Source organism: Manduca sexta, chromosome 18, assembly GCF_014839805.1.
Source record: "Manduca sexta isolate Smith_Timp_Sample1 chromosome 18, JHU_Msex_v1.0, whole genome shotgun sequence".
Lineage (NCBI taxonomy): Eukaryota > Metazoa > Arthropoda > Insecta > Lepidoptera > Sphingidae > Manduca > Manduca sexta.
Window position 1 is genome coordinate 7,901,925 of NC_051132.1, and position 72,089 is coordinate 7,974,013.

Genomic DNA, 72,089 nt, shown 5'->3' on the forward strand with positions numbered 1-72,089 from the left:
CCGCCAGAAATCAAAGTGGACAACCACCCTTCGGATGGAACTATTTTTATTTATTAAAAATATGTGTTTTAAAGGTTTACTTTAAGTTGTCAGTCGTTTAACAATGAATGCATTTACTTCATTAATCATTTTACTAAATAAGTTCCTAACTCAACAGAAGTAGGAATATAATAAGTAGGTTTATTGTTCTCGTTGTTTCTTTTTATAAAGATGTAGATGAATCGTCTACGAAGAGAACATCAAAGATTTTACTCCTGACGTTTCGAAGACTGCCATCTTCATGGCCACGAAGCTAGTTGTATAAATTAACAACCTTGTTGTTGAATGCCTTTATTATGTATTATTTATTCGTAAATAAACAATTTTGATATTTAAATATCATTCTTGTTTTTTTTACCTTTATTTACAGGTGATTTCCTTTGATTAAGTATATTTCTTCCTCTACTTATTCCCACTTTATTTGGTCGGCTCTCCTAATATGTCAGCGCCAAGTTGTTCTGTCTTGTGTTGTAGATTTCCCGAGAATTTGAAGTACATTTCTATATATTAATTTCACACCTTATTTACAATTGAATATTAAGAGGGAACAATGATTATAAAATATTATTGTTCTTATTGTGATCGACATCTATTAAAAATGGATAACGACGGCAATATCTTAACTAAATATCCGTCCTTTCCCCGAATTCATGATTACAGATTTTTGATTAAAATTTTAACTTCTTACAAATAGAAAACATAACTTCTATTTTAGACGATGCAAATATAATTTGATAAATCGCATAGCATAATACGCTACTGTGTCCACGTACTAGGTCAAACCAATTCCCTGTTATTGGTACCTAGTTGGTCACATAGAGCTGTAACGTAGTTAATATGTACAAATCATAATAACGAGCGCAGCGAATACCGCGTAATGAAGGCAATTTGCTTAATTACAACGCCGCGTTTCCACTTGTGCGAACAGATTTGAAGGTGTCTATTTTTAAACAACAGGTATGAGGGAATGAGGCTTGTTAATAATATCGTAATTTTTTGGTTTCCAAATGTTAGGCACATTAATATTGGATGAGATCAGAATATGTAGGATGAATACATAAATGGCAAAGGCAAGGGCGTCGCCCAGAAATGGCAGGGAGGGGCAGTTGCCCCCCCTAAAGATTCTAAAAAAGTTGCTAAATGTAAAGCAACCAAAGTCCTAAATCTTTGCTTGATCGATCATTCCCGGATGCACAATTACGCTCTGCTCTATGCGATTGTGAAAGCGGGAGAGGAGAATGGGGGAGGAACATATGATCTCGACTTTACCTACAATTCATACTTTTCTCATTCTCCATATCAACTTGCCTTCCCTCTGGGCCATGTACGAAGCTAGCGTTAGCGCAGTTCTTGGGCAAAGGGTATAATATAATATATGGTATATTAATTGATTATGGTTTAAAATATAATGTTACAAAATTCTTTTGAAGACACTTCACGAAGAAATACCCTTTTAAATTCTGATTCCTGCACAGTTGGTAATGAAGCCATCGGGCGTGGTCGAAGACAGGCATGGGCGTTAAATAATCTAATAGTACAGGTACAATATCCGCTTACCGATGGCTGATTGCATGCAAATTGGAGCTGGCTCGGCGGACATGAGTGGGGACAGCACGGCGCAAGTTGGAAGAGAGTGACTTATTTAACCCTTTATGATTGTAATAAACATTTCAAATAAGCGATTAATAACTTAAGTGTTATAGAATTAACGTCGATAATAGGTTTTCCTTTTAAGTGCATAAAGTCTGGTTTGGACTAAGATGTTTTACACCTCACAAGTCTATACACCTACGCCCGTATTCAAAAACATTATTTAAGTATCTATCCTTAGATAAATAACGTTTATGAATAAAGGAGCTAGTGTATATGTTTAACACGGGCGTTTCTAAATGTCACTTTTATGGAATTATCCCAGCATATCCTACTTCTTACTGAAAATAAAAAAATGTACTTAAGAAGACAAAATACACTAAGTATAGTTTAGTTTACAGCACAAAGAGTCTGAATCTACTAAAACCTTACCAGTTTATAAAAATCTAAAATAACTTCTTTTGTGTTTCGGTTTTTTTGACAAATAAATCACCAAAAAATGCAGAATCAGGCAAGGTAAAGTATGTTAAATTTACCGTATATCGCGTGTACTATGGCTTAATATAGGCTGCGGTTATCTGTATTTTCATTGCCTCAGTATCCAAATATATGCTACAGAACAAATCCTACTAAGTGTCAATTTACCCATTCCGTGAGGCGGCGGCCTTGATTTCAAAATCTGATGGCTTTCATACGCGCTATCTCTTACAACTCACGCTTGCGCCCTAGTGGAGGCCGTGGTTCCAAATTTCGCCAGCGGACGCAGACGGCCCCGAGCAATTTAGGGCTGGTCATCAATCATTCCAACGTCCCGAATGTTAAGGGCAGGCGATGACCATGACGGCTTGATGATAGTTAAAATTTACATGACTTGTGTTTTGGAAGTTCTGATGAGTTTGTTTTTATTTTTACAATTTATTTCCTTATTGTTTTATAACAGTTAGTGCGTTTTGGAAGTGCTGATGAGTTTGTTTTTATTTTTACAATTTATTTCCTTATTGTTTTATAACAAGTAATCAATTTACAAACAATCAAACCTTTCATTACAAAGTATATTCGGAGCGTCGAACTTACAAAGAAGTCAATACAATATTTTATTCTGTACCAGCTGGTCTTCTTTAGGTTAAATTAGTTATTTTGTTTTCTGCTCAAATTGCGTTTATAGCTGTACCTAAAAAGTCGCGAGTATATCCAATTCATCTCATAGGTAATCCTAGAGAAATACATGCCAAAGAACAAGTTAGTCTAAAATATCACCAATCATAAGAGATGGTGTAGGTAGGTCGTGACGTAACCTGCAAATAATTTTAATCCTCGAATAAAATCGAATCCTCCACTTAACACACTGACGGAAATTATTACGTTCCATGTCTAGTGTCAACGTTAGGCTAGAATGTTTTTACAAATGGTGACACTATTCGAGATTCTTGTAAGAAAATCGTAGCCAGCTATCATCGCAGTAATCAGGTATCCAAGTATTTTTTTAAATTATGACGCAATTATCACATCTGTGGTTTTGTAACGTTTATTGAATAGTATAAGTGATATTTTAAACTAATATATTAAAAATATGTATATATAACACAATATAGGAATAAATATTTCAAGTAGTGTTTATGGTTACATTCGTCGTATTCATGCAATGTTATTTTGATCCGAAATTGAATGGCTACTTATATACTGTTCCATTTCAGTTTCTTTTTCTATAAGTACCTATGTATTATCTAGAAATTCCATAGTTACTTATCTACTGTCCCATATCAGTTTCTTTTTCTATAGGTACCTATGTATTATCTTTTATGTATATTTAGCGTTTAACCTTTTATTTGTTTGAAAACCAACACTGAAAACTAAAATAGTATTTAGTACTTATAACAAAAACTTAACTTATTTACTAAAGGACTACAATTTTAATCAAATTTGTTAACAAACAAGCAAAACAGCAAGAACATAAAAATATAGCTAGTGAAATGCAACGATTGTGAACGTCCTTCCGATCCTAAGCACAATGAAAGCAAAAGTGTATCGCCAACGCAGTGGTCCGCTGGCCAGCCAGTTCAGTTTCGCGCCCTTTTTCTTTCTTTTTTTTTCACACGACTGACCACGTCACCTTGCTCATTGTATATTTATGACAATCCTAAACTCCGTGTTTGAATAAATCATCCATTCCTTCTGGCTTGCACACAATTCCTGTTTCCGAATATCACAAGACAGTTTTACCGGGAAAATGTAAAGTTCCCACGAGACCCAAGTAAGGTGTGAAATGATGCTTAAATTCGAGAATACTAAATGAAATAAGAGATACAAAAGAGCGAGGCAGAAAATGTTGAAGACAGTTTATGTACGATACTAGTCGCTAATACTAAAAAGTAACTGCGATGATACAATTTTACTATATTAGAATAGACAGAATTGGCGCATTCAAGTAGACAATATCTTAGTTTTAGAAAATAATCGACATCAACAGATCTGCTTCTTTCCTTAACTTGGGATGTAGTAGGCACATCGCAAACGTTATAACTTTGTTCCAAGAAACACTCCACTGATTCAGAGACATTACTGTCAGATTTATAGTAATGTAGTGTTTCTCGGCAACTAACCTTCAGCGTCTGCGCGACGCTTTAATAGTAAGTTTAAGGTTAAGTCTACCAAACAGCACTTACTATCCTTTAAGATTGAATTGATTGGCTCAGAACGTTCCCAGCAACTGTTGATTTATATTCATTGATCGATGTAAGCCAACCGTCCTTCGCAGGCACAGAAGGGTTCCAAGGATAATGCGCACTTGGAAATCGCCCAACATATATTATCGCACAAGCCACCTGCTGTGTCGTAGGTCTTCTTGATCGTGAATCCCTGTGCCAGCGATTAGCGATTTGGTGTGAAAACTCCTATTGAAACCAAATTGCTTTGATCACTCTACATTTTCTAGAATTTTATAATATTTTTTTTTATTGATTTAGCAATTATTGAAAATTAGCAAATTTTCGTTTGAATCTAAATCGATTATAAACATTGCAATCTACAGAAGACTGCATCTGATGTAATGTAATGTATGTAATGATGTACCGACATTTCTTGAATCTTTTCAAATTCAATAGCGAAGAAATGCGTATGTAGTAAACGTAGCTAATATTGCATCGCACAATAATGTGTTAATTACATTATAGTTACAATTTTTTCTCCATAATTATAATCACAACAAAAAAATTCTTTTAGTAAAGTCAGCCCGCTGACACTGCCTCCCCGTTCTAAATTTCGACAGAGCCCGGAGGACTATAAATTTCAGGGGCAACAGGGCTTAGTCTAAAAATTGCTTCACGCACACGGCCGAGATCCCAACGGCTGCATTTTTTATATTTAATTCCGATTCTAATCTGTTATACACTAGATGACCTTCATTTCAAAGTACGAACTTATTCCATCGCATTGTTCGTGCATTAGTATTCTTCGTAACGCGTCGTTTTTTCGCTTAATTTCTGCAATATCTTTGACATCGATCCAGCCTCTTGGAACATGCTGTCTGAGTTCTTTATAAGGATTAGGAAGGTCAAATTCAATGGGTTTATTAAACCGTTTATTTCGCGTCGGAGCGTCATTACAAGTTGAAATTTCCATGGAAGAACATATTAATTAAGTATTATTTTATGTTTTTTTGCAGTTCTCGATCAAAAATGATTTATCTCAATTAATTGTTTCTTTTAAATATGTCTAGACCAGTTTATAATTAACATCCCCCACAATTTCTAATATGAAATCTATTTAAAGAACCTAATCCACGAAATATTAAAATCCGAAGCTGAAATTGAGATTAAATCAGTTATTTAGACGCCATCCGATTAGCAGCAAGTTTCTGCATGTTATATACCATTCATACAATTTTCAATCAAAAATAAGTTTACTATAAATAAACAGGCATTTTTATTTATTCGTGGACCTATAATCTATATAAATAAAAATGAATCACCGAAATGTTTGTATGCGCATAACTTCTAACCAACTACATCAAATTGGATAAATCTTTATTTTATGTGCTCGTTATTGTCAGGAGAAGGTTTGTATGGAAAAATATATTAAATATTTATTAGCAATAATTTTAAAATCTCAGAAAAGTTAGTATACGAATGAGACAGAAGAGAAATATGGCAGTACGAAGTTCGCCGGGTCAGCTAGTTAACTATCACTACATAGTATAAAACAAAGTCGCTTTCTCTGTCCCTATGTCCCTTTGTACGCTTAAATCTTGAAAACTACGCAACGGATTTTGATGCGGTTTTTTTTAATAGATAGAGTGATTCAAAAGGAAGATTTATATGTATAATAACATCCATTAAATAGTGGAGAATTACTGTTATTTTGTTACGTTATACCCGTGCGAAGCCAGAGCGGGCCGCTATGTTTTTATATACAACGTTCACAGTTTTTCCGTAGTGTATTTAGTATCAGCATTGCACCCGTGCGAAGCCGGGGTGGGTCGCCAGTAAAGAATATAGCCCACATTGTGTGTAAAACAAAAACAAGGTCTTTTATTAGGCCGAAGTAAATTTTGACATGCCAATTTCGGTAAATTAGAAGCAAACAGGCGGTCCAGTTTATGTCGATCATTTTAATCATCGTTGAGTAAAGTGCCATAAAAAATTCACATCGGCCCGTCGAATAGGCGCGTTCGTTACAGCGTTTCATCACAACTGTGCATAAATATTCTTTATTACTGTCCCCGTGTGGGAATGAGTTCGCTCAAGTGTTCGCTCCCCCAAATGTGACGGACATTTGTGTTGTGAAATGAAGAAAATGGACGGACGGTGGACTGTTCCGTTTTGGTCTCGAGTTTTCATTTTAATTTTGAATTTTACTCATCCCGAAATAAGTCATACTTCGCAATTATCCCGCATAAAATGTTGCCTATATGTTAGTTCGGGATAAGGATCTGTATGCTAAGTTTTGTAGTTTATAAAATTTTACTCTTACAAAAGGTAAAAATTAAGGGTAACTTGTGTTTCTGGTATATATACTAAATAATAGAGGCCGGCAATAATTATTACTGCGAAACTTCTTTATTCGGAGAAGGCATGTTAAGATGACAATTGTCACGAAAGCATAGACATTAGACATCAGATAAATAATTACGTAAATTAAATTAAATAGACTTTTACCCACCAGTAAGCATATTTTTGCTTGACTTTGCGAATAAAATAGAGTAATATTTCATAGACTGCTTACAATAAATTTCCTTATGCTGTATGTAAACAGAATTTTTTATACAGTCAATGGCATAGATATGGCTCTTTCATCATGTTACTCACGTAGCATTGTACAGTCAGCCACATAAGCACCTACTTGAACAAATTCGAATTTCAATCACATTTAAACTTGTTCGTATTAACATTATAGACTAATTTGAGTGTTCTCTTCCATGAACATTTTTAGTAAAAGGCGAGATTTATGCGTTTGAAACCAGAGTATAAACATTCATTTTTCCTTCATTAAAATAAACTACACAGGGTTCACTTTATTTCAGATAGCGATAAAAAGCTCTGACCGCGTGACTAAGTTTTTTCAGGGATAAAAATACACGCACATGAGATTAATATAGCTGCCTATCAGTGAAAAAAAAATCAAAATCTAAACCGATTTTGATTAGTAGTGCATGAAACTAGCGTGCTCAAATGAATAAACTCTTCAGCTTTACATATTAGATAGATAAATGGTATATTGCATTAGTGTAATAGGTATTTGAATAATTAAAATCGGTCAAGTTACAGACGCTTAAATAATTCGGATCATTAGCCACATTATCTGAATGATTGGGTAATTCAATGAGCAACTGCACAACAAATTAATTAAATCATGGATTAATTAATGGCAAATGGATCCAAATTAATTTGATTTTCATGACTCTAGCTAGTAGCTTGACACACTGGATAAAAAACGTGATTCGAGTTGGTGGATATTTAAGTCAATATTTTCGTATAAAATGTATTTATAAGAACAATATAGCACGAAAAATACTAGGTGTTTCTCGCGGTTTTGCCTGCGATAATGACCCATTGTGTACTTCCTGGCCAAATAGTAACATATAATTAGTAAAATATTAATAAATTGCTTGCAAAAATAACTACCGAGTTTCCTCTTTATTTAATTAAATGGTTGACAAAATGATTTCTTATGTTTACGCGCATGTTAGACATTCAAATAAAATTATTTACGGATTTTATAGCAGATTTTTATATTATAATTATCTCTTGACGTTTCGAAGACTTTGCAGCCTTCATGGTCACTTGGTAGATAATGGTAATATAAAAAACCGTGATAAAATCCGTAAAATAGTTTTATATCAGTAAATAGTAAAGCAAAAACAATCCCATTCATAAATCATGTTCAAGATAGAATTACACGTTTTGTAGTTGCGGTTTTAGATCTAACTTGAGGCGGGATTGCAAAATTTTCATTTTACAGGGCCCTTATTCTGTATGATAGTGTAAACGCGTAACGCGGCCGTGTCATGTTATCTTCGAGGAATGGTATTCTGTAAGCCAAATTTCTATAGTCCTAAACATGATGCGTTGTGTTACGTGCTTGTTACGCACTGTTAAAATAACGTGCGGGATAGAGAATAAGGCCCCAGTTTCCACTAGTCGTGGTTTTGATATCAATAAATCAAGTGTGGTACTGAGGGAAGCTGGTGTCCAAACTCATACAATTTATGTTTGCTGAAACAATATATTATTTAGATTTCATCTTTTTCGGCAGTTTGTGGGGACTTCGTTGTCGAAATTGCTGCACTTAATATTAAGATTTCAATATCATTTAGAATGATTACTTAAAATCAATGAAGGATTATAAACAGTATTTTCAGTTATGTTTTTATCATTTTGGCTGAAGAACAGTATTTTATTTTTGGATAAATTGAAATAGTCATCGCAAAAAGTAAACTAAATTTAGCATTAATGAAACATAAAAACGGACGATAACAAGGCGAAAAAAAAAAATAAAATAATGGAGCAAATTAAATTAGGAGTCAAGTGGCATCCAACGAAAGCGGCCTTTTTGTGCCACAATAGCAGGTTTGGGCGTTATGCGTAATGGGGTGACATCCACGGGATCAGTAGAAGGAGATTACATTATTTTCAGAGATCCCTAGACGGGAAATTGAGGGATTTTTTTAAGCCGCACTAGACTTTATCGTTACTGTACTATTATATTAGAGGTTGACTGCGAATTGCTTGGTAATGGCAGTTAGAATACATTTTTCATATTCTTTTTGTATTAAAAAGCCGGCAAATGAGACACTAAACATCCATTGAACTTTAAGAATAAAGACGCCAGTGACTTCTATATATTACACGCAGTGGTGGCCTTTGGGGAGAGAACTGGGCAAGCCCGTGGTGAAATTTTTTTTAGCATCTTACCTGTGAAACTGTTTAAAATCGGCAAGCATTGTGGTTCGCTCAGGGCTTAACGTCAGTTTTATTTTTGCCTCGCCTGGGGCGTCGCGTCGATTATGGCCACCCCTGATTACAAGTAATACTAAACATAATTTATTATTCTACAGAACTTGTAGTTCTCTGACAGAATAGCGTTTTGGGCAAGTCTAGGGACATTCCTTTTCAGTATAACGAAATGTTGAACGCTGTCCAAATGGGAGACACTTTACAAAATTCAATATTAGCTTTTTGTCTTTCCCAGCCTTATTGCTGAGTTGTAATGTGGTAATAGATAAACCTTGTTCGAGTATTACTTTTCTAACACTAAAATAAAGCGGGCCGGTATAATTATGCAGATCATGAAGGATTACGTAATCCCTTGCTAATCATCATCCCACGTACATGACGTCAGTTGCAGTGACGTGACTTTACTGTGCTACAAAAAAATGAATTAGTACAGGATTACATAACAATTTACTTTACTTACATTTTTAAATCAGTATTTTGAATTTAATTTTGGTTATTAAACGTAATGTTAATGGTTTTTTCATCTTGATTTGGGTATCGACCCAAGTTAAGATGAAAATATATGGATATGAGAGTTGAAGAGAAAAAATATTTATAGTAAGTAATTGTTTGAAGGTAAGAAGCTGTAATTAATTTGGAACTTCTTATTTCTGATAATGTCGTCAAATACCTACCGTCACTAAACAATAATAATAGAAGACAGACCTTTTTATTAGGTTAAAAAATATTTTTACAACAAAAATCAGAATCATAATAAACAAATTCCTTCTGGTCTTGGGTTGGCAAAGGGACGGATATTGGTCATGACATTAAAAGAAAGTTTGGTCAAAGTGAGATAGCTGAAATTGAGCATTCGGCTTACGCTAATCTTTCAAAGCCGTACATAAACACGCCCGGCTACTGAATAAGACTTACGATTTATACATGTTTTTAGAGATTCGTAAATAATAGGTAATAAAGTTTTTTTTTCTTAGTTCCCATGATTGATACGCAAAAATTACAAAAATCTATACTACTATTATAAAGCCGAAAATTTTGTTATAACGCGATAATTTCAGAAACTACTTTACAGCTTATCAATGTATAATAACCTACCCAACAAATGTTGTGTAGACAAATAAATGCATCTTATTTTTTTTCTCTAATAGGAGGCTACATTACTCCTGAGTGCTATAAGCTACAGTTTATCCCGAGAAAATATTAATCCCGGAATAACTTTTTCAGTCGGGCGGAGCCGCAGGCAAAAGGGAACCAAAAATACAGTCCACAAATGCACCGGGTCTTGGGATTCGGCCGGGAGAATGTTCGCTGACACTCATTCCAATAATTCCCCGTTTTTCTTTTATATTCTGTTTATCCGCCGCCAACGCGACGTCCGATTTTGGCGGCCCATAAAATGTGCCGTATCCAATCCACAAGTAAATTAAAGTCAACCTAAAAATTGGTCAAATCTACAAACCAACTTTCATTTAGACCCTTTTTAATTAATTCTTTTTAACAAACTCCAAAAGGTTGACCATTCACGCAATCTGAAACAAAACTTGTAATTAATAGTAAACTTGCTTCCTTGGAATAGGAAATGAGTTAAATGAAAACATAGTAGGGTCGTTCTCGTTTAATTAAAGCTAACAAACAACTAACACAATTTGCGTTCTCATCGGAATGGGACGGTGTTGGAAAGAAATAAGATTCTTTCCATTGGCAGTAAATATGGACAATTGTTTTGTAGTATGTATAAAACTTTTAGCATAAACTAAAACCGATTTCAAAATACGTACAAATAAATTGAACTTTATTAAACTTAGGTTAACAAGAAATTATTAAAACATAAGCAAAGTAATTTTCTTTCCAATTCGTGCTTTTATTTTTATGTATATAAACTATAATATATACAATCTTATGTATACACTAGCTTTTGCCCGCGGCTCCGCTCGCGTTATAAAGTTTTTCAGGCTAAAGTTTTCCGTTATAAAAGTAGTAGTTTCCCGGGAGCCTATGTTCTTCCCAGGGTTTCAAACTGTCTCCATACCAAATTTCATCTTAATACGTTGGGTAGTTTTTAAGTTTAATACGTTCAGGCAGACAGATGCAGAGGGGGACTTAGTTTTATAATATATTTTTTAGAACTTTTTAAGAGGAACAATCCTGTCATACATCATTGTTGCATAACTTTAACCGTTTACGCAGCGCACGCAACGGAAGCTCTCAAAACTAATAATTTTTCCCCGTTTTTGCAACATGTTTCATTACTGCTCCGCTCCTATTGGTCATAGCGTGATGATATATAGCCTATAGCACTCCGGGATCAAAGGGCTATCCAACACAAAAATATTTTTTCATTTCAAACCGGTAGTTCCTGAGATTAGCCATTACTGCTCCGCTCTTATTGACCAAAGCGTGATGATATATAGCCTATAGCGCTCCACAAATAAAGGGCTATCCAACACAAAACGATTTTTTCAGTTTAAACTGGTAGTTCCTGAGATTAGCCATTACTGCTCCGCTCCTATTGGGTATAGCGTAATGATATATAGCCTATAGCAATCCACGAATAAAGGGCTATCCAACGCAAAAAGAATTTTTCAGTTTGGACCGGTAGTTCCTGAGATTAGCCATTACTGCTCCGCTCCTATTGGGTATAGCGTGATGATATATAGCCTATAGTACTCCACGAACAAAGGGCTATCCAACGCAAAAATAATTTTTCAGTTTGGACCAGTAGTTCCTGAGATTAGCCATTACTGCTCCGCTCCTATTGGGTATAGCGTGATGATATATAGCCTATAGTACTCCACGAATAAAGGGCTATCCAACGCAAAAAGAATTTTTCAGTTTGGACCGGTAGTTCCTGAGATTAGCCATTACTGCTCCGCTCCTATTGGGTATAGCGTGATGATATATAGCCTATAGCACTCCACGAACAAAGGGCTATCCAACGCAAAAAGAATTTTTCAGTTTGGACCGGTAGTTCCTGAGATTAGCGCGTTCAAACAAACAAACAAACAAACTCTTCAGTTTTATATAATAGTATAGAAGTATAGATTCAACATGTACTTATATGAAACTCATAATTTTTTGGTTTGTAGTGGTTTCTAAAGTCGGTTTTATGTTTTAAATTTAAAATTTATTTCTTCTTTTTTTACTTATAAAACACACCTAATGGAACGCCATATAAAAATAATTATTTCGTTCATATTATTATATTATGAGTTTCCTGCTGCATCTTCGAATTTTAAAGTCAAACTATAGTCTTTAAATGGTAGCATGTTGAAGATATACTAAAGGCAACATAAAAAGAATTATCAAAATTTCATTTGATTATAAAGAGTTCTCCTCTGCATCTTCGAAGTCCAAGGTACTGATATCATATTAAAATGGCATCATTCATTGTACAAATATATACAATCAATAAATTGTGTTTCAATAAAGATATTCGAATGAAACAAAAATAGTGGAAGCAATTTGATCGAAACTTTAAAGTTTCATAACAATACGAAAAACATCAAGCCTTTATTGGTTTATAAAAAAATATATTATATTCCCAGTGTTGTGTTCGGTCCGATACCAAGCGATCCGATGCAAAGGGTCTTTATAACCCAATCCTGTCGGCTTCCTTCTATGTATGTAGAATTTCTGTAGACTCTAATAATCATCAGAACGATTTATAGATCGCATTTATGCATATTATTAGTATCTAAGTATACTATGTTCTGTCGGGTAGTGTTATTACGTATTCACCATTGCAAGCGATATTATAAAAAAAAATGTTGTACGCTAACTTGAAACATAAAACTGATAATGAGTTAACTAACAAAGAGCTAAGAAATGTTTACAATTGTTTTTGTGAGATTCATTTTTCTAATAAAGTTTATTAGCAATACATCAATTCCATAGTTTATACTTTATAGTATTTTAAATCGTAAGACAAAATTTGCTTATTATTTAAATCATCAAAATGGATTCAATTTAGTTCATAACAATTGAAATTATATTTTATTTAAATATCATATAACTCTTTTAAGCTTATTTTTCACCGATAAAAAAGCCTAGAAAAATAATCGCTACTATATTAAAGGTTCGGTCACAGCGGTAGAAAATTTTATGACGGTCTACAATGGTCTTCATTGCTCGTTTACACTCACCGTATAATAAGTCTTAATACATGGTCATGTACGAGTTTTGTAGTGAAAAAACCCTGGCAAGTGTGAGTTGAACTCGCGCCTAGGGTTCCGTACAAACTTGTGGGTAAGGTATCAAATATATCATCAGTCTTACCTATAAACTTATTTTAGCGTTAAGAGGTTTTTAAGAATTGCTTAAATAGATGTCAAAAACATCACCGGTTTGCTAGTTTAAACCTTATTAAAAGGCAAGATGGTGGGTTTTGACTTACAGCTGGTCGAGTAAATTTGTGTTTTAATTAAGCATAGCTTTGCTAATTTTTATAAATAAGACTGATTATGTAAGTTTAAACTTCACAAACTCAATTTTGCCGTTCGATCCTAAAACGCGGCTATATGTTACAGTAAAATTATATTTGTGTTGTTGTCTTGTCGTTAATAGACAAATGGTCTTGATAAAGAAGGAACCGATTCTGCATTTATTAATTACTATTTGACCAACCTTATTAGCAACATTTTTAGTAATAATTTAGTTTAATACGTGTGAAAGATAATTACTATTTCACAAACCCTATTAGCAACGTTTTTAATAATAATTTAATACGTTTGAAAGAGATTAGGTTTAATTGAAACGTTTGGACCTTTCCGACAAACTTCTCTCTAAATCCAAGGTGAGGTAAACGGTTTTAAACCACATATTGTTTCCCGACCTGAAATTCAAACACATCTCTCACTCCATTGCTTATTTACGTTGTCGCTTACCAGTCGACGAAATGTCTCTGTATTATATATTATCGATTGAAAGAATTTTATAAATCGTGCGCTGGTCTCATCCTTCCAAAATTATGTAGTAGATCTTCATCTGGCTGTCATGTTGATGTAGAGAAGTGACGTCAATGTAACCCATTATGTGATTCACACCTGTGCGCAGCGTCTTGAGTGGTTGATATCATTTCTAATAACAGTTTTGAATTCTAGGTGAGTAACTCAGATGGGTTCTTATTAGGATGATTTTTCGGCTGGAGCGACTTTTATAGACGACTATCCAACATTTTTGAAGATAATATTATGATCTGAAATAGATTTTGAAAAAAAATATCGTCTGCAGGAAAATTTACGATTTATGTAAAAACTTTTTTTGTTTCAAATCGATACTGTTATAAAAATCTTTTTATCCCGATAATTGGCTACTGAGGGAAATATTTTAATTTGTAATATTTTTTTTAAGTAGATGGCGTTAGTGTCGTACAGATGGCGTTATGAATACTAACAGTGATTTAAGGTCTTTTTACTCAGGCAAGCTGTGAGCATCACCTAATGATAAGTTTATAATAATAATAAGTTTATTTCCACAAAAACAAAATACATGTAAAGTTATGCACTATAAAGACCACATTGACATAGCTGTGTACAGAACAAAGCTATTAGTAACCCCCCGTGCCCAAGGTAAGAATTAACTTGTGTTATGGGCACCGAACAACTGCTGTATAAACTGTTGTAGTTACAGATATTTTTACAAGTTGCCGTAAAATGTGCAGAAACCACATATAGTTTTTAAATGGCATCCGTGAAATGATACCAATATATTATTCGGTAACAAGTTAAGATGGCCGGTTTAACAATTTCTAAATTGGTTGGAATTGGTTTTTAATTAAGTCGGTAGTATGCAAATTTTATACGATGGCTTTATGAACATTAGTAATGATTGAAAGCCCTTGGAAATAATAATAATAATAATATGATTTTCATAAGGTGGGATTACGTTTACAATTGTAATCTATCCCCCATCCCATTTTTTTCGCGGGAACTCACGTTATCGTTACCTCCTTTTTTTCGCGGGTAAAGAACGCGTTATCGCTGCCACCACAAGGGTTATGTTGATATATCTCTAGCTAAATTTTATTTTTAAACTAAGTGATAGAAATGAATGCAATTTAGAAATAAATGAAGTAATTTACATTCAAAGTGTATCGACACTTTATTTCTTCCATTGATGTCTTTCTCACGTATTTACATGACAAAGGGTTAAAGACTGATGGCTGACATAAAGCCGAGTGAGAGACCTTATAGGTTCCAGTTATTTTATTTTTGACTAACTCAGAAAAAGGAGGTCTCAATTCGTGTTACTATATTTGTTAAATAGGTACACCGAGTCATTTTTACTATTTTTAATTAGGTACTAGTGTTCGAGTGGGCGAAATTTGACAGTCGAATTTATTATATTTGTAATGTATAAGTTCTGTGTTACGTGTAGGGTTTGCGTGTGCGTGTGCGTGTGCATGTGCGTGTGCGTGTGCGTGTATGTGTGCGTGAGCGTGTGTGTGTGTAATTTTTTTTCTGTACTCCTTTGTATGAACTTTAATCATGGGAAATCTCACACTCTACCGTTCGCAGAGTATCAGTTAAGGGGTACAAAGATTTGTATGTCTCTATTATAAGTTTAAAAATATAATTATTCAGTCTTCTTCAAAAATAATTTGTAGATGCCATCGATATATATGTACTACGTATATAATACTGTCAATGGTATATATACGATACCTACTTGATTGAATTCACTGTCTAATCCCAATGAAGCTCTCAGTATATGCAAGTCATTACGGAGTTCATTTGTAATATTCAAATACAAATTTATTTTATTTTGATTATTTTTAAGTCCATGTTCAGCATTCTTTACACAATAAAAAACAAGTGAAATCCGCAAACCGAATACAATATAAAGGTTTTTATGTACATAGCGTTAACAAGATTTTGTGTGACATTTATTTGGTATTAACTAGATTAAGTCGGCGGGCGCACGTATCACAAAATCGGCGAGTTTTTTTGGATGTTTAGGCATTAGCTGGTGATGTAGTTAAAGATGCGAAATATATGCTATACAGATTGGAACTTTAAGAGAGGGAAGTAAGAGCTAATATCGTAACCGCTGCAGCAAAGTGTTTTAGGTACCTGTGTTGTTTCTTGAAGATATTAATATTATAACTGATGATTTCAGTTATTTGTCTTTTTAGAATCTCTACGTAATTTAAATTGAACATTGTTTTTGTATTATTATCTTTGGGGGAGGCCTATGTTTAGCAGTGGACTTTATGTAGCTGATGATAATGATGATTGTTTTTGTATAATTGTTTATAATTTCGATAACTTGGCAAAAGTTAAAGAAGATATTATTAGTTTTGTTTTAGTAATATCTTATTAAAACATTTCTCATGATATAATATAACAAAACCTTTCTTGTATTTTCCTTCAAAATAAGCTGCCGAATTTTAAAAGATTTTTAACTAGATTAACGCGAATTCCAGTTTTTTTACACTGTATTTATCACTACATAATAATAAAAGAAGCCTCCACACAGCGAATGCGATAAAATGAAAAACTACACACGGAATTTTCATATACTTTTCAACAATGGACGGAGTTATTCAAGAGGCAGGTTTATTTGAATTTATAATATTTTTATAGAGAAAAATAATTATTTGCTGCCCGGTTTTCATTCGGTTTCCACCACTGGACGGAGTGATTCAAGAGGACGGCTTGTGTAAATAATTATTTATGTTCTGCGTAGAAAATAAAAATATTCATATAAATACCACTTTTTTTCGGATTTTATCGCGGTTTTTTACATTATAATTTTCACTTGACGTTTCGAAGGCTCTCAAAATTTTTAAGAAACTATAAGCTCGTTCTGCATAGGTCGGACCGCCAACAGCTATAAAGTTAAAAACTTTTTGTAATTGTAAAATGTTATTGGTAGATATTGATACTTTGAATTTTCTGACGATCTCACTTTTCCCCGTGACCATGAATGTTGCAGCCTTCTACACGTCGAGAGAAAATTGTAATATAAAAACCCCGATAAAGTCCGCAAAATAGTTTTATTTAATGTCAACATTCGCGTAAACATAAGAAATCATTATTTTTATATGCTGTACTATACGTATGAAGTCTGGACTGATCGTTTGTGGTCAATAAATTTACATATCATGCTAAAGTGTATCTTCAAGTGGAGAGACAGGTTTATTCCATATAGAGTAGTCACGTAAGAACAACATTTGCGAGGCCTGGCTCCGCAACAGCTAACCCCAGCGGGATTACCGTACGTTTACATTGTAAAAACACAAGATTTTAAACCTCGACTTGAGATGGAATTTTAAAATTTTTGAAATGATGCTGGTTTGTGATCAGAAGTATTTTTAATACATTTTAAAAGTGTATAATCTATATTTAGGTTTCACATATATTTATTTGAAAATTAACACATGAAAACTATAAAGTATTTATAACAAAAAACAAAAACTTTACTTATTTACTAAAAGACAATAATTTTAATCAAATTAGTTAACAAATAAGCAAAAGAGCAAGAATATAAAAATATAGCTAGCGAAATGCAACGATTGTGAAAGTCCGTCCGATCCTAAGCAAAATGCAAGCAAAAGTATATCACCAACGCAGTGGTCCACTGGCCAGCCGGTTCAGTTTCGCGCCCTTTTTCTTTCTTTTTTTTCGCACGACTGACCACGTCAACTTGCTCATTCTATGATTATTTTTATATGTAACTCAAATAAAGATTTCTCTATTTTCATGATTAACGATGGTAATGTTTCGCTGACTCACTATTATAAGGTTCTATGTTATATTTTTTGTGCAAATTTAATTATATATAATTCTATGGTGTTTTTACTAGAAAATATCAATAATACCCAAAGATAGTAGATAGTATACAACTTTTATAAGGCCAACTATGATGAAGTTACACGTGAACTTAACACAGTAAACTGGGATATGACACTTACTCACCTTTCCTCTGATCGTGCCGTGCAGACTTTTTACGATATTTTATATAAGATTATAAGAACTCATGTTCCGTTAATTCGCAAAAGAAAAAAATCCCATTTTCCCATTTGGTTTTCAGCATCTCTCATTCGTATATTCAAGAACAAGGAACGTGCATGGATGAAATGGAAGATATACCATAACCTTAACGATTATGAACACTTTTCTAATTATAGAAGGCTTTTCCACAACGAGTCTATTAAGTGCTTTAAGACGTATATGAACTCAATTGAGACTGATATCCCCAAAAACATAAAACTTTTCTGGTCCTACATTTCCAATAAAAAGTGTAAAGTTAATTTTCCTGCTACTATGTACTACGGAAATACTTCCTCCAGCGACCCCAAAGTCATTTGTAATTTATTTTCTAATTTTTTTTTGTTCTGTTTACGAGCCGTCTTCTTTCGATCCTGAAATATGGCAACCATCTGGCACTTATTCTGCTAACTCTACCTCTTTATCAAATATTTATCTCTCAAAACCTATAATACTAAGAGAAATTAAATCTCTGGATTCAACTAAAGGGGCCGGCCCTGATGGTATACCACCAACTTTTTGTAAAAATATATCTGATAGCATTTATTCTCCCCTGTATATAATTTTTAATAAATGCCTGTGTGAAGGAGTGTTTCCCGATGTATGGAAGAGAGCCTACATTATCCCAATTTATAAAAACGGTGACAAGGCCTGCATAACGAATTACCGGCCAATCTCTATCTTGTCCACTCTGTCTAAGCTTTTTGAGAGACTCGTGCACGCTGTGTTGTATCCCCACTTCCACCATCTCATCATACCTGAACAACATGGTTTCGTTAAAAGACGTTCCACTTCAACGAATCTCATGTTATACACGGATTATCTTTTTGAAAATATGGATCGTAGAATTCAGGTAGATTCCGTCTATACGGATTTTCAGAAAGCCTTCGACAAGGTGGATCACAAACTACTTATGGAAAAGATTGCCTTCAATGGGATCCGTGGCAATTTACTTCGTTGGTTTGTCTCGTATATTTTCAACAGAACTCAAAAAGTTGTCCTTAACGGTCTGGAATCCGAACAAATTATAGTCAAGTCAGGAGTCCCTCAAGGATCTATTTTAGGTCCTTTTCTATTTAATATATATGTAAACGACATAAAAAAATGTTTTATATCTTCGAAATTTTTAATGTATGCTGATGATGTAAAAATATATAAAGCTTGTAAAACTATACAAGACTGCTTACTTCTTCAAGAAGATCTCAATTTATTTAACAATTACTGCCGTGACAACAAACTTTTCCTTAGTCTTCCCAAATGTTATTCCATATCCTTTACTAAAAATAAAAATAAAATCCATTTCAGCTACTCCTTAAATGGTATACTCTTAAATAAAGTAGACTCTGTTCGTGATTTAGGAATTACGCTGGACTCCTCTTTGCACTTTGATAAACACATTGACATTATTGTAAGTAATGCTTTTAAGATGTTTGGTTTTGTTATGCGATCCTCGCGTGATTTCGTTCGTCCCTCTACTTTTCTATTGCTATATAAAACGTTAATAAGATCACAACTAGAATATGCTGTACCGATCTGGAATCCCATCTACGACAAGTATAATGATAGATTAGAAATAGTCCAGAAAAAATTTATGCGCGCTATTAATTATAAATGCTTCCGATCAAATGTCCCGTATGAGCAGCTATTAATTCAACACAAGATGCTTACTCTACAATCCAGACGTTTGCTTATTACTGCAATGATGCTACATGGTATATGCAATAACAGATTTGACTGTATAGATTTACGCCCGAAATTAATAATGTATCTACTATCCAAGACTGAAACCTATCTTAGATTGCCGACTATCTTTCGATTGGTCTCCTATCGGCATGCCAATATCTTAACTCGCCTATCCTTGCTTGCCTTCATCGATAGATCGCTGGCAATCCTTTCCAGATGCGTTCCCTCCTGACCATTCCATTTTATGCAGAATATTCCATTCGTAAAAAAAATACTTTTTGTATTTTCCACAGAAACTATTCGTTTCAATATTTGCCTAATTGCGAAAAATAAGACTTGGAGTAATAGAAAGAAATAATTTATAATTAGTACATGTCATATTTAAGATACAAACTTTTTAATTAGTTTCAAAATGGAACGTGAGTAATGTGGTTGCTAACATATTTTGACACTGAAGTTTAATAACATTGTTCATAATATATTAATAAATCTTTAAAGGAAGGTTTTTAGTATGAAGTACGCAGTAAAATCGGTGCCATATAATAATAATTGGACTCTGTACACATTATCCAGTGTTATGGAACAAATTACAATTCCGTTATACATAATTGTTGCATAACTTTAACCGTTTATGCAGCGCACGCAACGGAAGCTCTCAAAAGTAATCAATTTTAGCCGTTTTTGGTCCCATTGGTCATAGTGTGATGATATACCTTATAATAGCCATCCTCAATAAATGGGCTATCCAACACTACAAGAATTTTTCAATTCGAACCGGAAGTTCCTGAGACCAGCGCGTTCAAACGAACATACTCTTCAGCTTTATATAATAGTATAGATAATGTATGGAAATTTTGCCTGTTTCTATGTTTTAACTTTCAACTAATAAAACTATGTTAATTTGTAATTATTATTTTGAATTACAAATGTAGATAAGCAATAAAATAAATAGCAGTGATTGTAAAGGTATTTTATTTTACTAAGTAAAGAAGTTATTTGTTAATGCTGTTCTTTCTCCAACATCTTGATTCTCTATATTGTTCTCATAATTAATAATATCAGCAGTTGATAACTCCACTTCGGTTGGAATTTCCTCTAGCCTGTGATTCCGACAAATATTGTGCAAAACTGCAGTTGCAATTATTATTGTTTGAACTTTAAGTAAAGATAAACACAATGTCAATGCAATCACAGGGAAGCGACGTTTCCATGTACCAAATGTCCTGAAAAGATAATATAAATATTTCCTATTCCTCAGCAAAAGTTGATGGAATGGAGAAACACCTTAGTTACTGAAAAAAACGACGCAATTGCCCCTTGTTAGTACCTATCTAATAGTTCAGTAGGTACGGTATTGTTTATAAATAATGTCAAAAATTATTTACCTTGTACATAGAAGTAACACGAATATACGAGATCAGTTTAACTAACACTGATTGGCAAGCAGATTTCGAAAGCCTAATCTAAACGTGAAATCAAACTCATCCAGGGTCTGCATGTAATTAACTCTTTTCATTACCCGTGATGAAGCGCGACTTTCAGTTTCGCTATCAGTATCGCTAGTCCCTCCAAATCACTGTCGTCACTGTCACTAGAGAATATGGATATTTCCATTGCCTTTTCGTTTCCCTTAAAATCAGTGTAAGCGATATTCAAAACATATGGGGGGTAAACTGAGGAATTGGTCCGATTGGAAAATGCGATTGTTTACAACAATCAAATCAAATGTCAAAACGGGTAGATAGAGTATTGGCAAGCGTAAACTGTCATTTTCAAACAGAGGGTAATCTATGACTGAAATCCGTCCTCTCAAAGATCGATTATTGTTAGAGATAGCTTACTCAATCTATGGATTGGTTATTGGCATGCTTTATCCATAAAAACGAATGAATTATCAATCTTAGATGGCATACATTGGATTAGGATTGGTTATTAATTTCGGGCGTTAACAAATAAGTTATGTTATATAGTACCTAGGACTGTTATGCGACGGGAGGTGCGCGTGCCGAGGCTGTTCCACATGGACGCATGCAGGACCAATGCCGGGGTTCGTGCGCCTACCCGTCGAATCGTCGAAATTTATAATACGCATTTCCACAGTGTTGATATTTTCTCATTTACAAAGCAAAAATTTAAAAAAATCTATTTATAACTTACTTTTTACTAATGTATTTTAAACTGAATATCGCAGGCTTGAGCTTTTCTCATACCTATGACTTATAGACGTCTGTTGCTTCTTTGTAAAGTTTTCTGTTAAACTGTGAACAGTGTTGTTGGTTACATGTTTATTAATGCAGTACATGTGTAATTTTACCCTTTACTTATTTAATGTGTAACTGTTTTCTGTTCCTTTTGAATAAAATAAAATAGTAAAGGGAAACTGTGAATTATTATTTATTAAAACTAACATAGAACCTTCTAACAGCGATTGAATAGAGTTCGGTTCTGGACTACTAAGTTAGTATTAATGACTAGGATTATGAAGTTAATCAGTAAATCAGCCTGTCGCCGTTCACTGCTGAACCTAGGTCCACCCAAGTGAGTGCAAACCATCGCGGTCTTGAGCAGCCCGCATCCATCAGCCAACCGCAGCCTTTTTCAAGTCCTCGGTCCATCGTGCACTCCAGCACCTGTCTGCTTCATCAACCCTCCGTTCGTCTGTAGGACCTGAATATTATTATTATCATCATCAGCCGCAGGATGTCCACTCCTGAACATGGGCGTCCTCCAAAGATTTCCAGATGGGCCTATTGTAAGTGGACCGCATCCAGCGACCTCCTGCGACTTTTCTGAGGTCACCTGTCTACCTCGTGGACATACGACGCTGCGTTTGCCAGTTCGTACCCGGACTATATTATCATTTAAATCGTAAAATTATCTCCCATGAAAATTATGTTCAACTCGTCCAATCAAATTGTTTATTATAAGTACCGAAAAAACAAAATACTCGTTAACTCTATGTATCATTTGTCTAATTACGGCAATTAGACCGTGTCCCAACTTTCCTCCCTCGAGCTCCATAATTCTTGCTTTTACATTATCTTTTAGCGAAGTTGTTGGTATAGTGCTCGAGTTGAAGCGGGAGCGGATTATTTTCAATTTATTTTTTAGACTGCCTCAATGGCGTAGTTGGGTTACGGTACAACTGCAGTGCTGAGGTTTCGGGTTTGGTCTCCCGGTAGGGAAGTGATATTGGGTTTATTCAGTATCAGCCTGGAGTCTAAAATTTGTGCGTGATGTGGCTCGGTCCCTTTCACATCATGGGACGGAATACACACGGCGAAAGGTGCCTAACCCTTTGGGGATAAAAGGCATGAGTGTGTGTTATGTTCTAGATTAAGCTATATTTATGGCTGTATTAAATATACCTTTTCTAGAGAAATTGTGAAACATATTTGAAGGACAACCGGCACATACATAGTAATGCGTAGTGCCTATTTGACAAGCTAGCGTAGAAAGCCGGCAGGGATCATATTATTAGGCCACTAGTCTAGTATAAGAATAAACAGCTAGGTCATACAAAACGTACGTATATTTCGTTATGGTTGATGTAAATAGTGATTTTAGATTATACCCTCATAATCATCGTAGTTTTGCCGCTATTATGTAAAAAGAAGGTATTTCCTACATTATAGTGAAAACTAAATGCAGCGTATCGCGGCGACTATTAATATTTATTTGTGAGATAAAAGGAATAAATTATTTTGGAAACGGCGCTTTAAATCAACAGTGGTTTGATAAGCCGCCCTTCCGCCGTTAATCAATTAACCAATACTACATATAAGGGCACATTTACATGCGCCAAAAGATATTTCTTTGATTTTTGATTGTCATTCTGTAGCTATGGTATAAGACATTTATATTACCTCTACGCGACTATGAAGCTTTCGATCGACTTAAGATTTGAACCTATTATCTTTTGAAATAAACCCGTGTCACATGTTAGAACAATAGTCTCGAGTCAACTATTTTTATTTTATTTATTTGGGGTATTCGGGGAGCATACGGTTAATTTTAAAAAATAAGTTATAACTTAAATAACTTCCACAATAGCTTCCACATGTTGAGTTTTTTTCAGTCTATTGTCCTATAATCTACATAGATATATGTATATCTACACTAGTTTTTTCACGTGGACCCGCTTCAAAAAGATTTTCCGGGATATAATAGGCCGCTTCATATTTTCCTTGATTAAAATTAGTACCTGATTTTATTTGAAATGAAATGAAATGATTTATTTGAATCTGTAAAATTTTATACATTATTTAGATTCCGTCAATATTAACTCTTCCACCAGTTCGGAAAGCAGTTTTCACCAGAGAAGAACGGGCAAGAAACTCTGGTGTTGCCCTTTTCAATCAGTTTAGGGTAAAGACTTACAGTACATGATAAAGTAAGAAGAAAAAAAAAAACAAAAAAGTTTAGAGCAGTTCATTTATAGGCTCGTGAAATAAGGAATAAATTAATTCAAATTTTTATATGACTGCACAACCCTCTCAGGAATCATGAAATTTTTCTATTATCCTTATAATTATTTCCTCCCAGCACCTCTAGCAATTAGAAATTAGAAATGTAAGCGAAATGGGCAGAACAGTCCACACAAGCAGCACCCGTTCACGAGTATGACGCATGTGCCAGCCATCGGCCTCCTCAACCATATTGTAGGGAAGTGGCCGACCCGTCACACGACGCCGCCGCAGGTACAGACAGTTAGAGAGTATTTCATATCCAAGCCGCTCACAGTTATATTACAAATAAGGAGAAAGAAAAAAATATATATATCTCGATCAAGTGACATGATTCCAAAGACAATCACACAAAAATGCCTAGTCCCAGGCATTTATATCCTCAAGGTATTCTGAGATCTTGTAATAAGCTTTATTACACAACTTGCGCTTAATAGTGGCTTCGAATTTCGCAACATTTAAGGATTTGATCTCAGTGGGAACTTTGTTATAAAAATGTATACAGTAACCCTTAAAAGACTTGCTGATCTTTTGGAGCCTTGTTTTGTGATTAAGTAATTTATTTTTGTTTCTAGTATTTAAACTACGGATATCGCTAACTTTTGGAAAATTTTCTATATTTTTATGGACATACACTAAGTTAGCGCAATGAATTGTGATGCTACTGTCATTATATTTGCGTCTTTAAATATTTCTCGTAGCGAACATCTAGGGCTTAGCAAATATATAGATCTTATCGCTCTTTTTTGTAGAACAAATATAGTATTAATGTCTGCAGCACCACCCCACAGTAAAATTATTCAAGGAAAATATATTTATCTCTGGCTATACATCGGTCAAAACTGTATTCACTTCCATGTATTTTTTGCGTAATACTTGTATAACGTCCAAACGAATATACAAACAGAAAAAAATCTAAAAACTGTTGATTTACTGCCCTAATAAAGACCCTAAGAAAAAATAATATTAGTTTTTCTTCAATAACTACATTATATATGTGCAGGTATTTGCCGGCTACAATTTTATTATGTGTAACGAATTACTGTAATCGTTATTACCGTCCTCTCCCAGTTACCGTCCGAGGTTCGTAAGCTGAAAGTCCGGTGAAACAAACGTATGTCATGTAAAAAATATGTAAAGAATACGCGAACTTATTATTTTCGATTAATACTTAATAGATGCAAATTCGTTTTCTGAATTTAATCACATAGTTTTTTCGACCTCTGCTATATTTTCTTATTGGTATGTGCATAGCGTAATGTCACAATACACAAAGTAATTCTGTTTAAAACTAGGCTCACCTGTGCTCCAGATAATAGGCCTGTTTCATGCCACAAGCGATGTAAACACGACGTGACTAGAGTGTGGTACAGCTGCGACACCTATCCTTAGTTGAGCGCATTTTGAACTATTCGCAATTGGATTGAATAGACTTTTATTACAAATATTTTGTATAAAATAACTAGCGCCTTAAAAGACAATTATTCAAACAAATATTTGATGTAAATGATTTATATTATTGAGGTTATTGATAAGTTTGAAATTCCCTTAACAACGAAAGAAATTAGATAAAGCATAAGTGATCTGTTAGGATCGAGTAAAGAGGATATTCCTATGGATTTTGCTAGAGGCCATGTTTCTTTTTTAAATTTGTATATAAATATTTTTTTAAAATCCTTTAAATTATGACACGTATTAATTAATTCATTTACTAATCTAAACGGAAATTTATTCCAATCATATTCGATTTGTAGACAATGTATTGACGTACCTATATAATGGAATTCAATGGATTCATCGGGTTAATTGCTATCCAACATTAAGCCATAATTTAGCTAATTACATTACGTAATTTACTTAGTCAAGCACAATGTTATATAATGTTATAGGTGAGAGATTATGAAAGAAAATATTTCACGCCATATTATCTAAAATCGCTCCCGCTCCGCTCATCACAAACCACTTTTCTAAAGCAAACAAGCCCGTAGGCGAAACAATAAAAGTTAGCCGGTTCGGTAGCGCTGTAACTTGCGCGTAGCGGTGCCTTACACATGTTGCCGTCGCTCCAGACTATTGTTTTTCTTTGGATTTATCTATGAGCCGTTTTTTAGTATAATAGAATATACTTTGATAGTAATAGTTGCGGTTTTTTAGTATGATGGAATTTGTTCTCAGACGCTGTAAAATTTGTTTCGAAATAAAGTGATTTTGTATGCAATTGTTACATGTCACACATGTTAATATGAGGTACTATTAAGAATTATTATAAGATATTGTCAAACTTTAATGCATCCTTAGTATCTCTGCCTACCTCTGATTAGTTATAATTGCGATCGCCCGTCGTCTCATAAAAGCGCAGGCCGAATTCCTAATTATTTTGGTATAATGACTTGTCACTTGATTCTATATAATATAGTTTTCTAATTGGTGCTACAAAAGTTTAGTACTTTGGTACTTTGGTACAACTGCCGTGTTGGTACATAAATTCAAAACGTGAACTTTTAGTATCGTTGTTTTCCAACTGTTTTTTTACGACGCCATTACGAAATCACGACCCGCAAGAAGTTTGTAGCAGTTGTAATTTGATATTAATTCTAATACATCCACTTCCAACATAGCCTTTGAGCGAAAATTTAGTTATCTCATTATAAATGCAGTAATAATAGTTTGAATAAGTGATTACAAGTATACAATTTACGTAGAAGAAGATTTTTTTCAACATATGCGGGCACGGCAAAGTGCGCCACTGCGTCTGATGGTAAGTGGTGTGGGGTTCAATAGAACGTCGACTGACGAGAGATGATTACCCCTCGGCAGTCGACACAACTATGCCGGCCTGATGGAACTGGATATACACATGCTGATCCTGGAACACACTTACGTGGGCCACTATGGCGCGTTTTAACTCCCTTATCCTTGATTAACTTCCAAAGTAATTTTCAAAATATTCCGAAGTATTAAATTTACTCAACGTACGTTACTACATTTTAAAGCTTATTTATAACCTACAACCGCTTACGTAATATCTAGATACAGATCTAAACAAGCCTTGGCTGGCCAATGAGGCTCATATCGGGCTTAAAATAGTCGCGGCCACGGCCACGTTGCGTTGAGCCTCAATCTCGATGGCTTTTCAGATGCTAGATTAGTATTCTTTACACGTGCTGTATAGAAATAGGAGGGTTGGGGTTTGGCTCGGAACTATTGACACGGAAAGGTTCAGTCGGATTGAAGTACTGAGTCCTTTTCGCCCCAACTTTATTTAGCATCCCGTCATTCATGATTGTTGCGTAATTTTAATCATTTGCGTAGCGCATGCAACGGAAAGTTTCAAAGGCAATAATTCTCCGTTTTTTAAACATTTTCAGTGATGCTCTTATTGGTCATGCTTAATGTTATATATACTGAAGCCTTCTTTGATACATTTATCAAAGAAGCCTTTTAGCTATACAATACTAAAAGAATTTTTCAATTCGAACCAGTAGTTCCTAAGATATATAACAGTATAAAGCCAATTGGCTTGTGCCGGCATGGAATTACATTTGAAAATACTTACCCCAGCCTTATATCTCTATCTTACACTCTAGCTTATTATTATTGTTTAGCTCATAATATCAATATTTACCATTATATTAAATATTTCGGGAATAACATTGAAATCAACATGTTTTACAAGCCAACATTTTCAGTTTTATATTAAGTTTTGAAATATATCAAGACTGTAATTTAAACTTTGACTATGTTTGTTTTCTCAAACTAGAGCTACACGTCTTAGTTGAACTGTGGAAGCGAACCGTTCGTTTCTGATGTACTAATAGTTCCGTCTCAAAGTGACCGAGTCAAACGGTCTTGAGACCGTAGAGCGTGTCTATGTAGCGTAAACCTACTTTACCAACAACTTGCTTCATACAATATATTGTTGAAATTCCTGATGGTGCAAGCGTTGTTATAGTTTGATAAACTTTTTATCCGTCATTTTGTTTCGCTTATGTGAACGAGTTATTATGAAATGGGTTGGAAATAATCAAGATGTTTAAGTATTTATTTACGTTTTTATAAACAATATCAGATTCGCATTAGTATAATATAATATAAATAATTTTAAAAAGTTCATATTAAAGATAATCATGAATATATTTTTTTTTATTTGCTTGTGTTGTCGATGCTGTTAATAATTATGTTAAATGAATGAGATATTTATGTTCAGGTGATACGAGTATAATAATATACTTTAATAGTACACAATAGTTAAAGGACGGCCCACATTTTACTAGTCATAATTTTTATTGTTGAGACAATTTGAATTGTTGGATTAAATAATTTTTACACAAAAGAACCCTCCGAGATTTCAACACACACTTAACAGCTGTTTTACGACACAAAATAAACAGGAACGAATTAGCAATAAAAGCTAGAAATTGCGTTGTCATCTGTATAACTTTTTATTTGCGCAGCGACCTCAGAAATCTAATTTATGGTTGGATGTTGATTTACCCTTAAAGTTACCCCGATAAGGGAGCCGAGACGGAGTTGCAAAATTTCATGGAGTTTTAATGAAAGGAATTTAGTAAAGCTTGGTATGTAGATCAAATTTATTTTAGAATGCATTGTTCGCAGCTCCACTCGTGTTAAAAACGTAACCTGTCTACCTATGTGCCTATTTTCATTGAAACCCGGCGGTTTAACAAATTACAAAATGACAGTTGTATGTGTAAACTTGTCAATATGTCGCATTTCTAGTTTTATTTTAGTTATATTTTATTTAATAAATAACTTTTATCTGACGATTGAAAAGTTAACCCATAGCAAGATTACTTTCAATCAGGTCTCCATCCGTACAGTTCCTATTGGTTAAATCAGAGACGGCCTGTGTCTTGGTCCATAGTATGCCATGGGAATTCGATGCTAAATAATTTTCGTCAGTATTTTCTTGGTGTGAAGAGGTATCCCGTCTCGTGCAGAGACTAGCCCCGAGAGAGGTCACAGCTCAACTGGCCTCCGCCCGCAGCGCCGCCGTGGAGGAATAGCATACCAGGCTGGAGAGTCCGAGTGCGGACTTGAGGACTATCTCGGCAGGGCGACCTGTCTTCTTAAGATGGTTTGACAGGCGATATTCCGCCTGACACAGGTGCTGGCGGACCACGGGTATTTTGGCTCGTTTCTGTGTCGGATCGGAGAAATAGGAGTCCGCCGTGTGCTAACATTGTGGCTACAACCGCGATGACACGGTTCAACACACTTTCGGGGAGTGCCCGGCCTGGGATCTACAATGCAGCACCCTTAGAGTAGTCGCCGGAGGAGACGTCTCGCTGCAGGCCGTGGTTTCTACCATGGTCGGCGGCTGGAGTTCTTGGCAAGCAATGGCTTCCTTCTGCGAGTGTGTCATGTCGCGGAAGAAGAGTGCTAAGGAGGATCGTGAGCAGAATGCCGCCTGCAGCCAGAAGAGACGAAGAAGGCGAGCGGAGCCGCAGGCAAAAGCTAGTCCTTTTATAAACTTAATATAACCTTCTCAATTTAACTCTTACTTCGGTATTTAAAGAATCGTAACTGTAACTTACTATAAAGGTTAAAATAACAAAAATACCCAAATATGCTAATAAATTTGTAGGGAGATCAGAACAGACCAACCGTAACGCTCCGGGCTAAATGCGGCTCATAAATTATTCTGACGCTATCCACGCACATCTGCCATGTTACTATAAACGAAAATATTGATTTCTGATTTTAGTCAGTAACTGAATGTTTACGTGCATTTGGTAAGTTATCTAAATTTATATTTAACGATGACGGTATATCAGATTTTGAAATAGTACTAGTGAAATTATGACCTCTCAGTAGTAATTATAATTAATATCCATCTAATAATATTAATGAAACTATAATATGAAGTAGGATGTAATAGCTGACTGGGCTCCTTATATAAATAATAATTATATAATAAATCATTATAATAATACCGCAAGTATTACATAATGTTTAAATCCCAAATCACGTATGAGTGCAAATATTTTCTCAAGAGCCAGCAGTTTCTGGCAATGTTTGAGACATGGCTTCTATAAAGCCATTACTAACACCTGCTACGTTAGGTAAAGTACTGCTTTTAAACTTACTTGGTTGCCGTTTAAATTTTGACTGGTAAAAGATACTTCAACAAACAAAACAAACACACCACGCCTTTATCCCAGAACGGATAGGCAAAGTTGTTACCAGGACATATACTTTTCGCTTGTGTGTGCCGTCCCATGATGTGATACAGGGTGAGCCTATAGCCAGATTTCACTTATTATTTCACTAAGTACATTGTTCATCCGGGTGCCAAATTTCATCCAATCCATCAGGGTTTTTTTTGAATGATGGGATAAACGGTTAAGGTTTTAAGGTTACAAAAAGTACATAACATCTAAATATTTTCAAACAATTTTGCAATTATAGTATCAGAAGGATTAAAGAGAAGTTTTCGGTTCCATATGTTTATCTATACTATTATATAAATAATACATTAAATGTACTAACCCTCTATCGTACAGGGATGTAGCTTCTTATTAATGAAAGAAATTTCTAAATAGAAGTATTAAGTAAATTTGTTAATCTGTGGATGTTGCGTGTTTATATAAAACAACTTAGCTTCATTAATTAGTAAATTAGGTAATAAGGTTTTATATATGTTATAAAATATTTTAAATTGTGTTTTATACTTTGTTTGGTAAATGAATGAACGAATTTCATTAATTTAGATTTAATATTTTTTTTACTATTTAGGAAGTATTTCAGGCAAATATCGCATATTTATTTATTTCTTGTTCGATATTTAAAACTTATTTCGAATTATAAATTTGGCCTGTTGACAAACCCAAGAATAAATCCTAATAATATTATAAATGCAAGAGTTTGTAAAGATTTTGCATGCTTGAAATTGTATATACCTATAGATCCTGGATTAATATAATACACGGTGTTTTTTTTTAATTACAAACTCCCAAAACCCATTAGTTTCCAATTTAAACCCAACTAGACATCACAACACTACCCATTATATTAATACACGTGATTTACCGAAGATATAGGTGAAGTTCAGTATCCCAGAGTGTTTCAGGTCAGATGACTTGGCATATAATGTAACTTGAAGATAGTTTGTGATTGAGTTCTAACGACGTCGTTATAGGTCTGAAGGTTAATAAATTGAAAGTATTTAAGGAAAAGTGTCGCAATGGTGTAGTTGTGTTACGGTACGACTGCAGTTCTGTTTTGAGTTCCATTCCGGGTCGGGCAAAGTCATATTGAGTTTGTACACAGTATTAGCTCGGTATCTGGAATTTGTGCTCGATATGGTGACAGGTTCGTTCCCTATCACATCATGGGACGGAATACACGTGGCGAAAATTGGGGGCGCCAGTTGCGTCTCTGGCTATCCCTTCGGGGATAAAAGTGTGTGTGTATTGAAGGAATATGAGTGATCACCTGAGAGTGTTTGTTTTAATCGCTTATACGTGGAGGATTAGTTTTCCCGAAATGCCTGACTTTAGTTTTTTTTTAATACATTTTAACTTTATTTACCGACTATAATTTAAATATTTAGATAGTGCTTACCCTGCCACGTTTTAAATTTCGTCATTTTCCTTACTCTCCAATATGTGGTTATGAAATTATATTGGTTAGTCTAAATAATTAAAAATATATTAAAGGCTCAACTTTGTGTTATAAATTGCTAGCTTTTGCCGGGCTGTTAGGCTCCGCTCGCATGACTTTTTTTTCCGGGATAAATATTTTCCCCGCATAAAAAGTAGCCAATAACTCCCGGGAGAAATTCAATTTCCTATTAGCTAAAAAAATCGGTTTAGTAGTTCTTAAGATTAACGCGTTCAAACAAACTTCTCCTTTTTATATTAGTAGACATAGATATTATTTTATCTATAAAAGGCATTTAAAATTATATTTGTATAACTAAAACAAATATTGTAACGTACCGACCTAGTTTTAGGGCACAGCTATTTGACAAAGTCGTGACAATCCAAAGGTTTAGTTAGTGATTGCATTGATTCTCTTGGTTTGTGTGCAATGCATGCGGGTTTCGATGTATTTATCTGCGCGCCACTTCGTAACTTATCCTTAGTGTTCATTGTTAGAGAATTATATCACACATAGATATTACCAGTCTTACTTATAGACTGAGGTGATTAAGAATTGATTATATAACTGTCAAAAACATCACGGGTTTCCTAGTTTAAACCTTATTAACAGGTAAGATGGTGGGTTTTGACTTACCTACAACTGATCGAGTAAATTTGTTTGATCGAGTAAATGTGTTTTAACTCAGCATAGCTTTGCACATTTTTTATAAGTAAGACTGTATTTGATTATCACCTGTGTCACGAAGTAGTAAATGTTATGCGTCAAATAAAATATTACAAATCCAAATACGAAAGATATGCCGTTCATATATTATCAAATAAAAGTTAAGTGACTGCTATGTATATTAGGTTGTAATACCTGGCAGGTAATAGTAGCTAAAACATTGTGTGACAGATCCTTAGAGTTGAATTTTTATTGTTAGATGAGTTATTCATCAAATAAATTATAATCTGATTGAATACAAAAGTGAAAAAAACTATTTTTATTAAATCGACTCTAAAGAGACTGCTTCGACTACGAAGAGGTTTCTTTTCGTTATTTTTATTTTGTTTGCTAAGCGATATTTTTCTTCCCATCCGATTTAAAATATTTTTTTGTGTTGGATTCAATATAGCTTCAAAATACTACGATAGCATAAATGTCGCTGTTGGACTTTGAATGTCAAAGATGCAGATGAGAATTTCTTAAATAAGGATTTTGATGATTATATTTTTATTAGGTTCAATTAGATTTATTTTATAACTGACAAGCAAATAAAAAACAGACTCTAAAAACCACTATAATCCATAAAATAATTAAACTTTACACAAATAAGTAATAATATTTGATCTTTCCGATTCGTGTTTTTATTAATATATGCACATTAAATATTTTTTTAAAGAAATATATTTATACAAAAACGACTTTTAAAAATTAACCCTTAGTAGTAGTAGTTGAATATGCAATTTAAAAAACCGTAATTACGGGAACATGTAATTGAAATTAATGAGTGCTATTCGGTTTGTTCAATTAGAACTAAGTACTTTATAATTCGGTTCATTTTAATCTGAACACGAAATTGTTTTCACCAAATTTTATTAATTTCTATTTCCGTGAAGCTCATTTGAATAAAATTTTCGTGAAACGTGTATGTAATGAACAACAAAATAATTACGTGGAAATGGTAACACTAGACCTTGTGTCTGATTGCATGAAAATATTTATAGTGTTTATTTTATTTATATTTTTGGGGTAACATAGAATCAATCGCTAAATGTACTTTTATTAAGTTTTTTTATATAGAAAATCAAATTGTTGTAAGGAAATGACCGAAGATAAACCGGTTCCTAATAAGGTCCACTATACAAATGTTTTTGTTGTATTGTGAAGCGAAAACGTACTATAAATCTCTGTTGGTCTTTATATTTTAAATTTTATAATAGGTAGTGATGTGATATAATTTAATTAAAGCTTTTTTAAAATTTTTCATCCATGTATAAAATTGTGTGCCATCAATGGTTCCTTTACCTTATAGGTAAATGCCATACAACGTAATACTAGCAAAACTACGCCACTAGTTCGATCCGGCAATTAATATATTCAGTATTCCACTTTATTCCGATTTTCATATTAGAGTTTCAGTAAATTCTATCCAGTTCCGCCAGATAACGAGCCCGCCAGCCACAAAGCTGAGAGTTTTCGACTACTTTTGTGCGGCCCGCACTGGTTATTTAGAGTAAATTGCCGCGAGATCTATTCAGACTTGGTTTTGCAAGTACTTTATTAAAAATGATGTCGACTGTAATTAAAGTGGTATATTTAGGTTATGTATACTTATTTATATATTTATACGCGATATTTGTAAGATATATTAGCTGTTATTAGGTTATATGATTATTAAAATTATTTTAGGAATGATTTTTAAAATGTGTTCAATTTCTTTTGCATTTACAAAATTATAAAATGTATAATACTATTGACATTTTATAGATTGTAGATAGTATAAACTACCTTTCGTTCTATATTGTAGGCGGCATATTTTGTCAAGACCTACGGCGAAAGAAATAGCGATTATGTTAAAAAAGTATTATCTTTGATACAAGCAACATTATAAATTAGGACAGTGATAATACGATCCAAAGTATTATGACCCTCATAGGTGTAATGAAACAAGGAAAAAGCAAAAAATAAAATCTTCCGTAAGAGATATAAAGAATTAGTAATGACATATTTGACAATATATTTCCCTTAGAGCGGAATTTTAATGGTCATATCATATCCAATAAATATGTTATAATCTGACAATTACCAAATGAATTGAACAACTTTCTTCATCATTATTATTTTTTTTTTATAGAATTTGATCCTACAAATATTTGTCTGATGATGGAAAACCCCTTAAAATATAACCAAAACTTGACTGAAATATGTTATTATCTGACAATTACCAAATGAATTGAACAACTTTCTTCATCATTATTAATTTTTTTTTATAGAATTTGATCCTACAAATATTTGTCTGATGATGGAAAACCCCTTAAAATATAACCAAAACTTGACTGAATCCTAACGGAACGCATCAACTGTATTAAAATAGTTCTGTGTTTGTGTCCCGACCCATTGGTCAATTTATCGATTTGGAAGTTCGGAATGTGGACGTCTCTGCCATAACCCGCTCAGACCGATATAAAGTTTGCACGATCAGTTACTGAATTTAATTCGTGAAGTCTTCTGTTAACTTACTGTTTGAATGTGGTTACCGTTTGAATCGAACCCTGGTAAAGGAATAATGAAGGTATAGAATATATAATACTACTTTTAAATTAAATAAAAAAATATGTATATTTATTGAATCTCATAAAAGTACGGCTTTAGAGAAAAGAAGAGGATAAATTGCATTCATATTGGTATCATTAGACTCATTTTAAAATCATACTGATATTATGCAGCAAATTTTTTTTGATTATTTGAATGCCATAATCTCTGGAACTACTTTGATTATCCCTGAGTGCTATAGATTAATTTACTTACTTTTTCGATATTATAATAGTCGACATTATAGAACATAATCATAAACATAAATATACCGGGTCATTTTGGCGTTGTGTAAATAAATGGGACGACATACTCGTTTTTTACCTCTGGTAACATTTAGATAAAAATCATCCATGAAAAACGAATATTTTCGTCAAAAACTCCGGTTTTAAATTTGTAATTTTTTTTAACACTAGTTTCACGTGAATATAATGTATGCGTCAGTGTATTCCTGACTAAATGTGTGATGTTGCCGCTGCGACGAATTCCCTTATATAGTATTCCTGGCAACAAGGCGTGTAAAATGAAAATTATTTTTTAATCATATTTTTATCATCTTCGAAACTTACACTTTTTTATTTTACGTCTACAATACGAATAACTTTTTGTAAAACTTTATTTTCAAGAAGTTAGGTATGTGGTTTCGTTTACTTAACGTATATTGAGCACTCGTAGACCCGACGTCACTGACTGCCTCGGTGGCGTAGTTGTACTGCATGCACGGTACGGCAGCGCTCTGAGGTCCTGGGTTCGAATCCCGGGTCGGGCAAAGTGATGAAATGAAATGATTTATTTGAATCTGTAAAATGTTATACATTATTTACATTCCGTCAATATTAACTCTACCACCAGTTCGGAAAGCAGTTCTCACCAGAGAAGAATGGGCAAGAAACTCTGGTGTTGCTCATTTCAATCAGTTTACTGTGTACATAATAAAGTGAGAAAATAAAAAAAATACAATACAATTGGTTTTTTATTGTTGAATAGAGCAGTTCATTTATAGGCTCGTGAAATAAGGAATAAATTAATTTAAATTTTCATATGATTGCACAACCCTCTCAGGAATCATGAAATTTCTCTATGATATTTTGGGTTTTTCTCCTCAGTATCAGCCCGGAGTCTGGAATTTGTGCCCGATATGGCGATAGGCTCGCCCCCTATCACATCATGGGACGGAACACACATGGCGAAAAGTAGGTGTCCTTTGGGGGATAAATGCGTGATGTGTGAAGACCCGATCTAGTCACGCTCGGTTGAAGTAAGCGTAGGCTTTAGAACCGCCATTATCACGCACATGAATCCTCAAGGGGTTAGTGGGCTACTAAAAACACAGTTTTCTTAAAGTTTACGCGTTTGTAGTGAAAAGTTTAGATGTAGCACTCCGGGAGTAATTTTACTTTCCATAATATTCCTCGTAAACGAAGTCTGAGAGGTACAGTGGGTCTTGACGCGTATAACAAACACTATTAACATTAAAGAGTTAAGGACAACGTAAATAGTTACTAAAATAATGATTTTAAGTATAAAATAAAAGTCTAACGTACCATTGTTATGACTAAAAGGCCAAAAATAGCTGTAGCACTTTTTGAAATAAAGTATATTATAATAGTAAAGGTTTATTATTCATGTATACGATGTTTGACAGATGTTCGGGTATTGTCGTGTCTAGCTCTTTGAGCTGTTTTGGAATTACAACGCAGTTTAGGTGTTAATTATTCAACCATTGTTTATATTAACATTGCTTTAAAATTTATAAATAAAATAATAAACACGGAGATTTTTCAGTGTAAACCAAACGTAGCTAAGTGTTCTGAAACCTTATATTTTTTTGTTTCTAGCAGTTTTGTTATGAGTATTTAATACCCGTGTTCACAAACGATACTATGCGGAATTTCAACAATTCCATAGTTTTATTTGCCTTTGGTCAATTTTGTTTATCTGACAGCCAATTGAAGTAAAGTCATATCTCAAATTAGCCAATCACAGCGCCCCTATGTCTAGGGGTCTATGCACTGAGAAGGCTGTAATGCAAAAGCAGTGAAACACAGACTTATTATCACAGCATTGTTCCGTACTTAGCTAAGTAACGTTCGTGAATACGGGTATATTTTAATGTATAACTGAGTATTTTTAACTATGCCCCATGAGGAACAAAGTATTAAAATAGTGATAGACCACAGTACTTACGGTTATTGGTAAGCCTACTTTATGTTGAAAGTCCCATGTTGTATGTAAAACCCTTTTTATCTCATTGAGACATTCTCTAACGTACGAAAATGTTCTTACTTACAAATTATTATCGTAGCGTGGCTGCGCTTTAGTAGTCTACACTTGAATGATTTCGTTCATAAGTAATTTGTAAAGAGTCGGTTTAAGGATATTTTAGGAGTTTGGTTTTTGAATGGCTTGTAGAATTGCTGCTTGCATAATGCTATCAAATTAGTTGTGTCACTCATTTATTTCACCACAGAAGCACGTTCCTGAATTATATTTTATTCATATTTTTTTTAATGTAATAAATAAAGAGTAATCGCTGTTTCAATTTGTAATTAAGTTCTACAGAATTCAAAACTTATATAACTAATCAAATATAATTTTAATGAATAAGCAGTAATTAAGCACATTTCGTTTAATTAATGTAATAAGGGAAAATAAATATGACATGAATCACTATAGTTACTACAAGGAAAGAAATAAAATCATTCATTTAATGAACAGCATCGGCCAAAACTGCGAAGATAGAATACCCGTTGTACAGCGTCTGAAAAACAAACTATAGGTAAGTATTAAAACTTGTATTAAAATGTAAAACCAATGGATCGAACTTTATAAAAACGTTTGTTTCCTTTTGGAAAATCACACATACTCACGCCTTTTATCCCTAAAGGACTAGACAGGGGGGAACTCTTGCATCCATTTTTCGCTGTGCGTATTTCATCTTATGATGTGATGCGAGCCTATCGGCATATTGGGCACAGATTCCAGAACTTAATGTAACCTTAACTTTGACTTGGGAATCGAACCCGAGACCTCAGCATTGCAGTTGTCCCGTAATACAACTACACCACCGAGTCAAACACACAACACAAATGTTATTTGGATGCTGAAAGTGTTAGGATGGATTCAAATAAAGGCAACTGAAACCTCGTATCGTATTTTGAAAAAAAAATGTCAGAACACGTTCTTATTTATAGGGTAAGTACTATTTAATCTGATAAATGTACCTATACATTTCACTGATGGAAGGTCTCTATTATGTTAGACTCTGCCTGGGTAGGTATCGCCGCAATGTCAATGGGTAGTCACTGCTGTGTTCCGGTTTGAAGAACATTATAGCCAGTGTAACTACTGGACATAATACGACTGATCATGTCTTAAGATGGCGAGCGCAGTGGAATACCAAACAATGGTGGTGTTTCTACTGTTTATGGGTGGTCGTATCGCTTACCATCAGGCGAATGACGAGCCCGTCTCGTCATTCAAAGCAATAAAAAAAACATATTAGGACTTTTATTCTGTGGGGAAAGGCCCAAATTGATCATTATAATTTAAACATTGATATTCACCTGCGCATACGTCTCTAGTGACATCACCGCCATACCACCAGCGGTCAGCTTTAAATGACTTTGAGCGGCTATGATGACTGTTAGCAAGTTTTTTTGCATGTCGATGGGCCACGAGGTCCAGCTTGTATTGTAAGCAGCAAACGATATGCCTTCACTCTGGAACGAGAGAATTTGAATTACATTTTAAATTTTATTTAATTTTGAACTCTAGTTTGTTTATTGGCATATAAAAATAAATGAACCTACAATAAAGATTACGCTTAAACAAATGGTGGTCGTATCGCTATCGGCGATTTTTTCTAACCATTTTTAGTGCTAGTCCCGCTGTAGATATTGCTCCTTTTACGAATTGTTATACATAGTATGTAATGGTATATAGCTCGGACGAATCTTTTGGAAACGTAATGGGTTGTACAGTACAGTGATCTTGTCGATATTACTTTATCCATTTAATAAATGTAGTTTGCACTTTCGCCATCTATTCTTATCTATATAAATAACGTAATATCGACAAAATCTGTGCATTAAGACATTACTACAACAATCAGTAACATTCCTCGGAGCTCGCGTGTGGTCTGTACATCGATTACAGATTATCCTGTAGATAGATTACAGGACCATAGTGCGCATGCGCATATCCCAAGGCAATGTATTGCTGGCGCAAGATCTTTTTGTAATTAAATTTATTATTTAAAGTATAAATGTGTAGACATAAACACCTGTTCTATAATTTCATCTCCCAAATAGCAATATACGAATGCATGAATCAAAGCCGTAATAAGGAATGCGATGAAATTTATTGCCAGGGTTTTTTGACTGAATCCGATCTGAAAAAAGAAACACAATATTAATTCCTTAATTTGCTATCAACATTTATCATTGTGCTGGGCTTAATTCCTTCATAAAATATTTTATTTGTCTTAATACTTATAAAAATCTAGTATGATTTTGCTTTAAAAGCAAAATTTGATAATCGACGTTATTAAAGTTTTATCACCTATATAAAAATGACTACAATCTAATACACGACTTACCAAAGTAAGGATAACCGCATTCATGCAAACTTCTGTTGTGAAAGCCACGTTTTGTATCAAGAAATATTCTCGTAGAAGATAATCCATCTCTTTTGAATATCTGAAAAATAAATAATTCTATGAATATTTATTATTGTAAAGGTGTGATGTGAGTACATTATAATACCTCTTTGAAAATCCTATGAACCTAAATATATTATGAATCTTCGAGAAGCAAAAGTTTAAAGTGTAAATATATTAACTCATTATAGTTCTTAGTCTAAATATTCCTGCACTATTAGGTAAATATTTATTTGTGTAATAAGTAGATCAGTACTTATTTTAATTTCATATTCATACAATGGGAGCGAGCGGGACTCGTGTGCTCCCGATCGTGTCGGCCAAGTAATATACGTACTAGCGCTGCGACTGAAGATGAGAGCGGCGCCCAAGGCACGCGACAGGGTGCGCGGGCGCAGGCCGTGAGCTTGGCGTGACATCGTTACGCGTCGGATCCTATGCCTAAATCTTTCTAACCGTGCAGATGCGTACGGTTCCAAAGGTTTAACAACGGTTACAACTACGCGTCAAATTAGTTATTAAACAAGCTGTGTGCCAAATGGGATTACCAAGCGAATAGTTCAACACATAAATTAAATAACTTAAAATATTAATTTCCATGTTTCTATGTTTAAATATTAAGGACTTGTTATATAAATAATATTTTAACTAACTCCTTCACGGAATAAATATTGAATTTGAATATATTATCTATCTTTATTATTTTGGGAACGTAGTTGCTTGCTTCGTTGCACTTTTGCTGGTGGTAGCATATATTTTATGTCCGCCCGGATAGAGATCACCGTACACAAGGTGTTAAAACCTGCCGGTTTCAACAGGCCGGCATAATTGTGTCGGCTGCCGAGGGGTAATCATCTCTCGTCAGTCGACATACTATTGGACCCCATTCCACTTACCATCAGGAGCTGTGCGGTCACTTTGTCGTGTCCGTATAAAAAAAGAACCCAATGTAATATTTCATGGTCCTAAAGCCACCGGTTTTAGCTGTGCATTGTCTTATAGCGATTCAGTTTTATTATTAATTATAAATCATCATACCTTATCAGACGAATGTGTTTTTTCACTATTTTTTTGAAATTTCTTCGCAGTTCCGTTTCTACGTTTTGGAAATACTCCAGTTCTTTAAATTTGTCTTGCAAATCTATAAGTTGGTCTCTTAAATAAAAGATTAAAGTACTAACAAAACATTGCAAAGCGAGACCTCTGTAACAGACTGGGATTGCGAAAATTACTAAGCAAAATTGAACGCCTGCCAAAAGGTGCATGAAACTTTTTGAAATGTCGAAAGGCAACCAGACCCTAGCAGGCAAATCTCCAACCATCATAGATGAACCTGTGAAAATAACGACGATTATAGTAGAAGTAATTGTTGTCGCCACGCTCAGTTTTGCCATTAAAATTTTGTGGTTTTCTGGCACCACATCGCCAGATGCGATCATTTCTTTAACAAGTTTCTTCAATTGGTCCTTCCTGAAGTGAAATACGATAATTTTAAACATGAAATTATAAGCCACGAGGGCTTTATCTACTCCTGCAAGGGCGACCGTTAAATCATGCCTGCTTCGATAAATACCAACAGCTGACAATGAAATATATGTTATACCAAAAACGTGCATCGTTAGATCATAGATTTTGTAAAGAAGTTTTTGATTCCGAGTCCAATTTTCATTATGCCAAAATCCCACTAACATTAGATATTTAATATTGAATTCAAAGATATTATCGCCATAAGTTAAAAGACGTTTGAGCACGGAGACTGCCATTTTGAATATGAGCTATTTCTTATTAAAATTACCAACATAAATTACGTTAATAAATCTATATGCGTGGAAATGTTGGAAAAAAGTTATTGAGCAAGCAATGGTAAATTACAGTGAAGATAGTATCGTAAGTAGTGAATAATCGCTGAAGTTTCTAAACTTGAAGGACAATTACGAGTAGAAATGTAGTTTTGCACTTTGACATTAATATTTTAGTAACATGACCAATGGCGAAGTCTCAGAGGATTTCAACAGTTGTATTTAAAGTTTAAAATACAAGTTGTATGAGATTGTGTGCACCTGATGGAATTATTGAATCTACATTCAGTGTTTGTGTTTACTTAACATTTCTTAGCTTCTATAAAATAAATTAGGTTCTATTCTAAATCTGACTATGGTAATCGAAGCAGATTTAATTTGACTTCTCTTTGAAGATAACTAACTATTTTTCATAAAACTGTCTACTAAGTCTCTTTTATGATTCAAGAATCCAAGCGACATGTTTTATTAGAAAAATTAATACTTATACAAAATAAAAAAGTCGTGCCAGATGCAGCAATAAATGGATATAAGATAGTGTTACATTTTTTAAATAAAATCACTGCCTGAACTATGATATCGAATAGTATATACGTTTTTTTAATGAGGAAAAGCATTAATTAGAGAGTAATAATAGTGTTTATGATAATCAATTATTAAAATCGAACATACGCTGTTGGAAAAATATATTGAAATATTGATTTTGAATATATAATCATAAATGAATTTATCGTTCGCTTTAACGGTGAAGGAAAACATAGTGAGGAAACCTGCACATCTGAGAAGTTCTCTATAGGAATTTCGAAGGTGTGTGAAGTCTACCAATCCGCACTAAGCCAGCGTGGTGGACTAAGGCCTAATCCCTCTCAGTAGTAGAGGAGGCCCTTGCTCAGTAGTGGGGCTGGGCAAGTATATAATACAGGGCTGATATTATTATTATTATTATGCTGTGGCAATATGATACTATTTATTTAGATTTTATTAATAAGTACTTTAAGATTAGCTAATATACTAAATATATAATCGCTTATTTCGTAGAGTACGCATTAAGGGACAATTTTTAAAGTCTCACATAAAATTTATCCATCAAATATAAAAATAAAATAAATAAAAATCAGCCTTGAGACTAATGAATACTCTCTATAGTTCATTTTCATTCAAAGATCATGAGCCGATAAAACCTATCTTCACCCGATAAATCTTGATTAAATTACAAAAGAAAAGGGGAATTAGTATCATTGAACTGAGATTTTAAGTTAAAGACCCAAGCCATATAAGAAATATCTATTTACTATCTATCTATCCAAAGCTTTTGATTGTGTTTAGCACTGTTGAAACGTCACACGTACGTCACGTCACGTCACACGTCACACGCACGTCTTTACTGTTCTCAATAAATCCACTATTAGTTTTACAATCCTAAGTTATTTCTTTCATAATCCATCAAGCACGATATTCTTATCGGGAAATCGAGTCACTATGGGGTTAATGGCATTGCTCTTGAATTATTTAAATCATATTTAAGAAATAGGGTACATATTGTTGATGTCAATGGAAAACAATCTCCTGGTTCTATTATTACAGTGAGAGTTCCACAGGGCTCAATTCTTGGACCTTTTCTTTTTTTAATTTACAAAAATGACTTACCTTATTTTATAAGGGACAAATGTGAGGTAGTGTTGTTTGCAGATTATACTTCCTTATTATTTAAAATAAAACGACATGAATTAATTCTTGACGATGTAAACAGCACTCTCTCAAAATTAGTGCATTGGTTTAGCATTAACAATTTATTATTAAATAGTGAAAAAACTAAATGTATAAAATTCGTCACACCTAATGTTAAAAAAGTTAACGCTAACATTTTTATAAATAGTGTCGAGGTGAGCCTTATGGATACAACTAAGTTTTTGAGTATCACACTGGACTCTAAACTTCAGTGGGGCCCTCGTATATGTGTCCTAGCTAAAAAGCCGAGCGCCGCAGTTTTTGCAATGGGCAGGATGCGCCAACTATCTGAAATTGAGACAGCTAGATTGGTCTATTTTGCTTACTTTCATAGCTTGATGAGTTATGGAGTTTTACTATGGGGTGGTGCTGCTGATATTAATACCATATATTATTCTACAAAAAAGAGCGATAAGATATATTGATTTGCTAAGCTCTAACTAGATGTTCTCTACTCAAAAGCCGTGTTATATCTAAAACATTCTCCCATATTAATTTGTCGAGGGAATATATCGAGTTAAAAAGTTTACCAACGTTATAACGTGGTTAAATTACTTTCACGTGTAAACTTTTATATTATTATACAGAGACATTTGACAAAAAAAATATTCATATACTTACCTAAAAACTATAAAAGTAATCTATACTATTATATAAAGCTGAAGAGTTTGTTTTTTGTTTGAACGCGCTAATCTACCTATCTATCAGGAACTACCAGTTCAAACGGAAAAAATATTTTTGTGTTGGATATCCCTTTGTTCGTGGAGTGCTATAAGCTATTTATCATCACGCCATAATGAATAGGAGCGGAGCAGTTATGAAACATGTTGCAAAAACGGGGAAAATTTATTAGTTTTGAGAGATTCTGTTGTGTGCGCTGCGTAAACGGTTAAAGTTATGGAACAATGATGTATAACGGGATTGTTCCTCTTAAAAAGTTCTACAAAAATATATTATAAAACATAGTCCCCTGCTGCGTCTGTCTGCCTGAACGTATTAAACTCAAAAACTACCCAACATATAAGGATAAAATTTGGTATGGAGACAGTTTGAGACTCTGGGAAGAACATAGGCTCCCGGGAAAATATATAGCGTGACTTTTATGACGGAAAACTTTATAACGCGGGCGGAGCCGCGGCCAAAAGCTATACATTATATGTATATAAAAATTTACTTAATAATTATTGTTTGTAACAAATTACTATTTAATGTGAATAACATAGCAGCATTTTGACGGCCTATTCCAGTAGTTTTGTTTAGATTAATACTGTTGTGGCTGGTGCTGGTTTACTTATTTTGAATTTAGATTGGTGAGATAAATGAATGGACTCCGGATGTTCGGAATAGAATTTAATAAATTTAAAAATTTTACCTAGTCGTTACAATCGAAAGCAAATCAAATTACAATATTCGTGGAGGTAAAAAGGGAGGGGGGGGGGGGGGCAATCAAACAATCGCGATACAGAATAAGTACTGTACGTCATTACTTATTATTGTGACCCCTTGATGCCCCCGGCTGTGGAAGTAGTGGCTTTCAAAATGGTTGATGTCCCGTTTCTAGTTGTTCTGGAACAGTAGGCAGATCTTTGTAAGGCTGCGCCTGATGATGCCTGACGCCGTCCGCATGTCGACAACACGTGCAACACCTTTCTGGCCTTTTTCTTCCCCACAGTAAAAAACCGTGTTATGGATGCCCTTCTTGAACCTGGGGAGCGGAAGAATGGCTATCTCGGACTCAGCGGCTGTCTCCAATTATACTGTCATGCCGAGTAAAACCTGCGATATGCTGTTTCTGCGCACGAACGCCGTCCTGGCCTAGAATGGTGCGAATGTCACGTCCTAAGTGGCATTTCAAAGATTGTCGTACTTTATGGCTACCAAGAAGTTTGGCTGCAGTTCATCCTTCTTGACTGACCATTTTGTTTGCATCTGCAGCTCGAAAATGTATTCCTTCGCCCAGCGCTCCCAAAAATGTTAGCGAAGTTGTTCTGCCCACTGATAACGCTGGAGATGGCTGGTTGGTATATCGCGTAGGTCATGGCAGGCCTGAACAGTCGGTGGGCGATTAGTCAGGAAATGACCTGGAGTGAGTGGTGCAAAGTCATATGGATCAGAGGAAAGAAGTCGAAGGTTGAGAGTTGAGGACAGCTTCTATATGCGTTAGTACCGTGCTAAACTCTTTGAAAGTGAGATGTGCATTTCCTATTACTCTACCAATATGATGTTTACACGAACGTACCTCAGCCTCCTAGATACCACCAAAATGTACGGCATAAAATTGAATTTGATATTTTGGCTTGTAGCGTATTGTAAAATATCCGCACTACAATTTTATAAAATCATTCATGAGGCCAACAAAGTTACGACATGGGGAAGCTGAATGTTCAGCTTTATTAATTTAATTATTAACATGTGTTAATTACGAAATAAAAAACGAGCAAAGGTGTGTTTGCCAGAGATCAAAACAGGGTGTTTTTTGTCGTATGTGAATTCATCTGAATACGCCAAACGGACCCCTACGTGTATTATTTTTTTGCCATCTAAAAATATTTTAAATTTTGGCAAACAACCGATGTTAAGCAATGTTATAATAGCATCTTCTATGGGGTAAAACTCCATTTAAAATAGTCGAACTAATGTTTCTTCAGCACGATTCAACTCTTCCTTGTTAAAACTACCGTTGCGCTTATAATGTTTGAAACAACTTGTGAATGAAAATAATATGTAAGCTATGGAATGTTTCATGCGTTTAAATTGCAAAAATCTGTGAAATGGGAATAATGACGATTCAGAAGAATCGTTAGCTTCAACAGTGGTTATGATTGATTTAATTTCTGGTTACTCACTATGCTTAAATGAATTTGCGTCTTTATGATTTTCCATTAAAAGACTAGGCTCTCGAAGGAATTCCGGACCCTCAAACCACAAGGTGGAGGAGGAAAGCTTCTGTACACTAACACCGCGAGATGCAAAATTATTCTCGCTGCTCACCTGACGCCAAGGAAGAGATTGCGTTATCTCTAATATCTCTGTGGTCCTATTTTGTATGAAAACCTTAAGTCGATAGGGTGCCATGTAAAGCCAATTTAACACTATACTAGACTCCGTCCAGAAAACAATGTTGATAAATTCGCAATGCAAGGAGTTTCAACCCTATAATAAAGCTGAGCAATTAATATTAATTTCCTTACGCCGGCGCCACACATAGCAAAAATGTGCAAAGATTGTTTTAATGTTTGCGTATTTGCCATTCGGAATCGGTTTTTCGACCACACATGAAAGCTTTCAAAGTTATCCAGTTGCTTGAAGGAGAACCGATTATATGGAAACCTAAAAGTAAGAGCCATCAAAATTGAAATTTGGCCAGTGTCTGTAACTGTGTTCAATTGCGTGGCAAAGTCTTTGTTAAAATAATTGTCTGTGTGTGGCGCCGGCATTAGAGTAGTATTCGTGTAAAATGAAATTATTTTTAATCATATTTATTTTGTTCGAAACTGACACTTTTTTATTTTATATTTTCTAGAAGTTAGGTATGTGGTTTCGTTTTGTAACGTAATATCAAATTAACCCTGTATATTGAACACTCATTAATACCCGCTCGCTTTAGTCACGCTCGCACCAAAGTACATAGCAAAATAGCTGTAGCACTGTTTGAAATAAAGTAGGTTTTGCCTTACAGATCAGTTGAGTAAACAAATATTAGTATATTTCTTTTGAACAGTTGCTTACAATATGGTAAAAAACAACACGATTCCGTTTCGTTTTACTCAGATTAGTTGAGACTCACGCATTGGTCTCTCGATCAATTATAAACATCAATTTACGAGTCAAGATTTTTTTAGGACTTTTTAAGGGGATCTGGATGGTTTTTAGAGTCTAGGTATCACCGAATTACAATTTATATATTTGTTAAAAGACACATATAACAAACCTTGCCGATTATCTAATAGAATTATACATACATTACTAAAATAGAAAAAGGTTTATTAGTCATGCATTTGTGCTATGTTTACGAAATTTGACAGATGCTTAGAATTTCTTCGAGCTGTTCTGGAATTATAACGTGGTTAAGGTGTTAATTATTCAACTATTGCTTTAAAATGTAAAAATAAAATAATAATTCGAAGATTCTTAAAGCAAATGTTAACCGAACGTAACTAAGTGTCCTGAAACTTTATCTTTTTTGTAATTCATTCACAAACGATACTATGCGGATGCATAGTGTCAAAAAATCCATAGTTTTATTTGCCTTTGTTCAGGTTCGTAAATCTGACAGCCAAGTGAAGTAATCAGTTGTATCTCAAATTAACAGCGCCCCTATGTCTGCGCACTGCGAAGGCTGTAATGCCGCGAGCACTTAGAAACAGACTTATTATCACAGCATTGTTCCGTACTTAGCTAAGTAACGTTTGTGAATACAGGTGTATGTTTATATATAACTAGCTTTTGCTCGCAGCCTCGCCCGCGTGAAGGAGGTTTCCGGGGTAATTTTTTTCGACTTACTTGATATGCATCGTTATATTATGACCAAATTACACAAATCATTATAAATTGTAGTCTATGTGTTATTTTGATGAATTTCCAATATTACTGTAAAGTTTCATTCAAATCCGTTCAGTAATTTTTTTGTAAAAGAGGAACAGACATACTTACATCCATACAACCATCCTCACAAACATTCGCATTTATAATATTAGTAACATTGAATATTTTTAATTATGCGCCATGAGGAAAAAAAAACAATAAAATAGTGATAAGCCCCTGAGAATTTAAACTTATTGGTAAACCTACTTTATGTTGAAGGTCCAATGCTGTGTGGCTCCAACTCAAAATCCTTTTTATCTCATTGAGTTATTCTCTAACGTACAATGTTCTTATATACAAATTATTATCGTAGCGTGGCTGTACTTTAGTTGTCTAAATTTGAATGGTTTCGCTAATAAGTAATTTATGAAGAGCAGGGTTAAGAATATTCCAAGAGTTTGGGTTTTTTGGATGGCTTGTAGAATTGTTGTTTGCATAATGCTATCAAATTAGTTGAGTCAGTCACTTATTTCATTACAGAAGCACTTTCCTGAATATAGCACGAATCATATTTTATACACATTTTTTTAATATGACAAATAAAGAGAAATCGCTGTAGCAATTTGCAATTAAGTTTTACAAAACTCAAAACTTATATAACTAGTCTAAATAGCATTTCAGTGAATAAGCAATAAATAAGCACATTTAGTTATATCGTATAAGAGAAAATAAATATTGCACGAATCTCTAAAGATACTACAAGGAAAGTAATAAAACCGCCCGTCTAATTAACAGCATCGATCAAAACTGCGAAGATAGAATACCCGTTGTACAGCGTCTGAAAAACAAACTTAAGTTTTAAAACTTATATTAAAATGTAAAAGCAATTGGGTCGAATTTTATAAAAAAACGTTTGCTTAGATGTGGAAAATCACACAAACTCACGCCTTATATCCCTGAAGGGGTGAACAGAGGGATAACTTGTGCGCCCATTTTTCTTGAACCGAAAAACCTAGTATCACTTTGCCCGACCTGGGGATCAAACCCGAGACCTCAGCTCTGCAGTCGTCCGTAATACAACTACACCACCAAGTCAAACACACAATACAAATTGTTGTTTGGATGTTAAACGTGTTGGGATGGATTGAAATAAAAACAGAAACTGAAAATCGGATTTTGAAAAAAAATATTGGCTCACAGACCACGTTCTTATTTATAACTTACTTTTACTCCGATTGAGTATATACGAGGACTTTTATTCCGTACGCTAAATAATTATCATTAAAATTTACGCAGAATGGACATTCACCTGCGCATACGTCTCTAGTGACATCACCGCCATACCACCAGCAGTCAGCTTGAAATGGCTTTGAGCGGCTATGATGACTGTCAGCAAGTCTTTTTGCATGTCGACGGGCCACGAAGTCCAGCTTGTATTGTAAGCAGCAAGCGATATGCCTTTACTCTGGAACGATGAATTTGAATGACATTTTAAATTTTATTTAATTTTAATCTCTAGTTTTTTTTTATAGGCATATAAAAATAAATGAACCAACAATCAAGATTAGGCTTACACAAATGGGGGTCTTATCGCTATCGGCGATTTCTTCCAACCATTTTTAGTACTAATGTCTCGCTGTAGATATTGCTCCTTTTACGAATTGTTGGTGTTTATGGGCAGTGAAGGTCACTTAGTCGTAGATATAGAATGCTATAGATTACAGGACTATAGTTCCTATATCCCAAGGTAATGTTTTGCCCAAGAAAGATCCTTTTAATAATAATTTTAATTATAAATATGTAGGCATAAACACCTGTTCTATAATTTCATCTCCCAAGTAGCAATATACGAATGCGTGAATCAAAGCCATAATAAGGAATGCGATAAAATTTATTGCCAGAGATTTTTGACTGAATCCGATCTGAAAAATGATAACTTATAATATTAATACAGATATTACATTAATTTGCTATCAAAATTTATCATCGTGCTAAAATTAATTTATTGAGCATTTTTTTTTGTAAACACTAAAAAAAACCTAGTGTAATTTATCTTTTTATAAGCAAAATAATATTTGGTAATCACACAAATGATTAAAGTATTCGTTAAGACGTAATCAAATTTTTATCAGCTATTCAATAACTAAAATGCATTATTATTATTTTTTACCAATCACTATTAAAAGCTGTTTATATAATTTTGTCTTAATTGCCGTTTTTTTTCTCATTACTACTAAAATGTACTAAAATGCTACAAGAAAACATAATAAACAACTTACCAAAGTTAGGGTAACCGAATTCATGCACACTTCTATTGTTATAGCCAGGTTTTGTATCAAGAAATATTCTCTTAGAAGATTATCTATCGTTTTGGAATACCTGAAGAAATAATTCGACAAATATCTGCTATTGTAAAAGTATGTTGTGAGAACATTATAATACCTCATGGAAAGCGCCTATGCACCCAAAAATATTATGAATCTTTGAGAAGCAAAAGTTTAGAAGAAGTAATTAGACGAATATCCGTTATTGTAAAAGTATGTTGTGATACATTATATTAACTTCATGGACAGCGCTTTACACCCAAAAATATGTGAATTTTCGTGAAGCAAAAGAAGCATTGTGTTTCGTGCTATACATATTCTTACACTAACTAGTAAATATTTATTAATTATTTAATTAGCTTTGTGCTTAATGGGATTGCCAAATGAGTACTTCAACACGGCAATGAAATAACTTAAAACACCAATTTCCGTGTTTCTATATTTCAAAATTAAGGACTTGTACAAATAATATTTTAACTAACTCCCTCATGGAGTAAATTTTCAATTTTATTGTGTCTATCTATATTGTTTGGTGAACCCTTAAGTTGTGCGTTGTTAGTTAGCATTTTAGGATTAAGAATTTTATAAAAAAATTGTTTTAATTATAAAACATCATACCTTATCAAACGAATATGTTTTTTCACTATTTTCTTGAAATATGTTCGCACTTCCTCTTCTGCGTCTTTGAAATTATCCAATTCTTTGAACTTGACTTGCAAATCTATAAGTTGATCTCTTAAATAAAAAATCATAGTGCTAACAAAACATTTTAAAGCAAGACCTCTGTAACAGATTGGGACTCCGAATGTTACTAAGCAAATTTGAACACCTGCCAAAAGGTTCATGAAATTCTTTGAAGTGTCGAAAGGCAACCAGACCTTCGCAGGCAACTCTCCAGCCATCACCGATATACCTGTGAAAATTGTGACAATTATAGTAGTAATAATTGTTGTTGCCAAGCTCAGTTTTGCTACTAAAATTTTGTGTTCCTCTGGCACCACGTCGCCTGATGCGATAATTTCTTTAACAAGTTTCCTCAATTGATGCTTCCTGAAGTGAAATACAATAATTTTTAACATGAAATTGTAAGCGACGAGGGATTTATCTACGCCTGCAAGGGCAGCTGTTATATCGTCCATGCTTTCGTGTATACCAATAGTCGTTAGCGTAAGATATATTAAACCCAAAACGTCCAAGGTATTATCATAGATTTTGTAAAGAAGTTTTTGATTCCGAGTCCAATTTTCACTATGCCATAATCCAACTAACATAAGATATTTCATATTGAATTCAAAGATATTATCGCCATAAGTTAAAAGACGTTTGAGCACGGAGACTGCCATTTTGAAAATGAGCTATTTTTTATTAAAATTATCGACATAAATTACGTTTCCAATAAATCTTTATGCGCGGAAAGGTCGGAAAAGAAGTTATTGAGCAAGCAACGGTAAATTACAGTGAAGATAATGTCGTAAGTAGTGAATAATCGCTGAAGTTTCTAAACTTGAAGGACAATTACGAGTTACAATGTAGTTTTGCACTTTGACATTAATATTTTAGTTACATGACCAATGGCGAAGTCTCAGAGGGTTTCAACAATTGTATTTGAAGTTTGAAATGCAAGTTGTATGAGATCGTGTGCACCTGATGGAATTATTGAATCCACTTCAGTGTTTGTGTTTACTTAACAATTCTCTTAGCTTCTGTGGGATGATTTAAGTTCTAAATCTGTCTATAGTCATCGAAGCAGATTTAATTTCACTTCTCTTTGAAGATAATTTAATATTTTTAGTAAAACTGTCTCTTTTATGATTTAAGGATCGAAGTGAAATGCTATATTAGAAAAAAATAATATAATAAAAAAGTCATGCCTGGTGCAGAAATAAATGAATGTAAAGTGCAGTTTTGTAATCAAAACTACGCTACGCCAGTTTTTATTTACGCTCTGGATTTTTAACTGGTTTTTGAGTCTCGGAATACCGAGGTATGAATTATCTACTATTAAACTTGAAGGCAACTCAGATAATAATAAATTGTTACTGTAATATCAAATATACTGTTTAATCCGAGGATATCAAATTCGTCAGGTTTCCTTAATTTAATTGCTCTCAAAATTGAAAATTCTAATAATATTCCAACACATTTTATTAGTATAGAATTTCAACATTAAACAGTTCATGATTCTTAACAACGCCACTCTAATAGATAATGTGAAAAAACAATATGATTTGTGACTTTACTTCGAAAATGTATTTTAAAGTAAAATTTACGATGACATCGACACCGAGTATGTATTGGAAACCAAACAAACTTAAAAAGAAAGGTTTAAGATATTCGTTTTTATAAGATTTATGTGGGGTTGAGGGCCGAAAAAATTTATATTTTCAAGTCAATTTATTGGAAATACATTCACTACGATATATAATTGACTGTACCATCATTTATAATTTATTAGTTATGCATTTTGTATTTTATTTTTGCTGCTAAGCAAGTTATTGGCCACTGTCTTGTGTAAAGCAATTATTGACGAGTGCCGTATAATGCTTTGTTATTCTAACTCTTGGGTGGGTACTGGGTATGGGTACACTTGTACATAAAGTCATAAAGTCCTGGAGCTGAAAAAATACTTTAATGTCTTAATATGTATGTAAAACATATTATTACACTGACAATAAGTATAGAGTACAATAATTAATCATAAAATAAATATTTTAATAAAACAACGCAAACATATCGATGTCTAAATAGAAATAGACTTTCCAATTCCGTTAAAGCTTCACTAAATATAAAAACGAACACGGAATGAAATTGCTTCGTTGATATAATAATATAGTATTGACGTGGCTTCATACAATAGTAGAAATTCAGTCAACGCGAGGCGAGTCTGAAGAAATGCATTCTTGCAGTAAAAGCGCGGAGTGCTTCCCCATACACCACTAATATTGAAAACGTAGCGCCGATTCCACTACTATATGTCTAATTCTAGAATAGTCTTTTTTTATTGACACTGTGACAACAACTGATTTAGATTATTAAGGAAGATTATTAGTCTTTTATTAATTGAGGCAGAATACTAAGTTTATGAGTTTATGAGACACTTGGAACACAAGTAAGATGTGCTATAAACGCCATGTAATTGGGATCTGTTTATTTTAAAATAATTATTATAATACCCCTTGCGCGCAGGTAGTGCGAATAAACTTATCAAGAAAGCGCGTCTTCAGTTCATTTAAAATACCTCGTGTGCCTATGTTCTTATACTCTTCAGTTTTTTTTATATAAAAAATGCCTCAAATTTCTATTTTCGGTAATACGGGCCATGAAACTTTGTTTATAGAGCCCAAGTCACACATGGTCGATACGAGGGTCATCAGAATAGTCGAGAATCCTGAGTAGGGGAACGGTGTACTGCATAGAGAATACATACACCATTTATCTTTTGTCGAGATATGTTTAATGCTTAGAAATAAACGTGAGACATATTTACAGTTTTATTGTTGAAGTGCAATAATGCGGTTCACGTACATTATTGAGCTTAGGGAGTAGGGAACTTATTCTCTATGGCAGTGCAAACCCGTAACGCGACCGTGTTACGTTATCTTCGTGAAATTATCGTGGAATGGTTGTCTGTATGCGACGTGTTCCGTGCTTGTTATGCAGTGTCAAAATAACGTGTGGCATAGAATAAGGCCTAAGACTTCCAGTTTGGAAACAGTATAAATCAGTAACTTTTGAGGTTACTGACAGATTCTTAACTGCAATTTACTTGTTATTATCTTTAGTCATGATACCTGTGTTGTAATATAAAAACTATTATGTTATAATCATATTCATCCTTACATATTATACAACAAAGTCCCCTGTCCTGTCTGAAAACAATAAACTCAAAAAGTAAACGCATTTCGATGAAAGTTGGTATGGCGCTAATTTGAGACCCTGGAAAGGACATACGCTTATTTAATCCTTGGAAAATATATAGCGGGAATTGTAGCCTATAAAAACTCTTTCAAGCAGGGGGAAAATGTGAGCAAAAGCTAGTATATAAGTAATACATGGGCCTTAGCTAAAAGCTAAATGTTCTGTCTTGTATTGGCAACTGATTCCAATTTATTTTCTGTCACCGTTGTTCATAATTTAACCTCAAAAAGATCTCATACAAAAACCCTTTCACGTTTTACTTACCAGAATATTTTACGCCAATCCGACAGAAGTACACAATAAAAACAAATACATTTTGAAGGTAAAGAAATCTTACATTTTCCAGTAATGTGTTTCGGATGCGAAGAAGGTAGAAAATAAAACGACGTCTCGCTACAGATCAGATGTAGTAAATATCGGGGACTCGATTGTGCAAATACTGGCCATGCAGATTGAGATTGTATTGTATAAACATAAATGTAGGTAGATATTGTAACTGATTTTGCGGACGACCAACGCCTCAGTCCGTCTCTTGACCATAAAGACTGCAAAGTTTTCGAATCATCGGGAGAAAATCTTAATATAAATACCGCGATAAAATTCGTAAAATAGTTTTGTTTAAATTGTATTATATATTTTCATATACCCGAATGAAGTGTTCCTAAGACATAGATACATCATACATTCTTGCATACACGCCTTCACTGTTTAAGGGTAGACAGAGCTGTAGCACATATAAGGTCAGAGGCCCCTATTCGGTCTGTAGGGGCGAATTCGTCTTTTTGCAATTTTTTGCATTTTATTCCAAGGACAGCTTCAATAGTTGTATAGGTAAGAGTCAATAATCCCCTATTTACCTATACGGTCATCAAAGCTATCCTTCGATTAGAATGCACGTGATTGCAAAAAGAAGGATGTACCCCCGTGGACGGAATAGAGCCCCCTGACCTTATTATTAAGTTGTGTAAGAAGCGAAACTACTGCAATTTACCGGAGATTATTCAAAGTTCGAGGCCATACTGTGTAGAAAAGTCCACCTTATGTACAACAGTATAACCACAAAATTGTGGTTGTCTCGGCCGTCGCTGGAATTGAGCGGCTTTATCGGTGTTCAACCATGAATTGTAAACCAACAATCCAGAAAATACAGCTTCAATAATTTTCTCCTTTTTCGAAAATGTATGTAGTGTATATGGTGTATCAATTTGCTAATGATATATGTATACGTAATACTATAAGTATTAATCTAAACAAAACTACTGGAATAGGCCGCCAAAATGCTGCTATATTATTCACATTAAATAGTAATTCGTTACAAACAAAAACTATTAAGTAAATTTTAATATATAATGTATTTCTTTATAGGTATATAAATATTATTTTTTTTGACAAATATGCCTACATCTAGGCTCTGTATATTAATATAAAAGTTTACACGTGAAAGTAATTTAACCACGTTATAACGTTGGTAAACTTTTTAACTCGATATATTCCCTCGACAAATTAATATGGGAGAATGTTTTGGATGTAACACGGCTTTTGGAAGGGTTGTAGTCTAACTTTCTTAATGCTCCATCTTGTTGCGAAAGTTTTATTACGACGTTGATAAAATTAAACGGCTGTGTTACTGCTTTTGGCGTTATATTTGATGTTTAATATTACTGAGATGTTGGTCTAGAATGTAGATAGATATGTCATGTTTTCTAACCACTTCGATTCGAGGGCGAAACATAATCGAGTATGTTCTAGAAATAACTTAGCATTTTTAATGACTGACCTAACGCAATCGTATTACAGACCTAGTTCACAGCTAATTGTGTTAGGAAATTCACGTAAATTATTGCAATACTTCCGACTGGACCAAACCACCTAATTCACACTCAATTAACAAGCTTGGTTAATTGCAGGAACTGTGTCACAAAGTTCTAGTGGCTTTATATTATAACTACCATCAACTACATTATCAAATGAGCAATTTACGTTCGTCATAAGGCAATATAAACATAAAATCAATTCGGTAACAATAATTTCGTCTCCCACAAAATGTATGGCGAAGTTGATACACAAAAGATCATTTGCTCTAAGTCAGTCAGTCGTGGTGCCCAGGTTTTCCAACCTGGGCACCACGGACTCCTGGGATTCCGCAGGTAAAACAAAAGTTATAAGAAAAACTATAAAGTGCAATGGTGCGACCGATCGTTTGACAGAAACGTGCAAACCAAAGTAAAACCGCGCGGCGATTACGCACTACACTGGAAAATAGAGCGTTTAATTTTGTTTCATTTACAGGGACCGTCTGCGTATTGAAGTATGGTGGCATTAGGGGTCCGCACTAGAAAAAAGATTGGGAAACCTTGCTCTAAGTCACGAGATGCAGACGGAGTCTTGAACAAAACCTCATTGTACTAGTACAATATCAAGCAATCGCTATTGAACACAAATAGAACTACAGTTCCATGTTAAGATGTCGGATTATGTAAATCCGAAGTTATTGGTTGCGGTTATAAATTCATTGACGGTGCAAAATTCAATATGTTTTGATTTAGCGCCGCTTTAGGGCGGGCTTGTGGTTTTCGCATGGATGACTTATGTCGCCATTTCTGGTCGTTATTTCATATTGAACTTGTCGAACTTTTGGAATTTAGAATTTTCATTTATTAAGCGGTGATAGCCTAGTTGGGTGTGGAACGGACTGCCGAGACGAATGTACGCAGGTTCAATTTACAAGGGTACACAGCTGTGACTTTTCTAAAAATTGTGTGTATTTTTTGTGAATAATCGCTTGCTTTAACAGTGAAGGAAAACATCGTGAGGTTGAGGAAGTTTCCTATTGGTATTTTAACGGTGTGTGTAGTCTACCAATCTGCACTAGACCAGCGTGTTGGACTAAGGCCTAATCCCACTCATTATTAGAGGAGGCCCGTGCCTAGCAGTGGGACAGTCTATAATACAGGGCTGATATTATTATTATAATATGTATTCATTCCTGTTATATTTACACACAGTCCTTCGCCATAATGAGTACGAATTCCAAACTCCGGGCTGATACTGAGTAGAAAAACCCAATATCACTTTTCTCCGACCCGGGGATCGAACCCGAGATCTCAGCACTGCAGTCGTACCGTAATACAACTACAAGAATAATATTAGCTAGAATAAAAAATATAATTTAGACCGAGTTCACATTTGAACAAGATTTAGAGGAGGCTATTAAAACGCGACTCTCGGCAGTCCGTTCCACAACCAACTATGGTATCGCCGCTTTTGAACAAATATCTAACTGTAACTGTTACGAAAAAAACTTTAAAAGAAATTTCCAGCTTCGTAGGATGGCCAAAAGTTCTTTTACAAACTGTTACAAGCTTCTTCTTATTCTTGCTTATGTCGTTTTCATAAGTAAGAAAGAGATGACATCTATAATGTTTCTTATGTTTACGCAAATGTTGGACGTCAAAATACGGCCAGTTATCGCTGTTTTTAAATTATAAAATGTAGGTAGATAATGTAACTTTGACTTTTCGGACGACCTATAACTCATTCCGCCCCGTGACCATATATACTGCATCGAAACTTCCGGAGAAAACAAAAAAAAAAACGCAATCAAATCCGAAAACTAGTTTGATTTCAAGATGTCAGTCGTTACTAGTGACATTCTGTTACAGTCCGTTCCATTCTCAGAACAAGAACAAGCAGTTCCATTCCGATATGATGTCACTTTGTCACAAGCTTTTCTGTAGTCTGACATGCGACATAACAATTACTAAGATAGAGTTCAAATTATGTTTTAAGTAATAATCAGTTAACTTACATATTTGGGATAAAAATACAAACGATAAGGTTCGTTCCGTTCAAGTATTACGTAACGTAATTTGCGGGGGACGGGGGTTCTTGTAAAACGTTACAATGCGTTACAGGGGCGGGAGGTGGTTTTTATACAAAGCGTTATCTAACATTGGTAGTTATATTAAATCAATGACAAAGGTATTTTAGCGACTTTCCGGTATTTTGCGTCAAATAATTGAGAATATTAGAAAAAAACTGTAACTTTAGAGTTATGTACATAACTTTTGGAGGGAGGCGGGGGCGTACATGAAAATGTTACGGCGCGTAACATAGGAGGAGGGGGGCCAAAAATCTTCAAAAATTGCGTTTCGTAATACTTGAATGGCCCCTAATAGGTGATGCTCATACTATAAAGTAACACCAGTTATTTTGTAACAGATTTTGAAATTGTTATTTCAATGAATTGGAACAGGTACAAGTATGTATATGTCCGTTATGGCACTACGTATGATTCTCTTTAATAACCATTGTTTAATAATTATCGATATTCAAACAGCTAAGTCTGACGCGGCACGATAGATTGGCGGTTACGTTAATTGCTCGCAATTATTTGCTGTAATTAACAAATGGCTCGGATCGGTACGCTAAGCCCATTATATTTGATATTCGGTTATTTGTGATGTGTTCGCATACATTTTAATGGTTTGTAAATAGTACATTGTAGATTACCTTAGTGGCGTATTGTTATTGCGTGCGCAGTACGATCACCGCTCTGAGGTACGAGGTCGAATCCCGGGTCGGGGAACATGATTGGGTTTTTCCGCTCTGTATTAGTCTGGAGACTAGAATTTGTTCCTCGATAGGCTTGCCCGCTATCATGGGACAGAATACACAACGCGAAAAGTCGTAGGTTGCACCTCTGTCTATCTCTTTGGTGATAGAGGCTTGATGTGTGTTTGAATTGTAAATAGTCCAAAAAGAATACATTACTGTATAACCGATGAATAACTGCAGCGAGGGAAAATCATTTAAAGTTTAAAAGATCCGTATTTACAAATATTACTTGTCTAAGTAAGGAGCAATGCTATAATAAAAAGTCTGTTTCGCAGTGCTTTCGGTATCGGAGCCTTCGCAGTGCGTTGACGCAGGGGCGCTGTGATTAGCTAATATTGAGATACAACTTGATTTCAATTGGCTATCAGATAACTATAGCCAAAGAAAATTATTAAATTGCCAATACTATGCTTTCAGGCGTATTGTGCGTTTTCATATTATTGTTTATGAATACGAGTGTATATGTAGCTAGATGCAAAGGTATGACCTTAAATTATAACTTAATTGAAACAGGTCAAGAAATAATTACTGAGTGTCTGAAATACATAGTATGTCACTATGTGTATAGAGGAAGCCCACGGCCAGCTGTGGGCAGTACATAATACAAGGCGGGTAAGGTATTATTATAGGTATTATAGTTTACATATAATGAGAAACGGCTCCAGAGAAATCCGGTCGTGAGCTCTGTTATGGAGTTCCGTTGAGCGTATTATTATTTATTTTTACAGCAATTATAATTGTTATTAAACTAATTTACGACCGCTGCACTAAGCACTACGCCTGTATTTCAGTGACCAATATTTTAAATATTTAATAATATTTATCATATCCAATTCCCAACCATCTCTGTAAATAAATTAATTAATCTTATTGCCTAACTGTATGTATTATGCTGGTGTACAATAATGTGAGCTATCTTTATAGGGCAGAAGCGAGGTCATGAGCGATAGCGATTAAATTATAGTTTGTTTTTTTTGCGGACTTACTTACGCAACTCTTTGGTCGGAAAAACTTCCCTAAATACAGTGAATATTCCTTAAAAAATCCGTTTCACTTTGAAAACAATCAATTTCTAAGCAGAAAGTATGTCCATGGATTCTAATTATAAAAGTGTAACAGTGACTTCACTGTTCCGTTAAGTTATTATCAGTATATAAGTACTTATCTAGCATCTATCTGAATTTATTCAAATTAACGTAATATAACTAGTTAACGGATTTTTATATTATAATTTTCTCCCACGGTCACGGGTCGGACTGAAGTATCATTTCACAACTATACAAATATATATTTGTTCATCCGACAACAAGCTTTATTTCGATGTCGAACATTCGCGAAAACACGAGATATCTATATTAAGTTTTTTTCCATCTATACATTCCATAAATAATTTATTCTCGCTTTTACAATACAACCTCACCTTTATTATACAATTCTATTGCTTTGCCTTACAATTTGTTTTATGTCGTTGTAATAGAGGCGACATGAAAATTAATAACGCAATGTCGTAACAAAGATGTTATCGGCAATTCATAAATTCTAAATGATTATTAAACATGAAATGCTGGTATTTTTAGACGAATGAGTTCCGTAGCTTTATTGGTTTTTTTATAGATGTTGAACACACAAGGAACAAAAAGAGCAATACTTATCTAAAATTATCTTTTTGTGAAAAATATATTATCATAATGATTTCTTATGTTTACACGAATGTTAGACATTAAAATTAAACTACTTTTCGGATTCTATTGCGGTTTTTTATATTTTAGTTTTCTCCCGACGTTTCGAAGACTTGGCAGCCTTCATGGTTAATAAATATATTATCACAATTTTTTCCCAAATTTGACTAAGCACCTTAACTGGATATAATTTACTTCCAACTCGCTCCAGCTTCCCATGGGTATCACAAATTCATATGAGCAGTAATAACTATAGCTAGCAGTAGCGAAGGGTGAAATTTTCCAAAAGGGAACCCGACTCAGCATATAGGTACTAATAGGCGTTAATGCTGTCTGCAAATTGATTATTAGATCCTACATAAATTACGAAAGGGAAGCCGGCAAGAATCGGGTTATATTGACCCTTCGACACTAATAACTAGATGACTTCTTACAATCTGATCGCTTCCAAACTTGACAGGAGCGTCCCCTGGGATAATCGGAAAATTACCTACAAATTGAATTAAAATCGCTCCAACCGACTTGAAGTCTATAACGAAGATACGTAGTGTGTTCAAAAAGTATCGCGAATTTTGTGTACATACACAAATTTATTTTGATACTAGCTTCCGCTCGCAGCTTCGCCCGCGTGGATTTCGGACTTCAAAAATGGAGGAGATGCTCAATTTGTCGGGATGTTTTTTTAAGTATGGTGGTATGCAGGTGGTCCGATTGTCCTGTCAGGGTCTGATGATGGGATCCTGGTGAAATCGAAGGAAGCTTATAGCATGATTCAGTATTCACGCGTGATGGCTTATTATTAGCGTATTTCATGTATAACTTTGGTGTTTCTATACCGATTTCTATGAATCTTTTTAAAGAATATTTAATAATGTTAACTTTTTTAATTAGGGATGACTGAGAGTGTTATAAACGTAAGAGTAGTCAAATATAATGAGAAAGCTTCGACCTGCTAAGCTATCGGGAGTTACACGTGTTATTGTGAGTCAACCATAAAAGATAGACATATGCTGTCGTGGGATATTTTTACATAATTTTAAGGAGAACATTTCCGTCATACATGATTTCTGCGTAGCTTTAACCATTAAGGTTGCACACGCGACGGAAGCTTAAAAAATGGAGTAACTTCTCCCGTTTTCCCAACATTTCCCTTCACTGCTCTGCTCCTATTAATTGTAGCGTGATGAAAAGTATACTATAACCAGCACAGGACTATGACAAATAATTGTACCAAGTTTCGTTAAAATCCGTCGAGTAGTTTTTGTTTCTATAACGGTTATACAGACAGACAGACAGACAAAAATTTTACTAATTGCATTTTTGGCATCAGTATCGATCCCTAATCACCCCCTGGTAGTTATTTTGGAAATATATTTCATGTACAGAATTGACCTCTCTACAGATTTATTATAAGTATAGATTATAGATTTCTTCGATTTCTCCTTCAAGTGCCTCTTTTTTGTTAAAGGTTGACCGTCAGCTTCTCGTATTCGTCCTTGTCATTGGCCAGGCGGAACATGTGTTCAACGGAGGTGATACCAGTTCACTCCTCACTCCTGGATGTTTCTCAGCCACGATGTTTCCATCGCCCGGCGCGTCTCGTCCTCTCCACCTTGTGCATCATTATAGGGTTTAAAAAAAAAATTATCTCAAAAAAGACAATGCAAGTCACTTACACTTACATGAAAATAATTACTAATTACTTAGGAGTGGATATAATATTGATCGGTATTCGCACGAAGATGCTCTTATTAATTGCAGCACCATATATCTTTTGTGCCTAAGCACTTGGCCGAGATATCTTATCTTGCACTGTTTGATGATGGTTATATATTTAAAAACTCGATAATAAATGCTCTGAATTTTTATCAGTTCATGTACAAAGACATTCAGAAATAATCAGTTATAGAATTCGGAATTGACTTTCATGTATTGAATGCTGAATGAACTTCGCGACTTTAATATAGAAATGAAAAGAGGCTGGTAAGGGTTCCTTTGTGTAAAGAGATATTTCATATATGGCTTGGGTCTTTAACTTAAAATCTTAGTTCAATGATGAACCCAATACTAATTCCCCTTTTCTTTTGTAATTTAATCAGGATTTATAGATAGGTTTTATCGGCTCATAATCTTTGAATGGGACTTAAATATATAAAGTTTTCATTGGTCTTAGGATTGATTGTTCAATAATCAGATGAATTTAATAAAATATAACACAGCATTAACACAAAAAAAAATCTTAGGCAAAACTATTTTTAACTTTATCGTTGGCCTGAATTTAGCACAATTTAATGGGCAGTTTGTAACGCGACGCACGTATTTATAACAATAGTTTAATTTTACCAAAGTCATTTAACCTGTTTTACCAAAAGCCAGTAATACCAGCTAATACAACATTTATTACTATCGTAAAACTATATTAAAAGAATTAAAGGGCGAAAATAGGGTCTAATTAAAACAGGTGTGGTATTAAAACTGGGGTAAGTGGACAGGGTCAACCTCCCCGTAAGCTGTTTTATAGCTGTCTAAAGCCTATACAATATACATGCTATTATGAATGCGATAATAATTTTGCTTGTAACGCTTTTTCGGCTAAACCACTAAATTGATTTTGATGAAATTTGGTACAGATTAAGTTTGAACACCGAAAAAAGATTGGTGGAACTTTAACTGAATGTAATAAGGAATAACCTTATATTCGTTTTGTTAATGTATTTATAAATAACATGCACTTTAAATTATCGCACTAATGGCTATAAAAACTAAAATTATATATTTATGTAAATAAATTAGAATTTTAATAAATGATTTATAATGCTATCTTTAGAATAAATATCTCAGCATAATATATTTTATAGTAGTCCATTTTCCATATTAATATTTGACTATCATGCACACTATTATTACTTACTAATATTGTCTCTCATTAAAAAAAATATACTATTCTATATAATAGTTCAGGCAGTCATTTTATTTAAAAAATGTAACACTAGCCGTAAAAGATTAGTCGTGGAGAGACTTCGAAGCAGCGCATTAAACTTATCTTCAATGTTTTATGGAGTCTGACTAAGTTCATATTTCGTGTCGATATACTTCTTAACAGCTTCAACTTGGGAATTTTGCAGATTATGCGCATTGGTTTATAATTTCATGTAAATTTTACTGCATTTTTTTATATGGCTACAGCTAAGTGACATTTAATCTGATGGTAAGTGAAGGACGGTCCAATAGAACGGTCGACTGATGAAAGAATAATTGTTTTTCGCCGGTTACAATTATGCCGGTCTGTTATGAAAAACTAGAAAAAATCGTAAGTGGGTCTTCTGATAAGTTAGTCTTCTTCTCGTTTTACCTTACATTTTCGTATTTCACAGAGGGGTCGAACAACCGCAAAATTTGATTTTTTTTATTTGGTTTGAAAAAGGAGAGAGTTCTTAATTCGCCATGTTTTTTTTTAATGTTTGTTACCTCCGTATTCATTCAGCAGACAGTCATTTATTAACCGACTTGGAATATCCTTTTTGTATTTCAAAGAAAATACTTCCAGATAGTCTCATCTAAAATAACTACAGAAAAGATTTGACTTCATTTGACAAACTCCTGATTTAACTCTCAATGTAACTAAACAGAAGTTTAAGAACCATAACATTACTTCGACTACAATTTAACGATAACAACCTGAAGAAATACCGAAATCCAATGCCTCAAAGTACAATTTCGTATACAAAGATTATTATATGAAATAAGCTAGTATTTCAAACGAAAAATTTCCCGTACTCCAGCCATTTCGCTAACAAAAGCCGTCCGGTTCCGAGTCACCTAAGTCTACGAGATTGATTAATCAGCAAGTTTTTTTCTTGCCACAGAAGCAAAGGGTTGCGATAGCATTTTTGTTTACCCATGTCGCTGGTTTATGAAATTAATAAACGATACTGATTTGGAAATCAGCGCTGCAGTATTATATATATGGTATTTCAGTATATAGCTGAATGGGAGGCCCATTGTTGGTGCAATAATTGTTTATATTATGTAGGATCTTTGTTCCAATAATAAACTGCTTTCTTTCTATATTATTCATAAAGTTTTTCTTGAAATATTACTAGATAGTCTAAAAAAATTCTAGGTGTTATCTACGATTAAGCTTCTTTTCGTGGTTAGTTTTTCGAAAAATAATGACTAAAGAATCATTAGACCTTCTGTATTTACCATAATTGAAGAATTTCACAAACACAAAACTATATTTGTCAACTAATTGGTTAGGTAATGGATCTATTGTTCGAGGTATGTTTAGAGATGTCAGTTGGGTACATAAAATCGGCAGCCGCATGCGTGATCTGGCATGAGTCAATAGTTTGTAGCTAAATGAGCATACAAAGTGAAATCTATATACATTTCTCACACATATAAAGCTGTCTGCACGTCGACGACTTTAGGAAAATGTTTAAAGCGCGTTATATTTCGGTAAAACAGTCTGGCCTTTAGCGACTTGACCGCATTCGAAATAATTTATTTAAGGTGTTTCATAATATGTAGTATGTGTTTTATTTCCCAGGTAACCTATTAACGTCTAATTCTTTGAAAGAAGCCTAATATAATATTATTAAATCGTCAATAACTTACCATTAGTTCGAGTAATTCGCTGTGAAGGATAAAAAAACGCAAAAACATATTATTATATAAGAATCAGTAATTAAGAGCTTTGACTATAATGACAGTATACTTTAGAACATTCGTTAAAAAATTAATTGACGTTCAAGACATGCCTAAGATAAATATATTAGCGTGTGAATATAAGCACTTAGTACTTATTTTTTTAAACTTAACTATTAAACTTCTGGCGACTATAATTTGTCCTTTTTGCCTCTAATCGCAGCTATGCGCCAAGCCTTAGCCAGGTATTGCTTTCAAGCTATGTAACGTAAATTCGTGAGATGAATTCGTAATTTATAACACTCGCACGACGTGTAAAGCACTTAGATCTTGATACTTTGGTACAAGGTTCGATTTGAGTTTGATTTAGGGTTGTCGGATTCTTAAAACGTACGTATGTTGTGATTAGCAGGATGCAAAGTCGGACCTTCTTACGTAATGTGAAAGGATTAGGGCTGTTATTTACTGTGTTTGTATAATGTAAAGCGGTGGGCATACTCACACAGACCTTATTAAAGTTTCCACGCGGTAAAAGATTTATTGTAGCAAATAAAAAATATATATATATCAAGGTCCATTCATATTAAGATATCGCAGGGGTGACACCAAGATTAAAGTCGATGTCCATCATCAATAAATAAGGCGTAAAAATAGTTCATACACTAAAAAAATAATTTCAAATGTCAAATAAATATCGAATGCTTAATTTCTTTGTCATATTATTACGATAAGTCATCGCCTCACCTACCCTTCGTCTGGGCACCAGATATATTAATAGTACGAATGCGACCGTGGAAGTACCGATCTAAAAAAAAAAAAAACTTGCGTGATCAGCACCAAACTACAACTAGCTATTGGGTTTCGTGTCATGACTCGTAAGTAAGATTTCCGACGGTCCAAAAACTCCTCTTCCATCTCAAATACCATCTCCCTCTTCTAAGGCCGATAGCGCCTTAATATACTTTTTGTGAGTGTTTATAGGCGGTAAAGAGCATATAACATAAAATCATTGACTAATTGCTTCTTTGATGACCTATAAATAATATGATGTTTTTTTTTTATTTTCGCAGGGGTGACCATGGAGGCTGCAAAGTCTTCGAAACGTCGGCAGAAAATTTTAATATATAAAAACCGCGATAAAATCCGAAAAATAGTTTTATTTCAATGTCTAACATTCGCGTAAACATAAGAAATCAAAATGTAATATATTTATAATATTTCGCAACTATCAAAACATGCAACATACAGCATAAATTATTTGACCAGTAAATTGAATACAATAAATACATGGCAACCCTAGCTTCAATTGAGTCGGCCACTTTGCGGTCTGATGTATGTCTAGATTTTGAGTCAAAGTACACATGGATTGTATTCAAGAGCTTTTAGTTTAGGAAGGTCATCGATTTTATTGAATGAAAGGAACCTCAAAATACTAAACATGCAATGTGGGTTAGAATGAGGTAGCCGATAGTTAGTATGTTAAGATATCTTGTCATGTGTTTATGTTGCCTGAGAGTAATTTAGTTTGCCGTTATATAGATTGCAATATCCGCACCAGAGTATTATGTCTTCACTGTTCTCTTGTGGAAACTGCTTTTGGAACAGACAAGAGAGTTACAATTCAAAACGATAATATTGCAAAATGTTTTTTTTTTAATCTGTAAAATGTTAAACAACATTTTGATTTAGTAAATTTTTTATTGTACATCCAGTTCGGAACTCCGGAAAAGAACGGGCAAGAAACTCTAGTGTTGCTTTTTTTAAACCAATTTAAAGGTATAAACTAGGTACAGTTGTATAATATAAAAAGCAACATTTAGTTTTCAATTTAGAGCAGCTCATTTCTTTACTTGTAAAATTCAAAATGTTCAATGCCATAGAGCACAACCCTCTTAGTAATCATGAAATAACTTGATGATATAAAGTTCTTCCAATATACTATTAAAATGATAATATCTAGATATAGTAAACGAAATGGACAGACCTGTCCACATAAGCAACACCCGTTTACGAGTAACGCATGTGCCAGCCCTCGGCCTCCTCAACCATGCTACAGAGAAGTGGCCGACCCGGCACATGACGCTGCCGCAGGCACATACAGTTAATTATTATATATAAATGCAAATTGCCTCGGTGGCGTAGTTGTATTGCACGTCCGGTACAATAGCGCTCTGAGGTCCTGGGTTCGAATCCCGGATCGGGCAAAGTGATATTTGGGTTTTTCTGCTCAGTATCAGCCCGGAGTCTGGAATTTGTGCCCGATATGGCGATAGGCTCGCCCCCTATCACATCATGGGACGGAACATACTTGGCGAAAAGTGGGTGCCCTAGTTGCGCCTCTGCATACCCCTTCGGGGATAAAATGCGTGATGTTATGTATATATATATGCAAATTGACATGGTGGTAAACTTCAGAAAAAATCTTTTAAACTTTACTGAAATACTCGGCACATTTTTGGCCGGTCTTATTATGACATTTCAAATTCTTGAAAATATTGTAACTTTATACTTAATGAAATACTCAGACCACTTTTAGCCGGTTTAATATGACATTTTCAATGCAAAGTCCTTTTTGCTGGGATATAAAATGGTGCTTCATATAGTAATAGGTTTGCTTCGTTTATTCTGTAACAAGAATAAGAATGGCGATTATGAGTAGGTACAATAGATCCCTTGTCTATAATCAGCATAATAAGGGTTTCTGAAGAAACATCTGACAATATAAACTTCAATCCCTTTTGAAAAAATGTAAACGCAGCTGAAGTACAATAAACTTACGGCTTACTTTCAAACGTTTCCAATACGTTATTAAGGAAGTGTCCCTCTGTATAATGAAATGTGAAAGAAGATAGCTGTGTAGCCGTCAGTCGACACCGGGACGAAACTTTATCAAAGTCTACACTGCAGTTTTCAAGCGATCCGTGTGTTCATAGAACTATTTAAGTGAGATATGACAGTATTATTTATGCCTAATCCATTCTCCTGGGTGGATAGAAGACTGGTTCTCAGCAGGATTAAATTACAATGTATGTCTCATGGCGGCGTTTATTATAAGATAATGTGTTTGGAAATACTTTTGATGGTTGTTTATACAACCTACATATTTAGAATTTAGTAAATGATTTTTATGTAATAGTGTATAATAATAATGTATAATAAATCCACAAGTCTTACTTTTACTGCAATAATGAAACCGCACTACTCTAATTTATATCATACACACACACATTATGCCTTTATCCCCAAAGAGATAGGTAGAGGAAACACCTGGTTGCAACCAAGGCACTCATTTTCGCCATTATCGTTCCATTCGATGATGTGATAGGGGGCGAGCCTATCGCTATATCGGGCAAACATTTCAGACTACACGCTGATAGTGAGTAGAAAAATCCAATAACCCTTTGCCTTGGGTTGGAACTTGGGATTAGAATCCGAGACCTCGAAACGGTAAACATAACACATGACATACAATCTTACCACTAAAGCATTTAAAGTTTATATTAATTATGAAATCACGCGGAACGATCACTGGGTGCTTTAGTAAATACTTATTTCGTAAAACAAAAACATGACCTATCTTAAATTATTATGAGATGTTGTTATTCTATGACATTCGTTGGAAGCAGCATCTGTTAGAAGCTGTTATTGGATAAAGTTGGTATTTGTTACAATAAAAGACTTCGCCGATATCGAGAATTTAAAAATGTTCCCGTATACTAAATTAAGTACTTCATTTCGTTCATGCACTGATGTTACGTGAAGGTTTTGTTAAGGTTGGATGAAATACAATAAATCTCTATAAAATATTTCGAGCTATTGATAATTATCGCAATAATCGTATCTATGCGTAATAAATATAATATACTCAAGAGGACTTATTCCGTCGACGAGACGAGCTAGCCGCCCGACTGATAGTAAGTGATATGACCGCCAGTAAATTTCAGTTTTCAGTTTGGTATTCCACTGCGCTCGCCATCTTAAGACATGAGATGTTGTCTTATTATGTCTAGTAGTCACGGGTTTCAAAGTTCTTCGAACCGGAACACAACAGTGTCTGCACACTGCTGCTTGGTGGCAGAAATAGATATTGCGGTGCTACCTACCCAGGAGGACTCTCACATATGAGATACCTACCACCAGTCGATATTTTAGTTATTTTACCGCTAGAACTCACTGTGTTTCTCTCCATCGAGTTTGAATACATCAGTATGTACATTTCTCACTTCATTGATTGTTAGACTTGGCCGGTCGTCATACTAGCCAACTTACTGAATGCTTACTGGCTGACAGGAATGCGGCAATGGAATGAGCTCCTTTACCGTGGAATCCAGATGTGTTATGTTTGAAATCTGGAAACCAGATGATAAATTAAGCACTCAATTGGATAGTGTTACGTACTCTCCCATAATCTTATAAAAATTAAAACACCAAAATTTCAACATATTTTAAATATAAAAATTATTTCTATTTTATTTTGTACTTTCACTTTTGATGTAACATAGTGTAATAAATAGATAAAAAAACGTCCACGCCAGGAAGACGTCTATACTGCATCACTCCTTCCTAATTACATACAATTTATACTCACACTGTCTGATCCGAGTAATAATTCAAAGGAAATTACAGAGGACGAAGGCCACATTTGTGCGTGATAAAAACACGTAAAAACATGTGGCGATTAACAAAGAGAATGGGTCATTTAACAGAATTTGTATCGGAGTAAAGTACGCTTGTGTGGGCGGGTTTTTTAACGCACGCATTTAACTTTATTATTGGATGTATGTACAGCGCCTCAATAAATTGTTTTTTACGTCTAATATTAACTGCCAGGACACCCTAAAAAGGACTGTAAAACTTTTGTCAATTTACTAAATCTATTGCTACAGAATTCCTTAGTCGTTTTGATTTTTTAAGTTTTTTTTTATACCGTATTTATATAGTTTGTATGTATATAGGTTGAAACGGAACTCTAAATAACGAACATGATTTATTTATATTTTTTATATCTTATTCTTACCCTGGTTTGAAGTCGTTCTTCCAATAACTACCAGAAAAATCATAATACTCTTAAGGCATCATCATTTATAACAATATTTTTTATTGTTTTCATAATCTATTGATATTTTAATTATAAGACTGCAAAATATATTCGATTTCCAACTTAAAACCTTGTGAGTACCTACATTATATATTGCCTCTACTTTAAAAGATACCACGCAGCCAAAATAAAAAAAATATATGTTCAAATAAAATAGTTCCGATTAAAAACAGTGTACACACTCCCCAAACTAAATCCCAATGTGCTCTCAAAAAGTCGCCGCAAATCTGTACCTTTGAATGGAAAAGTTACATATACCCCGAAGAAGTTGTCTCACAATAAAAAAGCTGAGGGATTTTGCCTTTTTATTGGAGGCGCTCAGTTTCTCCTTTATCTGCTGATATAAATAACTCTTGGAGAGGGACATGAGATATTGCCCTTTGTAAAGCATCTTTTATAATATGTGGGAAGGAATTGTTAGCAATAAAAAGGTAAATTTTATCGTTTGTTATACAAATGTTAGTGATTATATTTAAGAATATGAAAATATGCTAATATTTGGGTATTTGGCTTAAATTCACAAGACTGAGTAATTCTTGCATAAGTTTCTACCATAATAACGTATCGTACCGTAGCGTTAAAAATGATTAGTGGTCGTTCAGTGGTTGAAATTCGAACGGCGAATTTAATATATTTGTAACACATATATTAAATTTGCCGTTTTTCGTTTTGTTTGTCTACTAAACTATGCTTGTCGTTTTTTTGTGACAAACATAGTTTTAAGTTTTTTTTTGTTTGTTTCGCTTGTTTATGTTTATGTAACTTGTGTGTTGCAAAATAAATTTCTTTTCTTTCTTTTCTTTCTTTTCTTTCTTTTCTTTCTTTTCTTTCTTTTCTTTTCTTTTCTTTCTTTTCTTTCTTTTTTTCTTTTCTTTCTTTTTTTCTTTTCTTTCTTTTCTTCTTTCGTATATAATTTTATTTTTTACACTCCACTATATGCCCGTATTTATGCTAAATCTTATACCTTTCATTCTGATACTTAAAAAGGGGTACAAAGTTTTTTCTTTATGGATTAATATACATAATATATATTTGATACATGGAATTAACTTTTTATTGTCCTGTCTGTTTTGATAAAAACACAGTTATTGAAATAAAATTATTTTTCGGATTTTATGGCGATTTTTTATGATGTAATCTTCATGGTCACGGGAGAGGACTGAGGTGTTGCTCGCCCAAAAATAAAGTTACAATATCTATTTACTTTTATAATTAGACAATAAAATTGAAAATTATAATTTAAAAACTGTGATAAAATCCGATAAATATTTTTATTTCAATATCTGACATTCAACATACAAAACAATGAAAACCACAATAACTTTATAATTCGAGCGGTTCCAAGACTTCCTTTAATAGCATCTAAACCTTAAAAATGTTGCGCGAAAGTACGCTTAATTCAAGAAATATAACTTTAAATCGACTTAATTTATTAACAAAATCTGCTATCGTAGACTCAGGTCTTGTAACTATAGTCAAACGCCATTACCTAAATTAAATGTATCAGCTTTTTCTATTTCAGTCCTTTTGACTGACTACAGCGAAGTTTCCAGCCTTTGAGTTGTACTGGTTATTAACTAATGGACAATTTATTTAACCATTTTGATGCAGACGTAAACTTTTGAGCGTTCTAGTTTGTGATGTTTTTGCTTAAATTTCCTTTTTCTTGTATAGTTTTTTTAAAGAATTTTCTCTATTCTATAAACTATCGGTTATTTCAAAGGCAATTTTCTTGTTCTGGTCATTCTTATGCATAAAAAAAAGTAACTTAGTTCGTCGTTTATTTATTTTTACTTCTCATCATTCTGTACAAATGGAGACGTAGTAACATTTTCTGAATAACCGTTGCTGATATTTTTTCCTGATCTACATACATGCGACCATTCTTAGACCCTTATAAATGTTATATGGCTATATTATAGTGATGTCTGTGTTCCCCAAGAGATGTGC

At 34.1% G+C, this 72,089-nt stretch overlaps 3 protein-coding genes across 3 annotated transcripts in view; 1 reads left to right on the plus strand and 2 right to left on the minus strand.

Annotated features, from left to right (window-relative positions):
- Nucleotides 1-329, plus strand: part of LOC115448050 — a 21,931-nt gene extending 21,602 nt beyond the window's left edge. The window contains exon 7 of the mRNA XM_030175346.2: nucleotides 1-329. This exon is cut by the window's left edge and continues 85 nt beyond it. Coding sequence (XP_030031206.1) covers nucleotides 1-57 — 57 coding nt within the window. The 3' untranslated portion in view covers nucleotides 58-329.
- Nucleotides 330-37,761: 37,432 nt separating this feature from the next.
- On the minus strand, nucleotides 37,762-41,565 carry LOC115448047 (odorant receptor 4). Its single transcript, XM_030175343.1, has 5 exons — nucleotides 40,841-41,565; nucleotides 39,743-39,842; nucleotides 39,428-39,535; nucleotides 38,709-38,864; nucleotides 37,762-37,903 (listed from the first exon to the last, which is right to left on the minus strand). The coding sequence occupies exons 1-5, from the start codon at nucleotides 41,563-41,565 to the stop codon at nucleotides 37,850-37,852; spliced, it is 1,143 nt and encodes a 380-aa protein (XP_030031203.1). The 3' UTR covers nucleotides 37,762-37,849.
- A 6,531-nt stretch (nucleotides 41,566-48,096) lies between these two features.
- On the minus strand, nucleotides 48,097-51,523 carry LOC115448048 (odorant receptor 4). The gene is made up of 5 exons (XM_030175344.2): nucleotides 50,796-51,523; nucleotides 50,133-50,232; nucleotides 49,668-49,775; nucleotides 49,163-49,318; nucleotides 48,097-48,691 (listed from the first exon to the last, which is right to left on the minus strand). Exons 1-5 carry the CDS (start codon nucleotides 51,518-51,520, stop codon nucleotides 48,638-48,640), a joined length of 1,143 nt encoding a protein of 380 aa, XP_030031204.1. The 5' UTR covers nucleotides 51,521-51,523; the 3' UTR covers nucleotides 48,097-48,637.
- Nucleotides 51,524-72,089: the final 20,566 nt, after the last annotated feature.

Coding starts and splice junctions, on each gene's coding strand:
- LOC115448048 (XM_030175344.2), bottom strand. CDS start 51,520: ATGGCAGTCTCCGTGCTCAAACGTCTTTTAACTTATGGCGATAATATC. Junction 49,776..50,132: donor ATTCGGTTACCCTAACTTTG/GTAAGTTGTTTA, acceptor ATCATTTTTCAG/ATCGGATTCAGTCAAAAATC. Junction 48,692..49,162: donor CACTAGAGACGTATGCGCAG/GTGAATGTCCAT, acceptor TTTGTTTTTCAG/ACGCTGTACAACGGGTATTC.
- LOC115448047 (XM_030175343.1), bottom strand. CDS start 41,565: ATGGCAGTCTCCGTGCTCAAACGTCTTTTAACTTATGGCGATAATATC. Junction 38,865..39,427: donor GAGATGAAATTATAGAACAG/GTGTTTATGTCT, acceptor CTCTCGTTCCAG/AGTGAAGGCATATCGTTTGC. Junction 37,904..38,708: donor CACTAGAGACGTATGCGCAG/GTGAATATCAAT, acceptor TTTGTTTTTCAG/ACGCTGTACAACGGGTATTC.